The sequence below is a fragment of the Thermobia domestica genome, chromosome 17 (assembly GCF_964235325.1).
Source record: "Thermobia domestica chromosome 17, izTheDome1.hap1.1, whole genome shotgun sequence".
NCBI lineage: Eukaryota > Metazoa > Arthropoda > Insecta > Zygentoma > Lepismatidae > Thermobia > Thermobia domestica.
In genome coordinates this window covers 181,746,837-181,818,925 of record NC_137470.1, presented here as the reverse complement: position 1 = coordinate 181,818,925, position 72,089 = coordinate 181,746,837, and the positions used below count along the sequence as shown (strand labels likewise).

The window sequence follows — 72,089 nt, the reverse complement described above, 5'->3', positions numbered from 1 at the left end:
ATTGATAACGATTTATAAATTGAGGTTATGATAAAGAAAATTTTTTGAGCTATTTTCTGTAAAGTATATGAACTTATCAACGGTTTTATTTACTTTTCTTCATATATTTTAAAATGTACACTTGAGTTGAAGTACTAATATGAACGTTAAAAACATGATTTGTTGTGAAATGCTTTGTTGTTCTGTAAATACCTCTTTTACAATTGTAATTTCCGAACAATCACTGGCTTACTTTTATATATTTCAATCTATTAAAAATGCATCAAGATAATTGGACTATTTCTGGACTATTTACCTGCAGTAATGTGAAAAATAGAATTGTTAACAAATAAAAATATTATCTTAATGCTCTTAAAGCTTTTTAAAAAATATTTTTAAGTATATTCCGAATAACTTTATATCAAAAGAACTCTGAACAAGAAATACTAGAAAGTATTATGCAATCAGGATTTGAAAAAAAAATGAGTGAAAAATGCGGATGAAGATGATATATTTTCCTTAGACGCTGAATCAATTCAAAAAGAAAAAAAAACTTCTCTGCTACCGTTTTAATTGAATGATGAGCAACGTTAACACCGGTAACTTTACTATGGTACATTAGAGCCTCGTTGATCCGGATTTCCGGATAATCCGAATCAGATTTTTAGATTTAAAAAGAAAATAATGTTCACATCGATAATAATTTTTTAACTATGATAGCTAGAACGTAACTATAAGTACACCAAACATTGTATTATTATTTTCATTAAATGTACAGTTCTTGTATAGATTGCACAGCAAATCAACAAACACGACAGTGCATGGAAGCCAAGTTCCGCGAAGAAAATTTGTTTGCAATGAAAAACTGGCCTGCACTGCCGGAAGTATGGTATATAAGAACAAGAATTTTGGCAAAATCACGGAATTTGAGACTCTGTAAAAAAATTGTATTAGAGGTAGAAACATGAGGTTTCGAATTAGCTCAGATATCTAACATAAGAGATGTGCTCATATATCAAATCTCACATTCCTAGCTTCAACCATATTCGAGTACTGGAGCCATAAAATATGCTGTTTTCAGGCTCACTGATTCACTGACTCACTCTTCAAATTGATTAGGTACTTCGCAATGAGATAGAGACGTGAAACTGCGTAAAGGTATCTAATAATCACTCGAGTATTTAGAAACTCCGAAATTTAAGAAATGTACTAGGGAAAGTTTTATGGGCAAAAAAATGTCCTTAGCCAAATAAAAATTGCTCCACTCACTCACTCATTAACTTGGTTAGGTGCTTAAATAGATAATAAATACGAAATTTCTTCCCAAATTGGATTCTGTTTTATTTACGATAATGAAACGAAATGAAATGAAATCTTTGAGTTTTACGGTTATGACGGTTAGGCTAAAGGAGACGGTGATGAGTAATGAATGAAATGAAGAAAGTGGTAGGAAACGGGAGAACCCCGAGAAAACCCACACACACCGTGTTCGTCCACCACAAAGTCCACTTGGCGGAGGCTGGGATCGAACCCGGGACCCCAAACACGAGAGGTGAACGGTCTACCACTGAGCCATCGCGGCACCTACATGCCTGTTCGGAGAAAATTACTCATATTTTTATAACAAGTAAATACGTATTTAATTAATAAGATACGTAGCATAACAATAGTAGACATACAACACATATGATTAAGTTATTTCATATTGTAAATTCGTATTTTTCTTTTTTCTTTTTCTTTTTTTTCATTAGGATTGATTTACCCCCATACACACATACGTCTTTGCGTATTCAAACAACACTTAACAACCAAAGTCGATTTCGGTTCTATTTTCTTATCTCCACAAACAGGAAGAAAAAAGAAGAAAGGTACCATTCCAGCGCCACGAGAAACAAGGTCACTGAACGTAGAACTACATCTATTAGAGTATGCTTAAGATACTAAATTTAAATGGATCTTTTGTAAGAAATAATAAAAATGAATTCACAAATGTTCGAAATCAAGATTTTGTTTGTGATAGAAGTTGGACTTTTCTTTATATAAATGTAGTTATCAATTGGCGGGTTTTGGGGTAAATATAAAGTCACTGTCATAGTTTTGTATTTACAATGTCAATATAAACAAGTCCTTGATAGGAGAACTGAACATCATTTTTTGCTAAATTTGAGCTAAGAGAAGTAAATCTTTCCATTTAGCAGTTAGGATAGGTGTGAACCGAGTTTCTTCAGTGTAATGGAATCATCAGTTTTCTTTCTTTTTTAGTGTTCATGTTGTTGTGAAAGAACAACAAAGGCTTTCAGGTTATTTCACTGATAGATAGAATTGTATAAACAAACCTTGGTTCATTATATTCAATTTTTAGTATAGTATTGTTACAGTGAGACTTCATCTAACCTCAAAATGAAAAATGAGAAACGTCGGTATATTTTTCGTATTTCAATATTCAACTTTGCAGTCCAATTAAGTGTGGAATTTTAACATGGGCGAATAGAACCCAAATTTTTAGCTCGTATAATAATAACAACAATAATAATAATAATAATAATAATAATAATAATAATAATAATAATAATAATAATAATAATAATAATAATAATAATAATAATAATAATTGGCTACTCATTAAGAAGGTCCTGGGATAGAACCTTGGGTCTACCATATTGACTGTGATTTTCCATGATTTATTTTCAGCCACACCATGTAAATACCGAGATGATACCTTGAACGTAGGTCTTCACAACATCTCTAATTTGCATGCACACATATAAATTAACTAGGAATGGGCAAAACCCGTTTTTATAAAAACCGGTTTCTAGAAAAACGGAAACCCGAAAAACCGACATTTCGGTTTTCTCCAAAAACCGGTTCGGTTTTCTTCAAAACCGGTTCCATTTCCACCGAAACTGGTTTCGGTGAAAACTTTTGCAAGATACATGAATCTATTTCCATGGAAACAGATTCGGTTTACGGAGAACAACGAAACGCTATTCTGGTCAGAAGTAGAACAAATTTTAGGAAAAAATCGGAACCGGTTTCGAAGGAAACCGAAACCGGATCCGGTGAAAAACCGAACCGATTTTGGAGATAACCGAAAACCGGTCTGGGAGAAAACCGAAACCGTTTTTTTAATTTTCAAAATTAGTTTCGGTTTTTCTAAAAACCTAGAAACCGGTTTCTGTGCCCACCACTAGTATTAACCATAAACAAGAAATACCAAAATCAAACATTCGACTTGAATACAACAATGAAAGATAAGTCGGTTTGATACGACTATTCTATTTCGGGGCTCTTTATCCGTAGCAATTTGAACTCCAATCAACCAACAATCAGCACAAAGTGTGGGAATTTTTATCTAATACAGGATTATAGATATGTTTGTAATGTTACTCATTTTTCTTTTTCATTTTTTCTTAAATTCAATGAACATACGGTAATGGTTGTTTTATAATGGAATATTTAATTTGTATGAACAAAATTATTACCTTTATGAAAGTTTTGCTTCTAAAAGTACGAAAGTACCGGTAACTAACTAACTAATTCTATGGCCTGTGCATCCCAGAAGTTCAACGCTGCGTTCACAAAAACTCTTCATTAACTTCTATTCCTTGGCAAATAAATGCAGTTGATTGTCCTCCCATCTCCGACTAGGTCTTCCTAATGGTCTTTTTCAGATTGGACTTCCAGTTAAAACTTTGAAAACGCTTCTACTTTCTTCCATTCTGGCTGCATGACCTACCCACCTGAGCGTCCAAGACTTGGTGACCCTAACAATGTTTGATAAACCGTATAAATTACAGAGTTCCTCGTTATGAGGTTTGTGCAATTCCACATTCCGTTTCTTTTGGATCCGAATGTTCGTCTCAGGATTTTATTATCAAATACACTCAAACTAACAGAACATGTTTCGCAACCAAACACAGGTTATTGTTTTATATATTCTAAGCTTCAAATTCCTCGAAGGAATTCGTGGCGACAAAGGATTTTGAACTGAATAATAACCCAAATTCTCTGCTTTAAGTCGATATTTAATTTAGTCGTGGATATGCCTCTTGTTGCTGCTATTGTTTTTTTTTTAACATTGATTCTAGATATTTGAAAGTATCCACTTTGTCCAAAGTATTATTTGATATTTTAACAGATCCGTAATTAGCGGTATTACAATATGGGCTCTCTAAAAGTGCAGGTATGAGAATTAATGGACTAAATATGTGATTGTGTGGCATACTACCGTGTACCAGCCTATTTCCAGCAATGAAGTTGATACACAAGTTTACAGTTGTATGCATTAATTTAAAGATATATACGGGGCGTTCAGAACGCAAATGCATAACGCAAAGTTACCAAACAAAAATACAAAGTTTGTGCGGTGCTCTTAAGCACGTGAAAAGTTAACACAATTTCTGCATTAATGGAGATATTTACAATGTCTGGATATGTATTTTGAAACCTCTTGAAAATCGTTTAATATTTAGATCTTAAAGGTGAAATATGTCCAAACCGATGAAACGTCCACTTAATTATTTTGTTGACCCAATCATATGGTTAGGATTCCACGTTAATCAGTAGGTCCCGTCTCATATATCCTCGCTGCTGAAGAGAACCTTAAACTCAAAATCAACTCAATTCATATCTTTTGTTGAGTAAATGCACAATATCCAGTACGCACCATAAACAGTATTCATTTACTCGGTTAGGGCATTTTTCAATGCATAATTGCGACAAATTATGTTCAGCCTTGAAACTAACCTAATCTACACAGGTTATGAGTTTGAAATATAACTGCTTGCGTCGACTGTTTTTGAGTAATTCCTCCAGTTTTTGCAAAATCCAGAATAAGATTTTACATTAACAAAATACTTATTATTGTCGCAAATAATAATAATATTTAGAAAAAAAATGTGGGAATTCAATATTGAAGCCGAGAGTTATAGATATTCCATTTCTCATGAATTTCCACGTCATTTCCCATTTCGACATTTGATCGAGAAGTCTAATATTTATATATAAGATAGGTTATGGCTAACTCTTACAGTTTATAATTTACCTGAATCGTTATTGAGAACGGAAGTTTTAATACATTTCACTACTTCTGGTTTAGATTGAACATGAGATCAAGACTGACTTCGTCTAAAGTTAATATCGAAACCGTCCAAAGTATCTTCTGTGGCTTCCTATAACCGTGCTTCATCTATTGAAATAACTGGAGACTCCGCAAGCGATATCAATTTTGCACAACTTCTGGTACTAGTATGAAAACAACAGCAGCGACAGGATCAATTATTGGATATTCGTTCTAAATATAAAAACAACTAAGTTTCGTTTCGCAGTGTGAAACTAAGGGAAAATTCCGAAGCATGGAAATTCAATACTCACACTTGAAGGGCGCAGACTGTGATAGTGTGTTCCGTTAACTTATTGAATCGATTGCCGAAAATCGCTTGTCGCTTTTTTTCTTTACCATTTTTTTCTGCAAAATTGGTACAGGAAATGGCGAAATTGTACAAAACAGGAAATAGCGAATTTGTACCAGCTTCGGTTTGAATAGAAGGTTAATTGAGGAGATGTTACCTATTCTTGGAACAATGAATCGATTAGAGGAAATCGCATTTCGATATATCTTATCGTTTCTGCTCTGTGGAAATCTATATTGAAACCACAAGTAACATTAAACTTGAACAACTTCCGTCTCTGGTAAAGTGTTTTGGGTTATCATGGTGCGTTGCCTTAACCTGCTAAATAATTTGCAGGAAATCTCTTCTCGCTAAATATTGCCGTTTCCGTCTTATCATTATAAACGTTTAAATCGGAATTTGTACCATTTCTGGTTTCAACAGAGAGTTGATTGAGGAGGTGGAATGTATCCTTCGGACGTTGAATCATTCCAATAAACCACATCTCCATATATATTACTGTTTCCGGACTAATACCTGTCGCCAGAAGGATGGATGAACAAAACCGTTCTATAAGACTTCCGACCCTTATGCATAGCATAGTTTAAAATCTAATAAAACATATCAGTTTACTATGTATTTCCATTTTGTTTCTATAAAAGGTTGAAACTGCAAATTACTTTTCAATTACGTTGAACTTTTTTTACCAAAAAAACTTAATCTCTTTTCGTAAAAAAAATAAGGTGCGATCACAAGCTCATTTGCCACTAAAATGTCCTAATCGTTTTCTGCCACTCTTCCAATTTTTAATCTGAATTAATTAGTTCCATAGTTTAAACTTCGTTCACTTTTCAGTGTGCAACAGTGTTAGTTAGCATATAGTATTAATCAATGTAATTACAGTGCAACGAATATACCACAAAACCAAGATTGTTAATATTCTAAAATATTGTAGTTCAGTTACTATCGTCGACTTAATTAAAGTGCATTCTGGAAGAAATAACGCCTGTGAAGCTGTACTTTCCCGACCTATAATAGAATGATAACCTATAAGGAGAAAAAAGCTATAAGGAGAATGGAGCCTGAACTTCTCACCCTGAAAGCTTAAGTTTTTCAATGTGGATTGTGCTTACATTTTTGGATCTACGATCCACAATACCGTAATGACAGTGCGACCGGTAATAATATTTGTGCGCGACCGTCGATGTGAAGATGGGCCACTATCGGTACCCACATTTAGTATTGCCTCTGTAGAAAGTTATATTTGTGTTTATAGTATATTAGTGTTAGAATCAATTAATATCTCCTACGTCATTTTAATTATTTTGTCCTATTAAAATTATTATTTGTATTGAAATCGAGTGGTCTAAGTTTTACGAGTTATGTGGTAAATATGTGGCTTTGTTATTTATTTACTACTGAAACTTATTCGTGCTGTTTAATCAAAGGAAGGACATTTCAGATAAGGTGCGAATATGTATGTGTATGCATTTTATATTAATGTGTCTACTATATAATTAACGTAGTACAGTGCAAGGACACATTTTCTACCTATACAAGGTTTGAATGTTAAAGATAATTACGTTGTACTTCTGTGGATTTCTCCCGAGGTCATAAGAAACATGATAGATATCCGGACCAAAGATATATGGGATTTTGTACAATGAAGTTCAATGCATGGCTGTAATGACACCGTGAAGTCTCGCCATGACGGTGGGTATATGGACGAGACTTCAGTCTCCGTCAGGTCTAAATATTCCCCCACAAGAACGCAGGAACATACCGGTTCAAATCTCAGTGTTCTAGAATATATTGACATCCGAATCCGAGCTACCGTCATACCATTAGCAGACATTAAGTAGAAACTTGTGCAAGAAAATTTAAAGACGAAACTGGGACTAAGAATGGACGAGCCAAGGAAGGTGGAAGTGGAACATCTAACGATGATAACATAGCCAGACACTTTTCCGAAAATCTGGAATAAATATTCGCAATAACCGGCATCCGCAATAGACAGACAGTTAATCGAAAAATGTGCAATCCTTCTTCAAACCTTTTCGTGTAGTTTGGAGATAGATCCTGACAAATTTGAGACGGTGGCTACTGAAATACGTGAATGCATATCAATCTCTACTCTTGGTACTATATGCATGCTTCAGTGCATGAAATTCTGATACGCGGGCGAAGCATCATTTCGTCGACTCTTTTGCCCACTGGCCAAATGTTAGAGGATTTTCAGGAAGCCAGGCGTAAAAGTATCGTGCCGTATCGGGAACATATGCACGAAGAACGAGTTCACAAGAAAACACAATGTTGGACGTGATCTTGCGAATTCTAGTCACATCAGACCCGCTCATGTTAACTCTTCGTCAGAGGACGTTGCAATCGAATGTGAGGAAAGCTCTGTCCACTGCCGTTTCAAACTTACTGTAAAACCCATTACAACCCTCAACGGGAGCTGAAAGCGGCTGACAATGAACTATGCACATATTTTGTTAAAACGTTCACTTTGGTGTTCTTTATATTTCTTTTGTTTCTTCATCTCAGTATAATACAGAATGCAGTAACTTGCCTTTTCCGTGTCGTTTGTGTTGTTCAGAATTATCAGGAACCGAAAGATATAGGATATACCCCTTTTTCTCAGAGAAATGAGTCTTGGCCAGGTTTTAGGGCTATCTGGCCCACTGTGCATTGCAGTGAATTTTACTATTCAAGAAGGGGGCACGGTGGCTCAGTGTTAGAACGCTTACCTCTGGTGCGTGGGGTCCCTCGGTCAAGTTAAGTATATGGTGGACAACATCGTGTGCCTGGGTTTTCTCCGCGTACACGTTTTTCCCACATTCTCATGCCATCAACTCTTCTATCATTATTCGCCTGGCTTACTCATCCGTCTCCTTTATCCTACAAGGCATAAGCGTTCGATATACGTTCTAGAGTAGCATGCTAATGCCTTTTTTCTTTTTTTAGATATTGCCAAGTAGTATTTTAAAATCATATTTAGGTGAAGCTCTACTCTATCTTTCTAGCTTTAATCTACTCTTTAGAAAGGTTTTCTGGTTGTTACATTAATGCTTAATTGCTAGCAGGAAATATAGATATTTTAAAATATTACCTGATTGAAATTTAGTGTTTGTTTCAAATATTTAATATCAAGGTGATTTTCAGAATATAGTTTTAAAATAAATGTTATTTAATTGTTTAAATAGTTATTTCTGGAATTTCCCGTATAGCACAAATCTAGTGTACACTCATAATCTACTACTCTACTAATCTAACCTAATCCATCCTACCATATTTGACTCTGCTCTAGCTTAGCAGACGTTGGTCCGAGATGTTTTATGTTTCTGTGTGTGAGTGTACGAATATTCATTTTCATGGCACATTAGTTTGGACGCATAGTATCAATAATTCAAGCACTCCTCCAAAGAAAATAACACCTCCTAATACATATATGTATGTATATGTTTGTGTGTATGTGTTACTTCATTTTTATGACTTTAAATGATATTATTTAGTGTTATTTTCATTGGAGAAATGCTTGAATTATTGCGTACAGATTGATACTATACGTCCAAACTAATCTGCCATGAAAATGATTATTCGTACACTCACACACACAAACATAAAATATCTCGGACCAACGTCTGCTAAGCTAGAGCAGAGTTAAATAGAGTTGGATGGATTAGGCTAGATTAGTAGAGTAGTAGATTATGAGTGTACACTATATATATATATATATATATATATATATATATATATATATATATATATATATATATATATATATATGTGTGTGTGTGTGTGTGTGTGTGTGTGTCCCAGGAGGAAGGCAATATTTTGGGAAATTGTAGTATGGGTTATTCTAAGAAAAAAAGATTCATGTGAACATTGGTCCTAATCTCAACGGCTTGAGAGCTACAGGTTGTGAACTAGATTTGAATTTTTGTTGCGTATTGCTCACGCTGCAATTATACTACAGAAGTGAGACATAGCGGATTGGGAAGGTGAGAGAATGACCTTTCCAACGATATGCAACATGTGGCAGTGATATCTTTGGAATAGGGATTAATGATGGAAAGTTAAGATTATGTAAGAGAAGTGGATGGCAATACTGATTTCCAAATTTTTCTCAATAACTTCCCTCAAGACACCAGTGTCCCATGTTGCATACCGTTGGAAAGGTCATCTCATCACTTTTCAAATCCACTATGTCTGTAGAACAAATACAGGGTGAGTAATAAGCAACATGAATTCAAAAGTGAATCTCAACCTGTAGCTCTCAAACTACTGAGATTAGGACCCCTGTTCATATGAACTTTTTTGCTTACCATTTTCCGAAGTATTATCCCTTCCTCCTGAGACACCCTGTATATATGTATATATATTAATTTGACGACCTAATATAATTTGTACATGCTTATAATGGGTTAAGTGCCAAAGAGTACGTCCAGAAATATGTAACATAACGTAAATTATCTAGAATAAGTCGTAACATCTTGATCTTATTAGTCTAAATAAAGGTTATTGTTATGGATATTGTTATTGACAATACTGAATCATAAAGTAAGATCTGGTTATTTTGATGCTGTTTTTCGTTTATTTTTATTATGAATCTGGCTAGAAAATAACATTTCTGTTGGCAACTCTGAGCTTATTATGACAAGTAGGATAATTATTGTGGTGATTGTCATCATCACCTGCTCTTCTGTTCTTAAGACTGACTTTGTTATTTAAAATTGTATTAACCTATAAATTCTCACAACAACAACTGTAAAAATGTTTCATGACACACTCTTTTCATGCGTCCATGAACACAGCTGAACATAATTAGTATGGTAAAGTTGAATTGTATAAATATGACAAAGTATTATGTACCAAATGAAAAATAAAGGCAATATTCGGTAAATACAGCAAATAAAATGTAAGTCTACAAAATGACTTTATTTTGATTAGAAAGGTAATTGTATATTTAATGCGAACATTTTACCTGCTCATCTCCTTACGTTAGTTTGAGTACAGACAGTATTTCTAATTAAATACTTAAGATAATGAAAACACACGCACACAAAAACAAATTCCTTTAAAGTGTTCTTATTACAAATAATTAATTTATACAAATAATTTTCATTCGAAAATCAGAAGTTTTTTTTAAGTTAGTAAGAATCATGAAAACATTTTTTTTTAACCAAAAAGTAATGTTTACGAATTTTGAAATCTTGCTTTCAATACTTCCAACTTCGTGTACATAAGATGGAACCAAATTTAATATATATATGAAAAGCATGAATTGAATTCATTTAGTTAAATATATATATACTACATATTTCTCATAATCTCAACGGAAATGCTTGTTAACGCAATGCATTTACTTGTAATTTTGCTTCGTGCTTTTAAATACAATCTTGGATTAAGATTCACAGTAACTTTTAAAGATGTATAATATTTCAATAGAAGATGTTTCAAGTTTAAATGTAATTGGTTATCATTGTTGATATTAAGCCAATGTATCATAAGCACTTCATTATATGTTAAAATAATCGCCACGTTCATAACAACAATATGGTTTTACTGTAAACTAATACATATACTAATGCTGAAAGAAAACTTCTCACTTTTCTAACACACACACACACAAAAAAAAAACACCACACAAGAAAATTTTATAATATTTATTAATATTGAAAACGAATAAAATTATTTTGTCTTCGTACAGAGTAATAAAAACAAACACGCATGATTGAAGAGAACATTTTGTGGCAGTAGGAAGGTCTCGTTAAACCTGCAACAAATAAAACAAAGTTGTAAGGCATGTTACACTCTCTCTTACAAGTACATATAAAAATGAACCAAGTATATAGCCAATTTGAAATTATACAAAGTGGTGTATATTTAAAGAATAAAATACTGAGGCGAATGTTTGAACGGGGAACGGAAATGAGAAATGGCTCCATCTTCGTAACGACGAGCTGCATAATTTACACCATTGACCTAACATTGTTAGGGTCATCAAGTCCAAGAGGTTCCGGTGGGCAGGTCATGTAGCCAGAATGGAAGAAAATAGGAATACTTTTAAAGCTTTAACTAATAATCCAACCAGAAAATTACCATTGGGAAGAATTAGGTGCAGATAGGAAGACAACATCAGGATGGATATTATATAAATAGGAATAAAAAATAGAATTGGAATTAGTTGGCTAAGGACATAAGTCACTGAAGAGATTTTGTAAACATGACATAGAATGTAAGTGTTTTGTAGCCCATAGAGTTATATATATTAAGAGATATGAGAGACAATGTTAAAAAAATAACAATTATTACTAGCTTCAGTATTCAATTATTAATATCTGATGTAAATGTCCTATCACAAATAAATGGAGAAAGCCACAGATGTAACAGCTAGTTACAATATAGGTAACAGCTTCATCCCCCACTTTATGTACTTAAATAAAAAATGTACCTATATATACAAATATTTATTCTAGAATCCATTTGCCGATCAGCTTTTGAATTTCATCTCTAGCTGCTTGCAACTGAGGTGGATCACCTGGAAGAGGATTACCCATATCCGCACAATGAGTTGTACCTGAAATATAAATAAGAAAGAAAGCTTAAAATTTTCATTTTCAAGAACGGACATGAACCTGTCACCCGGACATCCGAAACAATCCTACTCCATTCAATAAACATAACAAAGATACAGTATGTTCATGCACAAAAAAAGTAGGTGCCATGGACAACGGAGTAAGTCCATGTTCCCATTAACCATATTAGTATAAAGAAAATCGTAAACTCGCAGTGAAAAAGCTATTGCATCAGCACTGTTCATTGGAAAGTCATGGCTTATAGCTCTTCAGCATGAAACAAGCTTTCAGGAGTTGCTATGTATTGCAGCCCATAACGTACTTGAACAGGGATAATTGGGACAATGTCGGAAAAATTCCCTTCAGAAATCCCTCCTATCAACTCTGGAGCCTTCTGCAATTGTCCTGGGTAAAAACACACAATCCAAAATTTATCTCAGAAAATAGTATAAGGGATAACAAATGGTGAACCAAGTTTTGTATTGCTAGACGAAATACATATGAGGGAAAAACCTGTAAACCAATACATGCTTTCTTCTCATACCTCTTCTGTCTATCCTAACAAACTTAGTACAGACATTTCTTATCTCCTATTCTATGTTTCGAGATACATTTGGATTGTGTGCTTCTACCCCGGGATACTCCAGAGGGGTCCAAATTTGATAGGGAGGTATTTATGGAGGGAATTTTCTAGACATTCTCCCAATTTTACTGTTTAAGTAAGCTACGGGCGCCAATACATAACACCTATGGAAAGCTTATTTCATCCTGAAAAGAATGAACTATAAACCATGACTTCCCAATGAATGGTGTTGATGCAATAGCTATTTCGCTGCGAGTGTACGATTTTCTTTATACTTACAGGGTTAATGGGCCCAGGTACTTACTTCTTTGTTCATGGCACCTAATTTTTTGTGCATGAACATATCTTTGTTATGTTTATCGAATAGACTAGATTTGATTTGGCTGTCTAGATGACAGGTTCATGTTCGTTCCTTGTGAGTATATTTGGCAAAGTTTTCCTCAACCTCACAACATAGTAGTGGAATGCTAATTTCAAAATTATGCTAATACATTTTATTAACAATATTTTAGAAAATAAGAAGGAAGTAAAATATTGTGTTAAGCACCGCGATCTTCCTAAAGCACTTGGCATCATATCAGTGCTTCAAGACTTCCACTAAAACATTTAAATGCTTTTTATTTTTTTTATTTTGCACTATTAATAGAAATATTTCTTACAATGCTCACAAGGGAGGGTCACGAAGTGTGTCAGCTGAGATCTGAACGAGATAATTGTGTTTGCATTTGATATGTTATAACTAGACGAATAACAAATGTATACGCGCCTCCGGGCGAAATATCGTGAGTTATACTACATTTTATAATGTAAAAGATTCAAAATGTTACCTAGCGGAATAGTTTGAACCGAGTCATTTGTCCGGAAGCAATTGGGTAAATTGAAAACTCGGCGAACACATATCCCATCATTTTCAAGGGCACATATTTTGGAAAAGAAAAGTTTGCCCCGAGGTCTCCCGCAGGGTCACAGACGGTGTCCGAATCGAAAGTTTCAAATCGTAAGAGGGATTAAGTAGCACATCATTTGAAAGCTGTTGTAAAATAAAAGAAAATGGAGCAAGTCTCAAGTCTCTACGACAACCCTGTGCAAAATGGCGGCGGATCAAAATGTAAACATAAACTTAATTGAAAAGTCCATGTCCACCTCTATAAATCGAAAATGGTGGAACAATTATGAAAAGAGGAAAGGACATGTGGCATTATTTTCAAAGTACAATAATTTAAGTTAAAACGTCTTGTCCAAGGGCCCCCACAGGGTAACAGGTGGGATCCAACTCAAAAGTTTCAAATGCTAATGGGGGTTTAGTAGCACATTGTTTGAAAGCTGCTGTTAAATGAAAGAAGATGGAGCAAGTCTCGACTCTATTTGAGAACCCTGTTGAAAATGACGGAGTCAAAATGTAAACAAAAGCTTAACGGAAAAATATCTATGGCCACGTAGAGTCTAGGATGGTCGCTTAGAATCAATCTAAAATTATAGGCATACCAAACTGCTGAAGCTAGGGAAAACCAAATTTGGCATGAATGTTGATCAGTGGGTGACGAAAAGATACGAAATGTTCAAAAACGTGACATCTTGTGTTCAAAATGCCCTACTATATATCGAACGCATTTCCAGCTCAAACCACTGGTATTGGAGAAGCGATATGTGGTATTTACGTTTATGGTCAATAGTAGATATCCACGAAATATCAAAGAGTATCATCTACAATCCAATATGACTGGCAAAGTGAAAAATGAGTTTGTATATAAATATGCTATTTCTTGGAATATTTTGACCAAAACAGCAGTTTGACGCAGCTCGATGTACTGAAATGATTTACACGTGATTTGGTACTGCTCGCCAATCTTGCAAATGGATGTTTTTAGTATATTTGGAAGTGCTTGAAATATTGCGATCAAACTAACGAATCGCATACAAATGTAGCCATCACGAATACGTTACAATAGAGCCCCCGACCTGACTGTTGCAGGAAGTCCTTTATGTATCAACTACGTATCATAAAATTAGAAAAATACCCGAAGGTATTCAAATTTTGTTTAGCAGTACGAATAGGAAGTTAGAGTTGTGTGTTCATCGCATATTCGTTATGTTCACGTAAATGATATCGAAAGAACCGTGAGGAACGTGCATTAGGAAGGAAATATCTATGTTGTTACGGAATGAAATAACAGTTGAAGTGAATCGAAATGCAATTGTTATTTACTCTTATTATTTTTTCTAAGTACATAATAGAGAAAAATAGAGATTTAGAATGATACTGTTATGATGACATAGGTTCTAAGCGACCATCTTGGATTCATGCTGGCCATAGTTTTTTTCAGTTAAGCCTTTATTTACATTTTGATCTGCCGCCATTTTGTACAGAATTAACGTAGAGAGTGAAGACTTGCTTCATCCTCTTTCTTTTGACAACAGCTTTCAAACGATGTGCTACTTAACCCCCTTGCCATTTGAAACTTTTGAGTTGGACCCCGTCTGGGGGACCCTACGGGGGCCCCTGGGACAAGAAGATTAACTTAAATCGTTGTACTTTGAAAATAATGCCACAGGTCCTTTCTTGCTTTTACATTTGTCTCACTGTTTCCGACTTATAGGGGTGGCTGTGGACTTTTCAATTAAGTTTTTGTTTGTATTTTGTCCCACCGCCATTTTGCACAGAGATGTCGTAGAGAGTTGAGACTTGCTCCATTTTTTATTCATTTTACAACAGCTTTCAGACAATGTGGTACTTAACACACCTTGTCGTTTTAAACTTTTGAGTTGGAGCCCGTGTGGGGCAAACTTTGGGGCAAACTTTCTTATCCGAAAAAAATGTGCCCTTAAAAACGAAAGGATACTTGTTGGCTGAGTTTTCCATTTACCCAACCGTTTCCGAACAAACGAACTGGTTCAAAATATTCTGCCAGCTTTGCAGCTTTTACATTACAAAACTTGTTGTAACTCACGATATTCCGCCCGGTGGCGCCTATTGCTTTGGGATTCGTTTAGTTATAATATATCAAATGCAAACATAGTTGTCTCGTTCAGACCTCAGTGGAATTATTTCGTGATCCTTCCTTTGTCAGGATAACAAATGTTAGTTAATATTGCATTTAAAATGTCACATGGACACACGACTTTGCATTTTAACAATAAGATTTTACCGACCTTTTTATTGGCTTTTGTGTTGAGAAATATGATTTATTTTACTTGTAATTATAAGTTTAAGCAATTGAATCTTTACACATCAAACTCATCCCAATTACTCGGTATTTGCATGATTCTTCCAATTGCACCAAGTTGTTGTTCACATCAAATTATATCCAGCTTCAGAGAATGTTGCTTCAATTACCTAAGTTAAGTGCACAATGAAACAATGATGTAGAATATTTCTGATCAGTATTAAATCGTTTATAAAGGTTGGTTCAGTGGTATTGCGCCGAATCTGAATGTCTCTTACGTAGCCCAGTAAATTCAGGTCATAAATAGGATGGATGTGAAACAAATTCATAATTAGCTAAAAAATTTGCATTATTAGCTCCTAGAGATCTGTAGAACAAATCCTGAAACGTACGTTAATTTTCAATGTCCGCTTCTATCCAAAATGGCGGATCAAAGATGGCCGCCAAGTAATATTCGTCCTAAGTGATGTTTTTCTTCATAGCTCAGTCAAAGAACATCATTTTTAGATTATGTAAAATCTTGTGTACTCTGCAAGAATGACTGTTGTGATTTAAACCTAGATTTTCCCAATAGAAGAACTGTAAATGAGTTATAAGCCTAACATAGATGGATACTTAACGTGAAAATTCGATTTTTTTTCTGGTTTACAATTTAATGTTAATCTGTTTAGCTTCATAACTTTGGAACAATTGGCAAATCGTAAGAAGAGGTTCGAAAGTTCTTTGTATTATTGTTTTCGGACGAATGTTTAAAAACTGAAGATTCCCTGAAAATGGCTGACATTTAATTCTTACTGAAACGGTCATTGTGATCTCAAAGTTGATTTTTTTGTGTGTGTGTACAGTGGGCCACAGAAATTCTTCGTGTACAAAGTCTGTGAGTTAGACAACCCAACTAACGCCCGCTCCAAGATTAATTACGCCTGGTAGAGTAGCTAGAACAGCAGCATGAAGTATACCCCACCTGCTAAAAGAACAAATCCTAAAGAGTATTTTTGTGCAAGAGTGAGGAGAAACGCTGGCTGACGAAATGACAAAAGGGAGTCTTTGGATACTTGTACCCATAGTAAACAGCACAATATCAGAAAAAATATTCGGACACCAGAGTTCCGATGAGGAGATAACAGTTAGGTCACTCAAATAATCTTATAATTAACTCAAATGAGGGATTATAAACAAGCTAACTTACTTCAAATGACTATACATAAATGAGTATCAAATAATATACGGATAAATTATGCGGTATATGTAGTAGGTCATTTTTTTCAGTAAACACAAAGCCTTACGCTGAGTCTTGAAACTATTAACAGTAGTCCTACCTGCAAATCAATTAAAGTATGGATCGATCATTCGAGGGAAGAGCCCAACCTCCAATGAAAATTGTGGGGGTCTAACAGGGCCTGAACTCCTTGGTTCCGGCGCCACTGATTAATATTTAATACTTCGAAAGAAGAACTTCTCCGATTTCATTATTCGTTAAATGACTTTTGATATGCAGTAATTTATTGGAATGCAGTAATTTATTTCTAAATATTAAAAATGCAAAATTCGATAACAGAATTAACTCTGTAACTCGTTTTCTCGATTCATTTTTCTTCCTTTATTTTTAGGATTACATCATCACTGAATTTCTCCATGGGAGATTATCTTCATTTAACAGCATCCAACTGGAGCTCAGCCTTGTAAATTAAACATAGGAAAAAGTCAAAATACAGAGGGTGCGGATCGAACCCCGACTGGAAAATTAGAAAATGTCCACGCTACCCATTCACCTAAAGCGTTACTTACGCTTGGTCGCCTAAATAAAGAGCTCTTTCTTGTCGCTCAAAACAGTAGCTTGTTTATAGTCAAATACATTGGCAAAACGCAAGAATATGTAATTGAGAAATATCATTGTATTCACTAAATTATCAACATTGCAGATTTAAAAAAGATACAAAACTCCTTTACTTTGAATCAATATTATACACATAAACAAACTAAAGACGAAACACTTAACGCGTAGTAACCGTGGTTCAGTGGTCAAGGCGCTCGGTCACTAATCTTAAGGTGCAGGATTTTTTTTTTCAATATATAGAAACATTTCCTTAAATATAAAGTTCTATTTTGAAGTGCTCAAAAAAAATAAAATCAACTCATTTCGTCACATTTCAAACCTCAGTCACATTTATTCATAATGTCTGTCATTTATATACGAAGACGCTAAAATGAGGAACGTTAACATTGTTTTAATGGGAACTGATTTCTGATTTGAATACCGACCTTAAACCACACGTCCAAAATGAAAATTATTTATGTTCCTGATACCTACTGCAATATACAAGTGTATATGTAGAGAAAGAGCGATTTTGTGAGAGAGATTGGGTGAGAGAGATAGTGGAAAAAGAGAGGGTGCATGTGAGAGATAAAAACAGTATATTCTTGTATTTATACTTAAAATGTAAAAAGTTTTTGTAATTCATTATCTGGATTTTTATAAAGCGATTTGAACGCTTGAAGCGACTTAATGTTCATAAAGCTTCTTTTTCTTAAAGCTTTTATAATTAATGCCGCAAATAGTCCGATGCTTTGTAATATGTGTCAATGAAATAAATGCATGGTTTTAGCAGGATAGTATCGTCTACCCCATGCTTCTATTCATGGTAAAACACTAACGTTGAGTTGATGTTGAGTTTAACGTTCATTTCAGCAGCGAGGCTATATGAGACGTTTACCTACTGATTAGTGTGCAATCCGAATCACATGAGCTCACACCGCTTAGCTACGAAGGAACTCGGTATAAAAATAGAATACCACGTATTACACCATATTACTTCACCGACAGATTTCTGTTTTATAATCAGTTAAAATAGTATTTCTGGACATCGTAGCGAAAAATGTATTTATTATATCATAATTAATCTTGGAGCGGGCGTTAATTGGGTTGTCTGACTCACGGACTTCGTACATGAAGAATTTCTGTAGCCCACTCTACACGTTATCAATTTTATATTGTACACTTTGTTAATGATATTGGTCGGCGCAATTTTACATTTTAAATGTAACTTCTTAGCTATATGTTAAATACAAGTACAGCACAACTAAATAATAAAGTATATAATACTTACTACAACATTATCTAATACAGATCAAGATTTTGCCTCATACTCAACTCACCCAACATACCCGCAATGTCTTTTAGGTATGTATGCAATTGTCTTCGGTTTTGAAGATACTCTAAATTTTTTAATTGCTACTGGAATGCTAACGCTTCTACGAAGGCGTGTAGATAATCCCACTTAGCGTAACAGCAATGTCCAAAATTTTGTCTCAATTTTAGGAAGTTCTATAAATCTCTGAGCACATAATTGAGATATATTTGTGTTATGATTCGAAGCAGGTCCATTCTTAAACCAATTCCGCCGATTTCTCCATATTAAGCCCAACACCTAAGAAACCCCGCGCTAGAAGGTAATATACTATCAGCTGAAGTATAAACAATCAGATTATAGGTTGTCTGGAAATCTGGGTTCGAAAAAAATATTTCCAAACTTCTAAGACGAATCTAATACGAAGAGTTTTTGTTTAGCAACTAGTACGCAACTTGGAAAACTAATGGTTTTTGTTCCTCATAATTTGAGGAGAGAGTGTTATTTACGACAGAGCTCACAGTAATGTCTGAAGAATGCAATGCACAATTATTGCTCTGGCTTAGAGTTAATGACGTTTATTCATAACTAAATTGAAACTAAAGTGGAAAAGATAAAGCCTGATTTTTAAAAATTTAATTTCAACTTAATGAACTAAAGAATGTTTGAATTAAAGCGTAATTGGTTCATTGTTTGATCTCAAAAGTCGGCGAATTGAATTTAATTGAACGTGACTACAAATAGGAAAGGAACTTAAATAAAAATCATTTTATCTTATTGTAACTGAATTGATTACTCCTCGCATTTTTTCTTTATCGAATTCAAATAACTGTCTTTCGAAATGGTTTAATAAGTTAATTTTGTTTTCTTGTTAACGTTTTGTATAATTGAATTAATAAAAAAATAGCACTAAAACGTTTGAATATAATTTAAACCATTTACTACATTATTTCACTTTGACTATTTTGAATGTTTCTCACAAGGAAAGGGAATGAAGATGTCATACGGATATCCGAATCAAACTTAGTCCATTCGATAAACATAACAAAGATATGTTGACGCACAAAAAATTAGCTGTCATGGACAACAGAGTAAGTCCCTGGGCCGCCTTAACCCTGTTAGTATAAAAAAAATCGTAGACTCGCATTGAAATAACTATTGCATCAAAACTGTTCATTGGAAAGTAATGGCTTAGAGTTCATTCTCTTCAGCATGAAACAAGCTTTCCAAAGGTGCTATGAATTGGAGTCCATAATGTACTTGAACACGGAAAATTTGGAGAATGTCGGGAAAGTTACCCCAGAAATCCCTATCTTCAACTACGGACCCTTCTGGAGTGGCCCCTTGTAAAAACACGCAATCCAAATGTATCTCTGAAGGTACTATAGTTGTTCGGAAATGGGTCTACCAAGTTTTGTATTGATAGACGGAATAGATATGAGGGAAAAATGTGTATTGTTTCATGCTGAAGAGAATGAACTATAAATCATGATTTTCCCATAAACAGTGTTGATGCAATAGCTATTTCACTGCGAGTCTACGATTTTCTTTATTTTAACATGGTTAATGGGCCCCAGGGACTTACACCATTATCTAATGCACCTATTTTTTGTGCATGAACATATCTTTGTTACCTTTATCGAATGGACTAGGTTTGATTCGAATGTCCGGATGACATGTTCATGTCCTTTCCTTGTGAGCAGTTATGAGAAATTTGCGTTTTCTAAAATTTTGGAAAAAATTGCACAACTAAAGTAAATTATTCCATTCTTTCTATAAGTCGCCCGAAGAGAAGTGAAATGAAATCTTCGAGTTTTTTGATCCAGAGTTATGCCTTAAATGCTAAAGGAGACAGTGATGATATGAGATGAATGAAATGGCGGTACGAAGAAAGTGGCAGGAAATGGGAGAACCTCGAAATAAAACCCAGGAACACGTTGTTTGTCCAGCACAAAACACACTTGACACAACTAAGATAAAACCTGGGATCCTACACGCCAGAGATAAACGCTCTACCACTGAACCATCGCGGCCACATCACCCGAAGAACTATTGATATTAATTTAATATATTAACGCAATCTATTGCTTAAAGATTGATTAAGGAAACGATACTCAACGATCACGCTGCCCTCAGAATTAGAGACGACAAAAAGAATTGGTAATAAAGATGTGACTTGGGACAGTTATATTTGGTAGTATCTCGGCATTTGCCTGATGTGACTGAGGAAGTCCCCACTCAAGATGACTGTCCTGGAAAATAAACATTAACATTTTTCGACGAGTGGCCCCACTGGGAATAGAACCTGGGACCGTTCACACTAAAGGCGAAAGCGTTAGAACTTACGTTACGCGGGGTCACTTTTTGTTGATAAAAGATTACACAGAGCGTGAGGTCTGACTCAACCATTGCGTATATGTTAAGCATTCAATCATATACCTATCAATTGTTATTGTTGAAACTTAAGCAATATTAGTATAATAAACGTTTATGCCAATGAAGACTATCGGCATTCAGAGTACAAGGGAATCAGGTCCAGTTATCAATCAAGGGAATCAGCCCAGTTTGTGAAAAACAGGCAAAGTTTGTACTGAACGCTTTGATGCATGGAGAATTGAACACTGCTTTCCGCGTTATGAGAGTTACAAAAATGACAACTCATTTGGAAAACTGGTTTTGTGAAGAAGTCTGCTACGTTATGTGGGTGAAACATGTAACCTTGGCTGAAAATCACCGGCAGCTGGTACAGGTTTACGGAGAGATTCTACTGTCGCGTCAGGATGTCGCAGAAGGATGTCGAAAGTTTGCCGGCTTGTAGAGAAAACGTCACCGATGAGGAACGCAGTGGCCGACCCAGCATCCTGCTGTTGAAACAGTTTCGCTAAAATATCATCAACCACACTCCTTACAGTCCCGACTACGCTCCAAGCGACTTTCACATGTTCTCGCACTAGAAGCAGCACCAAGGAGGCTGTCGATTCGCTTCAGACGAGGAAGTAGAACACTTCATGACATCATGGCTGAACATGCAACGACAAGATCTATTCCAGGAGGAAATTTTCAAACTCATTCCACGATGCGACAAGTGCCTCAAACAATATTGAGACTAGACGCAAAATAATCTAATGTGTGTACTATCTTTGGTTTACTGGTTGTATGAAATAATATTATACACGTTTCATTGCAGGCTTTGTAAACTTACTTTCTGATCACTCCTTGTATTTACCATATCTGGAATCTTTTAAGCTCTAGAAAGAGGTTCAGATAGAGATTTTATAGATGAATGAAGTCCAAAATGTCCAAAAGTGGACTCTTCTCTTTTCATCACTGAACCCAGTAAATTCCACGATATAGATTGCAAATTTTGAATTCTCTGGAATACGAATATGTAAAATCTGTAATCCTTAATTAACTTTGTATATCTAATATACTGTAAATAACATAAAGAGTTTGTTTGTGTGTCTGCCTGTGTGCGGCCTGGGGACCACACGAGTGAACCGACAGTTACCAAATTTTGATCACGAGTACCTTGGTTCAGGCCCCATACAAAGATGGAGAGTTCTTTTAAAAAATCGAGTCAGGGGGTCTCAGGGGGCGTTTACTTTGACATGTAAATGTAGTAAAAAAAATGACCGATATCAGTGTCAAACTCATAGTTTTCGCGGTCGCTGAGATAAATGGTGACACTTCTATTAACGATGACGTTCAAATTCAGCTACCATTGTATGCGTGACGGGAATCACCTCCAAGGGGTGGTTACCAATACATAAAAAATACTGCAAAATGCCTGATATTAGTGTAAAATAAACAGTTTTCGCGGTCACTAAGATGAATGGTGATATTCTCACAGACGTTCACAGCCAAATACAACTCCCATCGACTGGGGGCCAGAGGCGTTTTTTTTAAAAAAAAATTCGAAGCAGGGGTCTCAGAGGGCCTTTACCGGAATATGTAAAAATATTAAAAAATGACCGATATTTTTTTTCTTTCGTTGTTCAGTTTGTTTACATAGATATTTTATCTAACCCATGCGAAGAATGGGTATTGAAGCTAGCAGTAACACACACACACACACACACACACACACACACAAACACACACACATGTATATATATATATATATAGGAGCACATAATATTTTAATTGTCTCAAAATAATTAGTTCCTTGCTAACATATACACTATAACGTCAGCATCATGACTACATTTTGAACAAATTGTTCAAATACTGTTATTACGTATTAACGTACTAGTTTTAGTAGAAAGCAGGGTTTTCTATCTCGCGAATATGAACTGGTCCGCTATCGGTAGGCACATTCGTGTTCACACTACACTAAAATTGAGATGTCTACCGTCTTATCAGTTTTACTGTATTCAATGTAGAATTTTACTGAGAGGAAAATATATGCATATTCGTTGTTAAGTTAATAATTTGAACTCACCTTCAATATATATGACAGGTGCGTTCTCATTCAAGTTTTCTAAAATTCCAAGTGGATGCCATGGGTCTATGGATCCATGGACAAACACTACTCTGCTTATCTCCGGATCCAGTCCACCATAAAATGTGTTCGTTCTCTCAACTGCATAATTCAACAAGGTTTCGTTAAAACTGAAAATAATAATAATAATAATTCTATAAAATTTTGTTGTCAAAATTCTGTAAATAAATTCAATTTACAAAGATGAAACGTATGTATAGAAATTATTTGCGTATGTATATTGTTTGTGGTGTGAATATCACACGACCAAAGTCATTTAAACCGCCAAAGGCGCTGTGTGGCAGGTGAGAAGTAGTCGTAGTTTATTACATGGAAAATTTGGTGGATTTTACGCATCAGCTAATGCATTCTCAAGGCCATATAACCACAATTATTTCCTCTTTTCCTAGGTTGAATGGTGGATATTAATTGCCTCGAATAACAAGAAGTGCTAAAGACGTGAGATCTCAAAACTTTATGACAAATGGCTTCAGTTTCCTTCAAAACATTTACCCTTTTCTATGTATATTAAAGGCTAATACAACTCTCGTTTTAATATCACATAATTATTTTGTTTCTAATATTTCATTTAACTTTCTTCCCCTGTGTATTATACGGGTCTACGACGCATTGCCAGCATGTCATTATGCACTTTATTTGCCTTACTTCCGATTAATCCTGAACTCTACTGTTAATCTCTTCTTATGTTATCTGTTCTTCTCCTATTTTCCGTTAGCAGGTCCACTTCTTATCTTACTCACCTTGCTTTAGTAGTTTCTGATCGCGCCAATCTTATCTAGAAAAATACCCGTATCTTATCGAATGGTTCTTCTTCCCTTTATGTACCTATACCTTCATTTCTTTCGTTAGGCTCACACAGCGAGACTCACAAGATTATGATGTCAGTCCTGCTGTAGGATAACTCTTGAACACACCTAAGTTTATTAACTCGTTTCTTTTCAAGTAGATAGCTAAAGAAATTACCTCGCTTGAGCTCGTTAGTGAAGCCAATCCGTTAACATATTAGTGGACATAGGTAACTTCAACGGCAAAATTTAACCAATATCCAATGCATTTAAGTAATGTATCTTTAAAATTCAGTTTCTTGCAACAGATAGAATAATTACATGAACTGAGTTTGTTGTTCGAGTCAATCCTTTAATATATTAACGAATAGCGGCAACTAATGGTGATCATCAAACCCTATCATGTTTCTGTAATCATTCTTTTCATTTTGTTTTACAGTAAGTAGATAGATCAAATTCATTAATGAAGTCGATCAACGGATGACAGCGACGTTAACAAGGGCAATCTATAGACCATATTCCATATATGTAAGCGATTTCTTTAGCTCTACTTTTTCCAACATATGAATCACTGATTTAAGAAATAGTCAGCCATGTGCCGTAAATGAGTTTATATGTAGCTTTGATTCTTGAAAGGTAGGTACACCGTTGGCTTGTGATATGTCAGAAGTCACGCTAATAGTTCGTGCAATATCGAGCTGCAACAAGTTTCCCTGAGTTGGGGAACGTCATAAGTCAGCCCTATACCGAAAATGAGTTTATATGCAGCTTTGATTCTTGAATGGTAACTACACTGTTGGCTTGTGATATGTCAGAAGTCACGCTAATATTTCGTGCACTATCGAGCTGCAACAGATATCCCTGAGTTAAGGAAAGTCACAAATCATCGACTTATGGCATGATTAACTTATGTTTCTGAAATTAGCGATTCATATAGCTACAGAATTATCTCTACTTATTTTGCTAATGGAGTGAATCTGTTAATCATAATGAATCTGTTAATATTTTAGCGGACAATGACATCTTTAACGGTGGCCACATATTGTCAATATTCCGTAGAGTAATCAATTTTGTTTTGCTCACAAACTAAAAGCTATGGATGACAGTGTTTGTTAATAGAATCAATAAATTTACATGTAAAATACTTTTAAGTACGTTTCTTGCACTAGATAAATCGAGATTGATTTTGTTAATAGAGTCATTCTGTTAACATCTCAATGCACAACATTAACGGTGGCTATCTATTGCCCATATCCCGCATATGTAAACTGTTTCTTTTAACTCTGTTTCTTTCAACAAATAGCTATAGCAATTATATATTTTGAGTTTGTTAATAGAATCATTTCATTAGCATATAAACGGATAACGACGACCATAATGGTAACTATAATTAGTATTTCACATATACAGTATGTCACATTCTTATTCGTACACACCTTAATTTAAAAGAAAATCACTACCTATGAAACATACTGGTGGTAAAATTGACAGCAGATTGCTGGAGGAGTGAGGTAGGACCATGATATACATACCTAATGTGGAAAGGGGAAAACAAGGACACCATAGAAAGGCAGAAAAGAAAACATGTGAGAACTCCCGAATTTACGCCACATTGTTATTCGTACACTTATAGACAGGTTTACATTTCATATGCTAAAAAGGAAAGAAAACAGCAGTAGAACACGAGCATAACTAAGTGACGTACACAAAAAGGACATATCAACTGCTGGTGTTAAGAGTGGTGTATTGGTAGATAAACCTTTCAAAAATAGGGAAGAATAAACAGCTCGGAGAGAAAGTCAAAGAGACAATCATAAAGCTAGCATTAAGAGGATGGTCGTTAGGGAAAATCGTACAACTAATAGGAAAAAGGCACACAACAGTTAAATCAGGGCCATGCCGTGGGGAGATGATCGGGGTGACGACCCCGGGAGCCGAAGAAAGAGGGGCGAAAATTCGGGAGAAAAAAGGAAAAAAGATACGGAAAAATGTTAGGAATATATGCATGGGGGCGCCGTCGTATACTCTCGCCCTGGGCGCTGATTTTCCACTGCACGGCCCTGGTTCAATATATAGTAAACAAGTTTAAGTATAGTGGTTCAATGAGAAATAAACCAAGAAATCCGAGGAAGAAAAAGTTAAATGAGAAGGAGGAGAGAGTGATTGAGCGACAGGTGAAAGCAAATCCCCGACTGAGTGCTCCAAAAGTCCAAAATATAATAAAATGTGCTGCAGGTAAGAAAGTAAGCACTGAGACGATTTGTTGAGTGCTACACAAATACAACTACCGTGGTCGAATACCGCGAAGAGGCCATTCATAAGTCGTAAGAACCGTACGTTATGACTTCAGTTTGCAAAAGAACATGTTAACAAGAGCCAGGAATTTTGGAGCAATGTATTATGGTCAGATGAGACTAAAATTAATCTCTTTGGGTCTGATGGGGTCCACAGATTGTGGCGAAAATCCAATTCGGACAACAATGTTGTAAATACCATATCCACCGTAAAACATGGAGGAAGTTCTATTGTGCTTTGGGATTGCATGTCGGCAACAGGGATTGGTAAAATTCAAATCATTGATGGTACAATGGACAAGGTTATGTACCTCGATATTCTTCGGAATAATGTTAAGCAAAGTGCAGAAAAATTGGGCATGTTACCAACTTATATGTTCCAACATGATCACGATCCCAAACATACGCCAGGTATAAACAGGGACTCGTTAATTTGGAATGTACCCAAACAATTGCACACCCCTCCCCAATCCGCTGACCTTATTCCTATTGAACATTTATGGGCTTATCTGAAACCTAGGGTTAACAACAAAAACGTTTCATTAAAAGAAGGCTTAAAATGGGTGTTGACGGAAGAATAGGGCAAGATCAGCCCTGCCATGTGTACCACTCTTGTCAATTTTATGCAGCGACAATGTATGACAGTTATTAAAACTAAAGGCTACGCTACAAAGTATTAGTTATTTTATTTTTTCATATAATTCTTTATTACATGCAATGTTTATATTTAACTGTACGAATAACAATGTGGCGAAAATTAATTAATTTAATTACGCACTTATTGTATATAATATCGATTTGTAGATTGTTTCTTTGTATCTGTAAGAACAAATAAATATTTCAGAAGTGTTTACGTTCAAGCAGAAATACATTTCCTTCATTTATTTATGCGTACCGCTCTATTTTCTTTACTATCACCATGTGTACGAATACGAATGTGACATACTGTATAAGCGGATTTCTGTATCAAGGATTTGAAATAGATAGATAGAGGATTATCTTTGCTGAGTTTGTTAATAAAGTAAATCAGTTAACCCTTTAACGAGTAGTAGTGGTGGTGGCCGTTGATTTCCCAAACATATAAATCGCGTAATCTTATCTACTTTATTTTCCAGAGTTTATTTTACCATTTCCTTTTCCTTCAGTATTTCTGTACAACTACCATCTACATCCCGAAATCTATAGAATGTACAGGGTTAGCCTAAATAATTTATTCGAGTTTCAAAGCACCGTTTATTTACAAGTACACCATGTACAGAGACAGGTGATACATGAAAAGGCACATACACTCAATAAGTTTCTGGTATATTCTACAAATGTTCAATGTGTGAGGCCTTGGTTACCCGGCACACATCCAAACGGTAATCCAGTTCCGTCCATACGTTCACTAACATGTTTCCGTCAATGTCGGTTACAGCAACACTGATGCATTCCTACAGTTCAAGCATTTTATTTATTTATTAATTTATTTATTTTTTACATTGGGAATACATTAACTTTGTCCTTAGCACACTACACCAGAAGAAGTCGCATGGCGTGAGATCTCCATCAATTCCATTACCCTATTCTTTTTGTGTGTGTGTGTGAAATCTCTTTCAGCCCTACACCATCTTGGCCACAAAAAGGGATTGTGCATTTTGCAATGTACTACTTCGCTCTTAAGTTCGCTGATTCCTCTTCTTTGCAATAATACTTAATTGCCTCATCTTACTTTCATTTCTAACGTTATTCATTTGACTTCATCCACCATTGTTTTTGTTATTATTATATAAAAGCTCTCCAGTTGTGTATTCTTTCATTTCCACATGCAGATGTAATCATTCGCGTATATGGTACGCGTAACAGTTTACCATCCCCTTCTTCTTTCACTTCTGTAATTCAATTTCTCATTTCAATACTTAGTTGTATCGGAATCACCTTTATCCCTGCACTTACATTTCCTATTACTTTTCAAAATTTCTTCAATTAAGTCCACATACTATAATAGAATTAATTTGAGGTTTTATCATTTTTTTCCTTTTCTAGAGACTGTTTCTGCCTTGTATTTTTAATTTACTCTACTACAAAAAGTATCTAGTATATTTTATCCTTGGAATCATTGCACTAAAACCTTAATTGAACGTTATTTTCTTAGCTCCTCTAAAGTTCTCTTCTGTTAGCACAAATAATCCAACATACTCAAGAATCCAGACAAAGAGATAAAATACTGTCGTCATGTTAAATTATTTCATTTAATTTACTAACATTGCAGAAATAGCAAATCGAAATTTACATCCAGTGATTATGTTTACATTTTACTCGACGTTATACTAATCTGAGAAACATTATCCATTTCATATAACATTAAATTATTTTGCCCCACTTTTTTCAGGTTTCCTGTTGTGTGTCTAAAATAAATTTAACTTTATATTAGTTTATAGGAACGCAATATGTTATTGCTCTTTCTCTTTCATAACGTAGGCTACTAACATGCAGCTCTATCCATCATAACTCTGGAACTTACTACAAGAACAACTAACACATTTTCTGACCAGGGTATACAATTATTGTTTAAAACTAACATGTTACAGTTTCGACAATTTAACGTCACCTTCATCAGACACAAACTGAAAAAAATGTCTTAGAACATTGAAATACACACTCGAAAAACAGATAACAAACACTCATTGTTAATTTGGGAAACCACCTGTGTCTTTCTTTTTTCGGTCTTACATCTGTTGAATCGGCCACCTGCCTGAACTTAATTACCACCCGTTTTTTTATTATTTTTTTCATCTATCAATCCACCTGTTGTTTATAAGTGTCCATCTGATTCGATAATGCCCTTCAAACTTTCCTTTGACGCATATTAGATATAAACTTAAGAGTAACAAACTTGTACTAAACGCAAGTGATTATAAAATTCAGCAATATAAAAATATATACTATATAAACAATACAGAATATAGGGGCCTAACATAAATAAAACTATTCATAAGAAAAACAGTATTAAGTAAAATTAAATGTATGGGAATCAGTCTAGTTCTGCCCCTTTCCTTCAATTTGTTCCAACAATTTATCCCATAGCCAGTGGCGTATTTACGATTTTGTTTCGGGAGGGGCTTTGCGAACTTTCGGGGGGGGCTTTGCTTTTAAATGTGAAAATTCTGCAAGATATTTCATTTACTTTACTATACTAAGTAAGATTTCGGGGGGGGCTTAAGCCCGGAAGCCACCCCCCTAAATACGCCACTGCCCATAGCTCATGCATTAACAGTCCACTTGTACAGTTCATTAGTTTTTCACTTCTTTTTTTCCTTATATTTCGTGCTTCCTTCATCAGATAGTTATAATATTGAGATTTATATTGTTCAATTTTCTTCACAAATCCTAAAAAAACACTGGATTTTATTCGAATTCTTACCTACTTTTCTCTTATTGGTTTCGATAAGGAAAATGATGGAATTCTTAACTAGCAGAAATGGTGTAAATAATAATTTGGTAATAATGGTAAGGAAAATTAAGCTTTCATTAGGAATATTCTTTAGGTCTGCTTCAATCTTCACTCCTATGGTGTAAGCTGAGTTATATGTAAGCAATACTAAGAATAGTGTATGTTATATTTTTCTTCCAGACTGTATCAGTCAAATGATAATATGATGTAAGCATATTAATCTGCTCGGTTAACGTATTTAAATACACTGAACGTGAAAGAAAATGTCTCAAAACAGTTTATGTTCTATGTTAAGTTTACTAATAAGTTGATTAAAGAAAAAAATTACAAGAAGAATAGACGTTTTATACAAAACTGTACATATGTTTCAAGATTATATATATATATATATATATATATATATATATATATATATATATATATATATATATATATATATATGTGTGTGTGTGTGTGTGTGTGTGTGTGTACACTGGCTGAATATGCGCTCTCCATACAGCGCATCATTCAAGTTTGAGCATGAATCTCCTTCTCATTTCCCCCAACATATTTACATGTCAATTTACAGACCCAAGTGAAAGATGTCTTGATAAATATCGGCAAGGAGTACCATAAAGGGGAGATTTTTTCACTATCTCTCCGTTTGCAAGATTTGAGCCTACTTCCTGTTGGAGTTTCTAATTCATGTATGATGAATGTTTTCTTTCTTCCTGCATGCAATATGTAATAAGCAAATACATTACACGCACAATTAATTATAATGTCAGTGATATATGGTGTTCATTGGGCAATACACTCTAAAAAAATATTCTTCTTGACCTACAGAAATGGTTATCCTTCGATTTTCATTATCATTTGGCCATAAACTAAACGTCTGAGAAATGTATAACCCCCATATATAACTATGTTGTGTTTAAAGTATAACTCATTGGGTATGATGATTTACATTTTATTTCAACACTTCCAGTGCACCCCTAAAAATGTAATAAGGAAATAACGGCCATATATTTTAAATATTCTATTAGAACTGGACAATCTACACAAAAGTTGGAGTCGACCGGCGGAAACGACACATTTGTATGACTTGTGGTTTTCGAGATCTCATTGTCGAAAGATTGGACACAAACGAATAAACCTAAATTTTAATATACAGGGTGCTTCAAAACAACACCCACAACGTTTGGAAGGTGATCCCTGACACCAAGGTAAAACAAAAATATAGACCAACCTGAGTGCACAAATGCTTTCTTTTGGAGTTATAATAGGCTGCCGAAAACATGAAAAAATGAACTTTCGAGGTCTATAGCTCCAAAATTTTGGGACCTTCCGTAGTCGGGTCAAGATTTCACTTAGGAAATAGTATGTGCCCTATCCAAATATCCAAGTTTTAGAATTTTGCATTACTTCCGCAACAATTTTTATAAAGGTAGTTGATGAATATTTCAATATTCCAAAGTCCCTCTCTAAAAATTGTTGCATGAGTATCTCATAATTCTGAAACATATATTTTTAGATAGTGCAAATATTATTTCCTATGTGAAGTCGGTCCATAAAGGTAGATCCCATAGTTTTGGAGCTATGGGGATTTTTAAAGTTTTTTTTTCATGTTTTCGTCAGCCTATAACTCCTAAAGGAAGCATTTGTGCACCCAGGTTGGTCTATATTTTTATTCTTATCTTGGTGTTAGGAATCACATCCCAAACGTTGTCGTTGTTGTTTTCAAACACACTGCATAGTTGGTCTTGAAAATTATTTGCGAAACCTTTATTCGTATATAACTTTGATACTTCAAAATTAGCAAATATTAATTTTAACAATACAAAAATATAAATTAATAAATGAAAACTAATGATTCCATTATATATATATATATATATATATATATATATATATATATATATATATATATATATATATATATACGTTAACTTACGTCGGTCCATAAAGGTCGATGCATCGTTGAATGAAGAAATCCAAAGTTATATTCTTGCCAAAAGGTTGATCTTCTAAGTTGGTTGTTGGATTGAAACCAAATTCTGTACACATTTGATAGTACCACTGATGCACTGAAAGTAACCAAGATTTTGTTTGTATGATTCATATTCATTGAAGTCTTTGATACGGAGATTATTTTCGCAACACAAGTTTACAGCTTACAACAGTGCTTCCATGTTTCTTCGTTTACTTAAAATGAAGTTTCTATTAGAGACAAGCAAGGTATTTCTTCTCTCTTTGGATCACACACACTTATCATCTTTTTTCATAAATAGTCCAGTCATTACAGGTTCAAAAATGGTTTAGAGAAAAAAATCATACAAGCAAGAAACTTTGTATAAATATTGTATATACCTTTAGGACTCAAAATATATAAAGTGCCCAAAAATAAAAGTTGTGCTCAAGCCGCATCTTCGAAAATGGCGGAACACCCAATATTTATGAAGGAAGTCGCAACTTTAGGTTTAAAATAATATAGCAAGCACACTAATAGGTCTATTGGTACAAATTGTATCTAGTTAGAATCAGAATAAAATAAGCTTTCATACGACATATAGCAATCGTCCATAGTACCTACTAAAGGGAAGTAATGGCGGGAAATATTTAAGATTTAGTGCCTAAGATTCCCTTTTTTTGTAGATTTTCATCTGTAACATGGCAACACTGCATGGAATTCATACACAAAAATATTGTGCAAGTACACTAATATATAATAAATATATTCTGAAAGTTACACATCATTCCGAAGAAATCAAACGGAATAACAATTTGCAGTTCTTATAATTGCGTTTGTCTGAACTGTGTAAAGAACTTTATAATAACGTTTCACAAAGCGATTTTTTTTCACCATTTTACCTGCAATTGTAAATGAGTTACTCATCTCTCGAATCACAATAAAATGGGCATTGAATTGTTGCGCCGTTGTTGTTTAAAGTGTATAAAAGGAAGCACTGAAGGGAATTTTCGGAAAGTTAACTCTAAAAATTCTCTCTTTTGAATTATTGCTGTTATAGAGTGGCAACACTGCGTTGAAACAAGATCAGAATATTGTAAATAGACACCAATAAAACTGTGCAAGTGAAAGTACCCAACCTGACATAGAAGACAGTTCTTTCATGCAGTTTGTGTTTGACAATACAGATGTAAGCACGAGTACTCTACATGGTAAGGGGACTGTTCACATCCTCGGTGGCATAAAGTGCATAATACCAACTCATGGAGTATCAACTATATCACCTAATATCCGAAATGCGAAAAACAAAATAAACCCTCAACTGAACAGTATAAAAATTGTGCATTACAAGAAACCAGTCACATCTTTCTTAAACGATTTGAAGATATAATATATCGAAATGAATAGTGAATTGTTAAGAACAAATCGTATTTTGTTACTTTTGACAAACCTCTTTTTGTAAAAGCATGTGATTTTATAATGTCAGCCGAGGTTGGAAGCCCACTTTCAACAGTCAGTGTACGATTGGGTGGCTTGTATTTACTAATGAGTTTCTTATGTTATATTGGTTATATCATGAGAGGCAACAAAATTGAGAAACTACGGTCAAGTGTGTATGCTAAAAACACAGTTCCCTGCCTTATGTCAAGTCAAGCTTTCTCTCGATTCTTGAGAGCACATCTACTAATATTTTGTGAATTGTTTGTTTACTTATATGAAAGATATAGTGAATTAAAAAGCAATTGTTTTAGTACAATACAATAATAAGAGAGAGTGAAGAGGTACTTAGTAATGAAAAGTCATGGGCAGAATTAACATTGATGCACGTGTCCAAGTGGTACGTGACTCAAATGAAATCTGTACAAGAGCAAAGGAAAAAAGTCGAACCGCAAAATTGTGGTTTCTGTATATGAGCCAATTGAAGCTGGTCATGGAATTCATTGCAGCGGAAAGAACTGGAAACTAGAGAAAGCATGTGGAGATAGTTAAACTTATGTTCCCTACCTTTCATGCATCAGACCACAATTTGTACGCAAAAAGTGCTCACCTGTATCTTCAGTTGGCACTCGAATACGAACATCGAATGTCAGCACAAAACTTCGATAAGTTTATAAAATAAATATTCTTCTCCGTTGCTTATTCTGAAAGATATAGATCGGATGTATCCACTAATATGGTTATGGAGCAATCACCGAATCGCCCGATAAAATCTGTAGGTAGACTTACTCATGGTAGAGGCATAAGAAATGAGACTTTGTTAGGATGGATTTCTTCCTCACCACTTAGTATGGAATATCAAAAGCAGTAAAGAAAGTAACCAATTTTTACATCCTCTGTACAGCATAAGGAAGAACGAATCTCTCGGCAGATTCGTGATTACAGGGAGGCTGAAACTTTTTGCAAGTGGCTCTTGGAAAATAATCAATTTCATCAACAATCTGAAGAACTAATCAATATCGCGCCAAGACTAGTTGCAGATGATTCAGTAATTTTTGATCAAGCCATAGAAAAGAGAATAGCTTCCTTAGTAGCAAAAGAGAGAAAAGATTTTGGGATTGTAATCATTCACAGGAAAGATAAAGAAATTCCCCATACAGCATTAAACTCAGGGATTATCATAAACAATGAAACAATACCTATCAATATGCAGCAACTTTTTAGCAGGATAATTGTTGTTAAAGATCCTCAGGAACTGAGAAGGTGCTTCAAGTACGAGCTTCCACCAAAACCATCATCATTATTTGACAGAGTATCATTATGAAAAAATAAAAAAGGCGTCTCTTTTCAAATGTTTTAAATCTACCGATATGTCGTATTTTCAAGAAGACTGCATTCACATTGTTGATGGTGGTTACTTACTTCATTGTGTAGTGTGACCCAGACCTACAAATTATGATAATATTTTCAAAAGCTATATTTCCTACATAAAATCACATTATGCTGGATCATGTACGGTACTTTCGTGTTTGATGGATATCCAAACAATCCCACCATAACGAGATGTGAACAGAAAAGAAGAGCTACTAAGAGAACATATATAAATCTAAACTCTTCACCACAAGTCACTGTCGAGAATCAAACACATATATTTATCAAGCAGAATCTGATGCAGACAGTTTCATTGTCTCAGTAGCCATAAAGTAAACACTGGAACGAATGGCGTTATGGTTGGTCAGGGTATTGATTTGCTTCATCTTCTCACTGCTAAGTCTTCTCTGTATGACAAAATGTATTTCTTCAAACCAGCTTCAAAGCATGGAGAAGATATAAGAAAAAAAAAGATTCAATATCCCAGACCAAAACGCTCTTCTGCGTGAGGTTTGAAGTGTTCTTCATTTTCCTCATGCTTTTTCTGAATGTGATACCACTACAGGCCTCCTACAACAAAGTAAAATAATAGCTTTAAATATTCTTCAGAAAGGTTGCGAACTTCGGTCGACTTTAAAGGTTTTCAATCTGTTTTCGACTTCGAAAGATGATATTACTTCAGCAGCAGATGAAATATACTTCAGTTGTATGGTTGTAAGAAGAGTAAGAACCTCGACAATTTGAGGCACTACAGGTACAGTAATGTAATAGCCAAACAAGTATATCGAGTATTTGATGCTTTCATCGACCAGTGATGTGGCTTCACTGCACTCGTACTGGGTTTATTTACACATCCAGCATTGGATGGGGAAAATGCTGGACCCAACATTATGGAGATGGATGATCAAGAACCTGTGATTTTTCAAAACAACCTGTACCACCCGAAATGCTGAAACTAGTGTTCTGTGTACTTATAATATTATGCACTGACAAATATCGTGAATGTTTAAAATCGGGAGTGGCCTCCTCACCAACGTGCGCCACATGTTAAGGACTATCTTGTATCAATCGTACATAAGTCTTAGATAATGATTTGGAAGATAATTTTAATGACAGCTTTTAGAAAACCATAGGGCTAACCTATAATATGAAATAATCCATGCTATATTGTCATAGCTCGACAACATTTTCTGCTATCAAGATCGGGAATATTAAAAAAAAAAAAAAATCTTTGTAATATTATAAATTTATCTACCTCTTCTTTCATAGCTCTTATTTGAGAAATGTAAAAGGAGGTATAACAAAATCTTCGAAACCTTTTCAAATAACAATTTTGAAGAAATGACTTAAAGCCTTCTTGATTGCAATTTCACTTTTTCTTTATACGATACAGTAAGAGCTCGTCTACTGTGATCTCCCATTGCTGCTGGAAAGACTGGACACTTCCAAAATTACGTTTAATATCTGTTAATGTATATTTACAACTTTTGGATCTTGTTTCTATACAGTGTTGCCTCTCTATAACAGCAATAATTCAAAAAGAGGGAATTTTCAGAGTTAACTTTAAGAAAATTCCCTTCAGTACTTCCTTATATTAAACACTTTTAAACAACAACGGCACACCAATTCAATGCCCATTTTATTCTGATTCGAGAGATGAGTAACTCATTTATAGTTACGGGTGGAATGATGATAAAAGATATCTTTGTTAAACGTTATTACAAAATTCTTTACGCAGTTCAGACAAACGCAATTGTAAGTATTGCAAATTATTATTCCCTTTGGTTTCGTCGGAATGATGTGAAACTTTCAGAATATATTTATTGTGTATTAGTGTGCTTGTTCAATATATTTGTTTGAGAATTCCATGCAGTGTTGACATGTTACAGTTGAAAATATACAAAAAGGGAATTTTGGGCACTAAATCTTAAATATTTCCCGTCATTACTTCCCTTTAATAAGTACTACGGACGATTGCTATATGTCGTATGAAAGCATATTTTATTATTATTCTAACGAGGTTTAATCTATACCACTAGGTCAATTAGTGTGCTTGCTATATTATTTTAAACCTAAAGTTGCTACTTCCTTCATAAATATTGGGTGTTGCGCCATTTTCCAAGATGGAGGCTTGAGCACAACTGTTATTTTTTGGACTTTATATATTTTGAGTCCTAAAGGTATATATAATGTTTATACGAAGTCCCTTGCTTGTATGATTTTTTTTTTCTAAAATTTCTTATAATGATTGGACTAAAACGTGTTACAAACACATTATTTAAAAAAAAAAAAAATTCTAGCTAAACGAGATTCTAAAATGTACTCTCTATTGCCTTGAGGAGCTGTTTCTAGCGTTATTCTTCCTGATCGTGCGTCACTTTAATGACGCTATTAGAATACCAAGTCTCTTCTCAGAAATCGGTTAAGAATAAGCTTGAATAAAGGCCAATTACAATATTTTGTGAAAGTAACAATAATCGGAATTGAGCGGGAGTTTGAGCGTAGTTTTAGCTCAAACTCACCTGTATTGCAAGTTAAACTCTACCTAACGCTCACATTTTCAAAGCAAGTTAGCTCATGATAAAACTTACGAAAAAAGAGCATGTTCTAGTCAGCTAGCTCAAATGAGCGTGCTCATTTACAACCCTGCATAAACGTACATTACAGATAAAAAAGTTTCATGTGGCACTGTACAAAACATTCTTTAGCAAGGAGATAATGCAAAGTGTAAGAAATTTTCGTTCACTATATAGCTATTTACGATAACTTACCATTATTCGACGTATTCATTTGAATACCGTTGATATAGTTGTCGTATGAAGGATCTTCACACTCGAGTGAGTTACCATGGAGTACAGCATAGCGATCTAGCTCGTCACCAAGATCCTCATCAAGCATGATACCACAAACAAGGGCAATTCCTTCTTCACCATAACTTTGCTCAACACCTGAAACTACTCCAGCTAAAGAATTGTAGAAATATGACACGTCATTCTTGTTCGTGATATTCAGAGGGCTACACAACCTGAAATAAATGAAATACGCCAGTAAAATCATACTTCAAGACATTAATTGTAACAGTGAATTTCTCAAGGATGTCATAAAATAGAGGAACTGGCCATACAACAAAATTATGAAGTCATACGTCACAGTTTCGCCACACCTACTCTGCGAGCTCCGCGCCACTAAGATCGCAATGTTTCGAACCAAGAATCATGGCGGAAATGAAAGCAGCGAATCAGACGTGCCGCCTCAGACGATGCTCGTTTTTTTTTTTTTTTTTTTTGGCTTCATTGAGATCATAGGATGAAAATACGTACGCATAGATCCTCTATTTTATAACATGCTTGGAATTTCTGGTGTAAGTTAAGGCCTCATAAGAGAGAGGAAGCGCCAATTTAGACAAGGGTTGAAAAACACATGGTTGGAACGTGCTCCATCGACTAAGATTCCACTTATGTTTTCATCACGCAAGTTCTTGCCAGCACGTGCATGCTACGTTCATTTAATTATACAGTTTATGAGCATAATGGCAGGGAAGTAACGCAAACTTCAGAAAACAAATAAAAAAAATACTTGGAATCTATTAGACAAAGAAATGAAAATGTATTTTGTATATTATAGATTTCCAAGTAGTTATATGAAAAGTTGTTTTTTATTTAAAACCATAAATAAAAAAAAATATTCAAAGAAAATCAATAGCTTACCTGCCATACTAAGAAAATTTTTTTCTGAACTATCAAAGCACCAAATATGGGGATGTTTCCAACCATGAACTATTTTTTTTTTTTGTGCATCTAGGTTCAGAGTTTTTTTTTTAAAGACAAAATTTTATAAACTCCAGTTAAAATTTAATTTGGTGATAGTGTGTTGCACAGAGATGTGTGGGTCAGCGGGTCGGTGGGTCAAGTGGGTCAAGTTTTCTGAGTGGCTAAGTGGGTCATGGGTCAACAGCATATGAGCCATTGCGACCCACCACCCACCATGCCTCACTGTGAACCATTGACTTATTCTAACCTACCGACCCACTCTGCTCACTGCATTGTAGGCAGTATCTTCTGAACACTGGTGAATTTGTCTGTTTTACTTTCAAGGCCTCTATTTCCCTTTCTTTTCCATTTGTTTTGTGTCTTCTTCCCTGAGATGAGTATATCCGAGTGAAAAAAGAACTTCAGGAACTTTTGGATATTGATATTTTTAATTGTAATAGTAGCAATATGACTTATACAACTACTTTCCAGGCTTTCGAGACACAGCCTGAGAGTTTCTAGAGGAGCTAACTACCGGAAATAACACATTTTTTTTAATCACTTTAAATATATAAATTATTATATAGAAAATTGAATACAAGTATGTGCGCCTGATCATCACGGCGGAATTGCAAAATCAAATGAAATGACTTTTGGTGTATAGTCACTTCTTAATCCAAAGAAATGAGTATCTCGCAAACTGTTAAATTACGGAGCAGAAATTCAGTATATTAATTCTTTATTGAAAATAAACAGAATGTATAATAGCATTTTTAAAAATTATCCTTTATGGTGGTCACTTTCTATATATGGAAAATTATTAGTGGCTTGGTTTGTAAAAATAATTGAAAATGATCGTTAGTAGTTGAAAAAACCGGAAACAATTATTAATTCAAAATTAATTTAAAATTATCGTTCTTATATATATTATCATTCTAGAAGTGTCCGAGATTGGCGTCCGGGAGGTATGGCAAGTTTAGTTACTACGCTTCACACCAATAAGACGCGTACGTTGCTTTAGTTATCAACCAGTATGGCTTTAGAGAATGCTGAGTGACTTTCTTCTACATAGACATAATTTAAATAAAATTAACGAAGTACGATAAAGTAGATAAGTACGTGCAAGTGTACATTGATTTCTGCAGAATAATACCTCACTAGTAATTGCTAAACAGAAACACATAGACCCAAATGCAAAAGTATATCAATACCTGAATAGGTCTTGCACCTTCTTCCTTCCTGTTTCATCTTGTAGTAAGACATCAATTTTCTTTGTAGCATTTGCTATAGCTGTTACACATGATTCATTGTAACTTGCTAAAGAGTCTCGAACGACGCCTAAATATTCTGAAACATAAGTGTATAACGTGTAATTATTTCCTCATGTCAAAATAATATTATTGTGAGCATTATTTATTTTGAATGAATGATTCAGTGATTTTGTTATTTTCTTAGTTTTTTTACGGTTTGCCAAGTCAAGATAATCAAATTGTATATATACTAATTTCGAGCAGTCTCTGATCGTGAAAGATTATTTTTTTTTAAAAAAAAAGAAAAAAAGCATGTCCTTCAAACTTAGTAGTTTAGTTATCCGTCGAACTTAAATAATATAAGGGTTTTCTAGGGGTTCTCCCGTCTCTTCCCATTTTCTTCATTCCAACATTTCATTCATTATTCATTATCACCGTCTCCTTTAGCCTAACCGGCATAACCGTGGGACGTAAAACTCAAAGATTTCACTTCATTTTGAATAATATAAGTAGTTTTGGAACAGGCAAATATACGGTAAAGTTTGATTGTTGGTCTTTAAAAAATAATCCATATGTCTCTTCGATATATAGTTTAACGTAGCTGATTAAAACCAAAAATGTAGATTTGATTTATATAGTAAGTACTTGTGAAAATTCTCAATTTCTCATTTTTGATTTAAGCGACTTAACGCACGCACGCTTAGATACATAGATAAATATAGATTTAGATAGATAGATAGATAAACAACACGATTTCAATCACGGTAAAAATAGAAACTTAAGACGGTAGAATGTCTATTTTGCTACGCAAATTATTAAACACATTACCTATGATAATCCAGAATGAATAGTTGCCACATGAATTACACATATTTACCTTTGAAGTCTGCTTTAGCCAAAACTGGCCCACTTGATGACACTGCTGCGTGAATTAAGTGTGGGTACTTTAGCCTTGCCCATGCAGCCAAGGAGGCTGCATATGAACATCCGAAAACTACCCACTTTGCTTCTGTGAGATTATGTTCCTTCGTCATTCCCTTTATAAATGTTGCAATATCACCTAATGCTTGTTCGCTGCTAAGATACACTAAATTGTTCACGGTTGTATCTCTGTGGAAAAGAAAGAAGTTACAAATATTAAACTGGCGTCTTATTTGTACAGAGGACATGCACATTTGAATATCACACAGCTACCTCTTTTCAATTTGCTTAATTTTGCACTCAATTATTACGTATTCCTATGTCGGAATCGAACCGTCTTTTGTAAATTGACGCTTAACAGATTTCGTTCTGTTAAATTTGCTCTAAACGAGCAACAATATATTTTCGTTCCGATAACTCGTCTTGAAATTATAAATTAATTGTATAATGTATTATGTTTATGACGTAACAATTTGTTTATGAACGTTGTAAAAAAATCAAAAAGTACTAATGTTGTATAGGGAAAAATCAGCACTTTTCTGTTGTGCTCAGTAGTTTGTGTTCGCGCACCTGCGTGCCCTTACGTCATGTTAACAATTAAACAAGAATTTTAGGAATGATAAAAAAATGCAACAAAAGATTGCGATCTTGGCCAATAATTATGTTTAGTATCAGGGGCCTTTTCTACTTTTCGTTGTTTTTTTTTTTAACGGAATAAGCACATCATACTGACTTAAGTGATAGTTTGGGTTTGGCTACACTGTACGTAGTTCTCCAGTTATAAGGCCTACAAAAAAAATTTCTGCCTGAAAAATATTGTATATCTTGATGTAGAAAGAGTTATTGCACTCATTATTTTGCTAAATTAAAAGAAAAGTCCAACCTGTTGTACACTTGGTGTGAGTATTTTGATTATTGGGACAGAACAGTTATTTAAAACAAAGAATCCTGTTGTATGTTTAGTGTATCGTGAGTGCACATAGGGAAGTAATACAGTAAACGAATAATGTTAAATACGGAAATTTTAAAATTTCGTAGCGATTACATTTACCGAAAAAAAAAAAACTGAAAATCAATTATATTCGATTTAGCTTCCAAACTTGCGTGAAAATGTAAGCTAAAACTTAAGTTCGGGCTGATCATTGGCCCAAGTGAAAATCATAATGTACTTTGTCAGTAAAAAATAAAATAAAAAAAAACTATAATTGATTCTCGGAAGTATATAAAAGTAAATAAAGAGTGAGTTTTCCATAATCAAAGAAAATAAAACTTGACATTTGCAAACGTAGTAACACAACGGCGTCTCCATTAATTGTGAGTGTTCTTAAGTTTATAGAGTCGAACTTAGTGTTAAATTATACAAGTGAAAAGCATGATTTGGACAATAGTACATAGTAACAATATGCATATTGTACAAAGTTTAAACATGCTGATAACCTAGTTTGGTTAAATATGAGAAGTTCTACTGGTGCAACTATCAATTATGTAATTGAAACATAAAAGATACATAGTAACATCAGCATATAACTTCTAAAATAAATCGAGGTTGAATCTCAGTGCCGGTGGAATTGTTGCATGTGCAGGTTTGGCTATCGAAGACTCAGAATAAAATGAGTTTACCAATGTTTGAGTTGCACTTGACGAAGACAGGGTAACTATAGGTTGGTTAGTGAAGAAATTGTAGATACTTATTCACTACATCAATTCAGTCGTTTGATAAACCCTGCTTGTCATAAAAATATTTTTTTTAAGTAACTTGAGAAAAACGCTTCACCTTCGCTACTTGGTATTTATTTAAACCGCACAAGTCGAGCTTCACTTGACATACATGTATCTTGCAGATGATATTTAAACCACAAAATAAGTTAAGATTGTTGTTTTGCAGGTTAGGTTTCTCAAAAACAAAGTCAATTGAGACATTGGATGGCAAAGTGGCATAACTCAGTTTTGAGACATTGTGAAATGTTAAGACTTTTATTAGAATTTTATTAGACAAAATATATTTTGTGCTGCCATCTTTCTGCCTATGGCCTGGTATTTTAATTCTGAGATTACCAACTTTGCCATCCAACAGGTTATGGTTTCAAGTTCATGGAAATGACTTAATCTCATTTTTTTATGTGTTACGCCACTTTACCATCCAATGTATCAATTATAACTGAAAAAGATGCCAGCAGTAGGGATGGCCAGATCCGGATCTCGGATCTGGATCCGGATCTCGAATCTCGGTTCTAGATCCGGATCTCGGATCTGAATCCGAATCTCGGATTTCGGATCTGGATCCGGATCTCGGATTTCGGATCTGGATCCGGATCTCGAATCTCGGATCCAGATCTGGGTTCGAATTTCGGATCTGGATAAGAAATCCGGATCTCAGATCTTGATTCTTATCCAAACCCACATCCCACCCAAATTGTGATAAACTTGAATATCGAAAATTCGCCGAAAGTAATTTCACGAAGTCCTGACAGTGAAGAAGAAAACAGAAAATTAAGACGAATATTGACAAGTCTATTTGTCTCCTTCATTCTACACTAAAGATCAAATGCTTGCCTTACTAAAAAATAATCTGCTTTGATCCGGATGAGAGTTCGAATGTCGAATCTAGGTCCATCCGGTTGCAGGACCGAGATGCAATACATATATATTTATATTTGAAACCGGAATACAAAACTCGAATATTTAAAATTCCTCAATACACCTATTTCATTGACAGTTAAGAAAACATAAACAGTTAAGGCAAGTATTAACTAGTTTTTACGTATATTTATCTTGCTCAGTCTGCTCAAAATATCAAACGTATACCTTACAATTAGATTTAATAATTATTTAGTAAATCACAATATGACCACCGAGAATAAACTATGAATTTTGGTGCCCCTTATCTAGATTTGAAATTTCGAATTCATACATAGAATCAGGCTGAAAGATATACATTTTAGATCTGGAAACCGAAACAAGTGATAGTACCAAGATCATAGCCGTTTGTACCTAGGTAATGCGAGCGGAAGGCACTTTCACTAATTCCGCATGTACTTTGGGGAACACGAGAAACTAAAAACAGATAAATATTCTTTTTCAGGGACAAGTCGCGCTTTAACATGACTTTTCATAAGTGTTGTGTTCAAATACAAAACTGTAATGGCGACTTGTTTGAAATAAATGCCTTTTCTTTTTTAGCAATGAAGTTAGATACTTTCACATTGAATAAAAATTAGCAAAACACATTTCACTGATTAGAGTGCTGGTTCTTATGGAAGCTTTGACACTGAACCGAAGATTTCCTCATGTGGGTATCGGATTGCCACAATTCATCTTGCTGAAAGACGTGGTTTATCAGGAGGTCGGCCAAGATTCTTTTGGACTTAGCCTGTAGACTGCTTCTGGTCTCAATTATTCCCGTATAATAAGACCAACCATATATAAAGTTGGTTCGAAATGATTTAAAATATCAATAATTGACCTTAAGGGGATAATCGCGATTTAAATATTCGTAAATCAGAAGAGATGTAAAAGTTAAGCGTTAAAATAAATCTGATAATTCCTAATACAACCTAATGATAGCAATAAAAACTCCTTATGTAACATTTTCAAAGCTAAGATTAACAGTTATCTTCTTGAAGAGGGTTAACGGCAACATAGAATATTATAAATCCAATTATCATAAGTAGTACCTCTGACAGCCCCGCATTTCACATCACCATCGCCCTTCATCCTGACAAGTGGGCAATTCACCCACAATGACTTTTCAGGCGTTCCAGTGACATCAATATCTCAGTTTGGGTTTGGGATCATGCTTCGGTGAATCTTGACTATCACCATCAGCAGCTATTAGAGAATCAGAACTTATTTCTGTATTAGATAATGTGGGTAACTATAGCTTTTCGTCTATAGAAGACGGACAGCATGCCTTCGGTGCCCGTGGACATGGGTTTAATTTCCGGAGAGGCACTCAACAATTTCGATGTTGACCCAGCATCGTGAGGACAATTGGAGAGTTATCTTAAGTAAGAGGTAGCGGACTCCAGTGTAGAAAGCCGGCATTAGGGACTTCGGGTGTCGATGCGTTGCCTACACATCCCCACTTTGAACGTAAGCCCGCTAGTAGAAACAGAAGGACTGTCGTGCCAAGAGTTTAGTTTGTTTTAATTATCATAAATGCCTTCTTTATTATTAAATTTTATCCAATATTTTCTTTTCAACTAGGTTGCGAAACTCAGAGCTAGCTACTTGTTTTATTTTTAATTCATGTTCATAGCACAACTAATCACTAAGGAAAAACAATCTTTCCAATAAAATTCGCCTTGCGTCTTTGGTAGCTCTTAGTTATTTTTATTTTATTTTTTTTTAAGTTGAAGGGCGGTTTATCATTTTCCCCTCGCTTTCCCTACTTTTTTTTCTAGTTTTACCTATGTTTCTTTGCACGGACATTGCGCCTATACGCATGTGCTTAGTGTGTTCGTTTACAAAAGCAGGTCATTTTCCTGCCGGAGCGAGCTCAGGCTACTTGTTAGGATTCTTGCTTCGCAATTGGATAATACCGGGTTCGAATTCGGAGACCAGCCATCCTGACTGAGGATTTTCCAGGGTTGTTCCTCAGTTATACTGGGCAAATGCTAGGTTAGTACCTTGATCTAAGGCTCTGGAGATCTCCCCTTCCATTCCTTTTCCAATGTTTTTATCTGTTGATTACTACAGTGTAAAGTGGCCTCTGAGGATGTATCTGGTAGTTTATAGTAAATAAACAATAACGGCGTAATATATCTTCACGAAACGTGTGGGTTAATTTAACTACAGCCTTACAGTCCCAATAGATAGCTAAAGTTTTAAAATCAATTTCCTGACTTTTAAATACTATTTTCATATTGTTTCAGCTCTCAATTTTCTCATGTATGTTCCCACCGAGAATTGAAGAACCTGAGATCTCATGAACAAATGCGAATACGTTAAATATTTTTGAAGACTTTAATATGCAAAACACAAAACGCTTCAATGATACGATGCATGGATATGTTTTGGTTATGTCCTGCAATGTATGATTAAAGAAACCTTGAGGGTGAAGAAAAAATAATAGAAATCTCTTTTATATTTACTCTTTCAACAAACTCCCGACCTCAGAAGGGCAAGCCATAAATTAGGTAATAAAGTCATACAACGAACACAACCATATCGCTCTCCTGAAATTCTGGTGTGTATGTCTAAAAATCTACTGTTGTTCCACGCCAACCAGTCTATGCTTTTTGTTGTATATACCTTCGAAGTGAAAGATATTCATTATTACATTTGTTGATGGTTGGACTCTAGTGAGTCAGAAACTACTATTAATAAAGAGTTTTTGTCTAGTATTCCTACGATTAGAAGGGCCTTATATAAAAGATATTTCATTTGTATATGAAAAAAGAAGAAAGTTTATTTTCTAAGAATAAAATAAATATTTTCAATGTGAAGCTAACATTAAGTTTCGAAGAGGAGCTAAACAGAAGAATTTGTTACAATTTACATCAGTTTTCAGACAGTTCACTATACTCTGAAATGGGAAGAAATCAAACTTGGAAACATTTTACTAAAGAGACTTCGACAGAAAGTGGAACATACAAGGTTAAAATAAAATAAAGAACAAAGGTAGCACAAACGTGTTATGGAAACATTTAAAAGCACAGCAACCTTCTATTTCAGTGAATCCGAAAAAAGTTTTAATGAATTTTAGATATTCAATTTTATCATCACAATTTCAGATGTAGGTTTGGATACGAATCAAGATCTGAGATTCGAATTTCTGATCCAGATCCGAGATCCGGATCTCACTGGATCCGGGATATCCGGATCCGAAAATTTTTGGCCATCCCTAGCCAGCAGTGAATAAAATGCTAGTTTTGAGGACGGAAACGTTCTGTAACATTTTCCTCTTGATACTATTTACCTCTAAACTTCATGATCCCATGTATTGAGATATGTGTATCTGTTTATAGCATATCAGTATTCTACTTTTTATTGCATAGTCACTTTTCACTGCTTTCATGTTATATCGTCTTCCGTGAATTGTCAGGATTGTGTCTGCTACAGAAAGGGATTAGGTCATACCATAGTAGAGAAAATTAATTACTTTCATGAACCACTTGTCCTTACTAACTCATAGGCAGGATTGTGAGACGTTAAGCAAAATATTGTATTTACTTTCATTCTACTCATTAAGCTCAATCCATGTTGGAACATTATATTCGTAGCATACAAAAAATGTCAATTTTAATTATGTTCTAGATATCGATGCTCTGTCAAAGAATTTGCGTTCATTCTTATGGAATTGTTTTCTACGCCATACATGAAGCGCTTAGAGGATAAAGGTGTTGTGTTACATTTTTGGAAATGCTGAATTCTGGCGGTTCATGCACGTGGTATATGTTAGGCATGTTGCAGAAGACACAATTTAGTGAGTCCTCGTCCCAGTGAAGAGATTTGGAAATGATGAAGGGTGTATGTTAACAGACATAGTTGTGGAAGTCAATTTTCTCAAAAGATGTTACATACCACCTTTATCCTCTAGCCGCTTCAAATGATACCAATCTTACATTTGATAATATGTGGGGTGAATCAATTTCTTTGTCCTTCTTGTTGGCACTGAAAGTTGATAAAATTGATAACAATTTCCCTTAGCGTCACTATCCGTGATTGCGTTGCCCGTTTATTGGACCATGTACATTCTACGATCCCTATGTTACTTCCAGCCAATGACACCAAACTCCAGGATGATAATGCTCCCATTCATTCACCTGGACCTGATGGGGCGTCGTTTGAGAAACATTGGAAAGACGTTGATGAACATGACCTCTGGCCTGATCAATTTCCAGACCTGAACACAATTGAACACATCTGGTCAGTTTTAGAGACACGAATCGAGCCCAGATTTGAGGCTCCTAGTATCAAAATCTGCCACATCTATTTACCTTCAATTAATTTTGCGAAACGTACAGTGAATCTTCATATATACACTACAAAATCGCATATTTGAACTAGTTTTTTTAGTATGATATAATAAACTTTTAAGCAAAATGCTGTTTCCATGGAATTCCTTTAGATCAAACATATAACAAACGATACATAACTCAATTTCGGTAAAAAAAAAAGGAGGGGAATTGGCGGTATTTTATGCTAGGCACCTCATTTCCAACTCTATCCTGTCTCAAGGAGATGACTAACTCACTGCACCTGAAATGGTGTATTACCCTATTTGATATAACGCACGACCTCTACTTCCCATTCCACATTGCATCAGAGCTATTGTGAAGCTAAAACATGTCCCAAAACTATGTAGATATGGTAAGTTTTACTTATTTTAAGTTTATACGTTAAATTTATCTCTCTCCTTCGCTCTCTCATTCTCTGTTACATTGTTGATCATTAAAATTGTATCACGAGTAAAACATTTTAAATGTAATGAAATATTAACGACAAATACGTTATGTGACTATATAGAAATAATTACAACTTCAGAACTATGGAATTCATATAGTAATGATAAAGTATTTTGGCCTGAAGCCTGCAGTTGGTCGAATAGAAACACCTATAGGCCACGTCACCAAAATAAACAGTCAGTGTATAAGTTTCTCAGTAATCACCTGGTATCTTACTGGTGATCTCTTATGTTAGTGGTTACTATATATTTTCTCCTTTCGTTTCAACTCTTAATTCTATCATGGAATCTGACGTATAGCTACAAACTATTAATTACTCAAAATGGTATAGTTTATGGTATGGTATGGTATGGTATGGTATGGTATGGTAAAATGGTATGGTCTATACTATATTTTAACAACATAAAAGGAACTCATATATTAACTGCGTACTATAACAGCTAGTAACGTGAAATTTAGATATAACTCTCTGTTTATTTGGAGGAAAGAAAACGTATTCTAAGAGTATAAAAGGGGACTCATTTTTTGCCAATAATAACATGTTACGAACACCTAAGGTTATGTAAATGAAACACGGTAAAGATATACATTTTTCATTAAAAATAAGCACAATTGAATCAGCGTTTTTAAAAATTCCAAATAATATCAAAATTTCTCTCTCTTTATGCAAAAAAAAAAAAAAAATGCTCAAAGTGAGATTTCATTGTTAAATTATAACCTTTTATGTAGCCCATTTTATTTTAATTGTTGTTTCCAATGATGATATCTAAGTTAGATCACTCGATTTACAAAATAATAATAATAATAATAATAATAATAATAATAATTTTCTCTTGGGTTGGCAACACTATTCATCTGCTGATGTCCGCCGATGCACAGACAGGTGTAGTCCTTTTCCTACTTGCTTCGTGCGAAGTTTCGTTTCTCTGTTTCTTTTGGTTTCTTCGTCATCGCGGTTGGAAGTTCTAAATTATATTATAATGTGGAAACATCGTTTCATGACTTTGTCGTCAAGTCGGCACGGCACCGGTTAACGTTCTCTCAGAGAGCTGCTGTATTTCACTAATGCGTGTTTACAGTCACATAGAATGCATTTGGGTGGTGGGTAAAAACACGAAATTACCTTAAATAAGGGACACCCCAATATATAGGGTGTTTCAAAACAACACCGACAATGTTTGAGAGGTGATTCCTGACACGAAAATAAGAGAAAAAGTATAGACCAACCTGGGTGCACAAATGCTTCCTTTCGGAGTTATAGGCTGCTGAGAATATAAAAAAAGAATTTTAAAGATCTATAGTTCCAATACCGTGGACCTACCGTAGTCGGGTCAAGACTTCAATTAGGAATTAATATCTGAGCTATCCAAATATCCATGTTTCAGAATCCTGCGGTACTTCCGCAACAATTTTCATAGAAATAGTTGGTGAGAACTTCGAATTATATGTCCATAGCCAAACTCATTCTATAAAAATTGTTGCGTGAGTGCTGCAGGATTCTGAAACATGTACTTTAGGATAGCTCAATATTACTTCTTATTACTTCTTAAGTGAAGTCTTAATCCGACTACGTTAAGTCCCATAGTATTGGAGCTATGATCCTCTAAAGTTCATTTTTTTCATATTTTAGGCAGCCTACAACTCCGAAAAGAAGTAATTGTGCACCCAGATGTGTCTATAATTTCTATCTTTTTGTCAGAAATCACTTCCCAAACGTTATCGGTGTTGTTTTGAAACACCCTCTATCTATCTATCTATCTATCTACCTATATATATATTAGTCTTATGCTATTTGAAGGATACAACGACATAAAGAATTCAAGATAAATACAAAGAAATTTGTAAGTAAAACTTATCTTCCATACTAAATCTTCTGTGGACACACCTCTACAAAAGAAAAATCCATTCTCCGCTACAGATAATCCTGAATCAGGAATTTTCGTTTCCACAGTAAAAGCAAAATCTGTGAATCCATTTTCAACGAACTTAAAAACAAGTTCTCCATTCGATAGAGCATCAAAAATTTTCTGAAAAAGTGAAATAATTTTTCGCGTCACTCTTACAGTTCCCGAGATATTGGCCAAAAAGTTCCGATTGAGGAAGATTTATGAAGCCATATCTCGTGAACCGTAAATTATAACGAGATGCTATTGGTGTTGATCAATGGTAAAAGAACGGTAAACATTTTGATAAACTGATCAAGTGGCCACTGTTCCCCAGATATTGGCCAAAAACGTTCGAATTTCGGAAGACTTAAGGAGATATATCTCGGGAATCATAATTCATAGAGATGGTATTGGTGTTCGTGATTAAATTTTGAGCCTTCCGTTCAATAGAGCATAAAAACTATCTGAAAGAATCAACATCTTTTGTTTGCACCAAGATGAACTTTTCTCAACTTGACTTTGACCCTTGTGCCGTTCCCAGAACAATCAACTTTCTTTTCAGGATGGTAACAACTATTTCGTTCCCTCTCAGGATTTTTTTTTTTGTACCAGCCATCCCCAACCTTTAACCTTAAGCTGTGCGGCAAGCTTTGCGCCCTTTAGGTTTTTCACCAGTCACTTACATTTGTTTCGAAGGCAATCTTTTCCGAACCCTCTATAAACTGCTGTTTTTTTTGCAATATCGGTACCTTGCGCCCAAGGGTTCATTCTTGAATATCGTGCATATACTGTAGTTTGAGTACGCAATTCCCTAGGCACGACTACCTAATTAGACATTTTCCCTGCTCATGGATTCTCAAGGTAGTACTATCTAGAAGGAGTCGGCAATATTTTAAGACCTAGAGTTCCGAGCTTGACTCCTGGTAAATCCTTACTGTCACTCTACTGGATTCCTAGCGAAGTCATCATATCATATCCTCTTCGCTAACTTGACACTTTTAATACCACTTACTGATTCAATAATTATTGCGTCATCAGTTATGGACTCAATAATTAGTGCGTCATTAGTTCGTTCTGGCAATGCTCTTCGAGGATTCTCAACTGGTTTGAATTTAAGTTTAAAATTCAAATTATGGATATGAATATGGATGTGAGATTAGAATCCTGGTAATTATGGTACCCTTTGCCCCGAAAGCAAGTAATAATACCCCATGCTAATAAAACTAGGGAAAGACTAGTGAAACCAATGACAGCATGCCAACGTACCACCACCAAAAGAAGTCTGTGTTCAACTCTGAGCGATCAAAGTGATGATCACGTTTACTTGAAATCAGACGGGATATTACTACTTCCTTTCCAGGCAAAGAGTGCCACAATTATCAGGATATACTATGCCTTACTGCTGCGTGCGTTTCGGGATTCTGTGAAATCCCAGAACGTACCATGCTGACAAAAGATGTCCGCCTCCTGAAAAACAACGTACCCGTTCACTGCCAGAATATTCACCAGACAGATTCACGACCCTCGCTATGAAATCAGTCATAGTTCGCGTTTTCTTCTGACCATACACCATCGTCGTTCCACCTCTTCTCAACCATGCAGTCATTTTCTAGGAGCAAGTATTTCTACGATGTTGGCATGCTGCTTTCTGAGGTGCAGTAGTGGATTTTGGACCACTATACCTTACTTCACATTCGGACCTATAACACAGCAACGGTGCAGAATTTCGAGCTATACATTACCGCACGACTTAGACAGGTACGCAGGATTACGCAAGTAAAGTGTCATTGCTCTACGATATGTGAAAGTGGGTCAGGATAGAACTTTCTGGCTCATCTCTCATTAGCCTGCAAATTTCAAAGAAATCACACATGTCCGAATTACTCACAAACTATTGCTTTCCGACCCCCTGTTTATAGAGGTGAAAATGTTCCAAAGTACCTATAAAATATCTATAAAAAAGTACCTATAAAAAAGGAATGCAACGAATTACAAGCAACCCTACATATATATATATATATATATATATATATATATATATATATATATATATATATATATATATAGAGAGAGAGAGAGAGAGAGAGAGAGAGAGATTATTGGGAAACAAAATTACATGTAATATTGTGTATCACACATTAGATGGATGGCATAATGCATATTCCTCATGACCTAAATAGTTACTTATTGGAATTCGAGATTCGTTAATTCCGTTATGGAATTTAATGTCTTACTTTCATCATCTTAATTCCATATCTTTCAAACTTAGCAAAACTATAGAATTTTAAACACTGTGTGAAAATATGCATAATAAAAGTAGAGGAGAGGACTTACTCCATTGGAATACTACTTCCATAAAATCGATGCTCCAACTGGAAACAAAGAGCACCATACTCTTTAGCATATCTAATCCAAGATCCACCAGCCAGCCCACTTGCAGGTCCTTCGCCAAAAATCATCAGGAAAACAGGGCCACCCAGTTTATAGTAAGCACTGCTTGTATAGTAAAGCTGTAGAATAAAACAAGGAGAATATTTGGCATCACAAATAAGTCAAGGAAATATAAACTTGATTATTTTATTTCTACCAGAGAGAAGAAATAATTTATAAATGTGCATATAATGGTGAAAGTGTAAACGAGCAATACTAATTTAATATTAAACTTATGTCAGTGTTTCAGGATAGTTTTTGAGTTTGAGTTATTACAGTGTTTCAGGGGAGTTTCTACTACTTTGACATGTATAAAATTTAAAGAAGCACTACATATATTTAAATCAAGTAGAGGAAACGAAATGTTTCAAATATCGCTATGAACCCTAGCTCAAGTTAAGGAGAGGTAAGGGCACAAGAGATGCAATTGGATTATTGAGGTTGATAAGTGAAAGGTTTATAGAAAAAGAGAAAGAGGTGAGTGTTGTATTTATTGATCTATAAAATGTTTTCGATCGATTGAATTACGAGTTGTTGTTGGAAGTTCTATAGAAATTCGGGTTGGAATGGAAAGATCGAAGACTCATAAGAAACGTATATATGAACCTAAAAGTAAGCGTTATGTTAGGGGAAGAAATGACAGAGGAGAGTGCAATTGGAAGCGTAGTTCGTCATGGATGCTGTCACCGAGAATATACAGGGTGGTCCAAAATGATAAGTTTAACATTGATTAAGTATAACATTCTCAGCTTATAAGTTTATTTGCTTTGGCTCTTCCGAGATTAAAATATAAGTAAAAGGCATTAAGAACAAATAATAAAGAACCTGATGGATAAAAATAAGAAATAATATTAAAAAAGCAATGAATTTATCAGTACGGGACTGTATACCAACTTTTGGGCCACTATATAAATCTAGAATAGATAGTGAAAAAGAGCGTACATAATGGAAAAAATGAAATGAAATTTTTGAGTTTTACGTCCCACGGTTATGCCGGTTAGGCTAAAGGAGACGGTGATGATGAGAGATGAATGAAATGGTGGAATGAAGAAAGCGGGAGGAAACGGGAGAACCCCGAGAAAACCCACGACCACGGTGTTCGTCCACCACAAAGTTCACTTGGCGGGAGCAGGGTTTGAACCCGAGACCCCTAGCACCAGAGGTGAACGCTCTACCACTGAGCCACCGCGGCCTCTGCGTACATAATGGAGATTGTATTTCGGTAGGAGGTAGAATGATTAGATCTATAAGGTTTCCGGAAGATGTGGTGCTTGCTGAAGAACCCGGAAAGATAACCAATAAGATGTGGAAAACTTGGGGAAGTATTATGAAGAATGTAGGACAAACATAAGTGTTAAAAAGACAAAAGTCATTCTGATTGGAATGAAACGGTCGGTGTCAAATATAGAAACAGAAGAGGAGAAAATAGAACAGGTAACTAGTTTTCGATATCTGTGTAATATTATTAGTGATGATATGAAGTGTCAACGGGAAATAAAAGCAAGGATAGAAATTGCGACAGGAGCCTTTGGGAGGAAGAAAAGTCTGTTTGGTGGGACCTTAAACAGTTGAGAAAAAGACTTATAAAATGCTTCATGTGGAGTATTGCACTGTATACAGCAGAAACATGGGCATTATCCAAAAATGATTTTAAAAAATGACTGGAAGCTTTCGAAATATGGGTGTGGAAAACGAACGAATGAGAGGATGTTAGAAATGGTGGGGCAGAAGAGAACACTTTTAGATATTTTTAAGAAGAGAAAGAGAAACTGGTTGGGGAATTGGCTAAGAAGGAACTGTATCACGAGGGACGTACTAGAGGGTCTGGTGGCGGGAAAGACAGGGAGGGGACGAAGGAGACTACAATTAATGGATGATATTAAAACAGAAAGATCTACAATTTTTAGACGATATCAAAATAGAGAAATCATACGTGGAGACGAAGAGGTTTGCTATAGATCATAGAGCATGGAAGGTTTTTAGTTTGGACAAGTGACCTGCCAGTAATGTAAAAATACCTATGATTATTATTATTAATATTCAGAAGCAGAACATAATGCGGATGTTGTGAGAAAAAATAACAATATTATCAGTACTGGAACTCTTGATGAAGATATATAGGAAATAATACCGATATTTTTGCAAGTATATTGTGTTGACAATATATGTTTCTGATACTTTTATTTCAAAATGCTTGTTATTAGGGAAACATATTTCAAATTTTTGTAAATAACGATGCTATGGGTACACAAAACAATTACTGCAAACATGAGAAATAAATTTTACTAAGTGTTGTTTTAGTTCTACATAACAAAAAAATTCAAAAAGAAAAACTTTATTATAATTTTCTCAAACATATTCAATGAATCGTTGATTAGTACATTTAAGAAAAACGTAACAATAAAATGAGTGCAAGTGCATGTATAATTAGCATCTCGCATGTGAGAACAAGAACATTAATTACTTATTATAACATAAAAACATCAGAATATATAACTTTATTACAGCAATTTTATACACACGACTATTTGATATTGATATTAAACGTAGAATTATTGGTTTACGACAATATTTTAAATATTTATTTATTTCTTATGTGTGTAGTGTGGCACTCATAATTATTCAACATTTATTTATTTTTCATACTTTTTAACTGACATCAAGCTTCCGAATGTATGATACTGTATAATATGTTACTAAACAGAGAAAAATCAGTTCTCCGGACAGCGGTATATTGTACAAATATACGGTATCCTCTTGCTTACTATAGAAATCAGTACGGAGCATACATTATCCGTATGCTACGTAGGAACTGCTTTTAGATGTTAAATCATGCCGTTGCAGGATGTCTGACACCTAACAGTTTTCCGTATATCGCATGCATATACTTATGTTACCTTCGTCAGCTCTATGTTACATACGTCCATTTGTATGTGAGATCCTGACCGCCTAGATTGTTTCATACGGAAAGTACGTATAGATGGAACACTTATACAGAAAGTATTATAAAACATGCATTTTCAGTTATATGTCTGCTGTACGTTAAGTCCAAAAACTATAGGAATTACGCATGTAACCTATCATTTTAAGTACGCCACCTACAATTTTTCTTCTCAGTGTATATAGTGTTATTCAAGATAATTACAAACAGGACATAACAATAATGTTTCGTTCTTATCTAGCTCCCACTTTTTATTTTATTATTTTTTTTTAAGTCGCTGGTCTGAAGCTGGTTAACAGATGTTGTTTACTCCCTGAGAGATATTTGTAATTGTTTTTCTTCTACGGAGATGAAAATATAGTAAACTGCTATTAAACTGACAGGAACCATTCCGATTTGGTCAACTTAATTGCTGAAAATGATTGCTAGCACTGGATTCGGCATCAAGAGAGAAAAAGAGAGTATATAGTGTTCGACAGTGTACATGGTCGGAGAGAAGTGTGAGCAAAGTTCGAATGTAAACCGTAGAAAATGTCTAGAAATGACATGTGAATTTTGAAACGAGTACAGGGATTGAGGTCAAGTGTTGGATATAAGGAATACATGTGTAGTTCCACACACGTCTAAGCAAAAATGTTATTTATGTAGAACCAAACCGAGAGAGATGAATAATCTTGGTATTCTTTCTCATAAAACTGTAGATCCCTACTTTTCGACTTTTGGACTCTCTCCGCTTCATTCTTGGATACGTTTCATGAAATGTATTCCCCACATTGCCTGCCGACTAGATATTAAAGCATGGCAGGTACGAGTCAAAGAAAATCGGATGAAAATAGAATAAAAAAGAATCGTGTCCAAGCAAAATCTCGTAGTGAGCTGTGACTATTGGTAGATATACCGAAACAATAAGCAGGAAACACCAATGATGGCAATACAACCCGCAAGGTTTTTTGGAATGCTTCAAAATTGTCCGAAATTACTCGAGTAAGTGTCAACTTAATTAAGCGATTTCACATTATTTTAGAATGCTTGTATTGTACTTTTCCTATTGATACAAACAAATTTAATGAGTACGCTCGTTGCTCTTTGGAACTGTATTTGTGAGAATATTCTTGGTATCATATGCCCTTAAGTGTACACAAAATCCCATTTCACGGGAGAAATGTCATTGCAGCGAGTATTCTACCAATAGGCCAGCTTTCCGAAAAAGCACAGGAGGCTCAAATTTAGGACAATAAGAAATAAAGGGAATTGTTTAAAAGAAAATCATCCAGGGTTAATGTCAATACTAATTTAATTCACAGATTGCTAATCACCTCTGATTCAGATATTGCTAGTAAACGTGCTTCTGCCAAGACCAAATGTTCAGACACAATGTCCGAGGTACTACAATTGCCAAAAGTGACTTGTATGAATGATTCCTCTGATCATTCCGAATCAGACTAATGAGCATATTTTTTCCCGTCAGTTTTGCGTGCTCGCTGATTGTTGTTTATTGTCCGGACTATGTAGGTTTTTTTTTTTTTTTAGATATAAGCTGATCACATCAATTCTATTATTTTCCTTTCACCAATTTTGTGCAATCGTACTTACTTTTCTCAAACATGTTATACTTCTTTGGTAAATAATACACACACACACACAAAAATCTATATCAAAGAAAATCGGATATTCCAATCAAAACCTGCCACAGACAAATGTGTATCACACACTGAATAACGTTCCCTTAGATCGATGAAATCTCACACTGTGAGGCGGTATATTGCACAAGTATATGGAATCCATAAGTTTACTACAGAATTCTGTACGGAGTATACGTTATCCACATCCAAGATAGGTACTGCATTTCCCCGCTTCCTTGTTAAATCATGCCGTTGAAGGATGTCTGCCATCTAACAGTCTTTCGTATATTACATATGTATATATACGTATGTTATATACGTCCATCTGTATGCGAAACCCTGATCCCTATATACATTTCTTTGTTTCATATGGAAAGTACGAATAAATGGAACACTTATACGGAAAGTATTATGAAACCTACTTGAAGTATTATGAAACATTCAGTTACACGCTTTCTTCAGGAACTTACTTATAGTTGTACGTTGTGTCCAAAAACTACAGGATTTACGCATGGATCGTACGTTTCTAAGTACAACTCATAGTGTTTTCTCCGTGCAGCAGTGTGGAACTTATGTGCTTTGGTCCAAACGGCTCTGGAATTCAAGGAACCTTTTTTCAAATGTACATATTCTGTAACCTAAGAGTGTTAGAAGCAACCGAAGGATGTCAAAATAATCACATCTTTAATGTCCTAAAGATGAATATAATGCAAGATGTTGTTTTATCACTGTTCTTTGACTTAGAAACCTGTGCCAAATTTTGGGTGCGCCTATTCCATTTAACTACTGTCTCATGCTTGGTAATATGAGGAAATATCTAGCTAATTATATATCGCAACCAATCCCTGAATAGGTTTAAGAAATGGCATACAAAAAGCGAGACTTAACAGCGAATCGAACCGTGGTCTACTGCTTACAATGCAAGTGCGACAACTTATTTCAGTTGCTAAATAGTTGAGCACCAAACACAAGAGTGGTAAAATGTATGGTTGTTCAACAAACAAAAACCATAGTGTGCTGTTTAACGCATTAGTAAGGCAACGCCGAAAACCGATTTCGATACCCGATCGAGTCATGTATTTTTAATACTTGGTAAGTTCAATATATAAGTATGAATAAGCTCTAAAAATTGTATTTCTTAAGCTCTGAGCTCTGACTCAGTCAGGATCATGCATAGCGCAAAAACTGGTTTTGAGTTTTTGTCACGGCAGAAAGAATTTGTACCTCCGGAACGAACCGTGTACTTTTCTTGACCTTTGGGAACAGAAAACGGCTGATAGGCCTACATCGAGATGTACGGTGGCTGCGGGAAGGTTGCAACCCCTATCTAGGTCATGTAGGTGATTACAACGAACGCAGGTTTGGTTGGAGCGTTGTCGTGGTGCAGCTTCCTGCGATCACCAATATTTGGTAGTTATCGTTTGACGGTTTTGTGCAGACGCGAAAGGACTTCTTTGTAGAAAACGGCGTTGACGGCTTTTCCCGAAGGTACAAATTCTTTCTGCTGTGTCAAAAAAAAATCAAAACTTTTTTTCCGACAGGCGTGATTCTTACTACGTGAGAGTTCGAACGCGACTGCTATCCAGTGTGTTGCTTAGCTTAGGCCCCACCACCACAAATTCCGCTGCCGGCAGTCGCATCTGCGGTCTCATTACTTTCCGCACTAACCCTGTAGCTGATATTAATGTCTGAGAGGTAGTGAGGAAACTACATTCTTATTTGTTAACTCAACCTTAATTAAGTATTAGTATATTTGGCAAGTATATCACAATAAATTGTATTCAATTAAACGTTATCTCTATGTTTATTTTAAAGTACTAGAACTGATCAATTAAAATACGAAAGCTACATTAACGAAATGAAATTTCTTACTTGCTTCCATGTTCTTGAGTCTGTTGGATTGAAGTGATCTAATCGTTGCTCAAACCACTCTTCATCAGGCTGAGGCTGGTCGTCTGGTATTTTAGGTAGAAGTTTACTTCTAAATATTTCGCTGTGAAAGAGTTGCGGTGAGACGAGATCCGCACTTACAAAGAATATAAGAAGGAACTGAAAAGTACTCCCCTTCATATTTCAGAGCTGTAAACACAACAAAAAAGTAAAGTATTAGTATGAAGTGCTGAGTATTTTTTTTCAAAAAGGAACAAAGTAATATAACATGTATGTAACACAAACAAATTCTGAGCTTCCAAATGCATCCAAGCAACGAGCGTAATGGAACACCTACGGGCTTTTTACAAGTACCTAATATAACAACAAGTAAACAGATAACAAAAAGAAACAGCACAGACAAACGGAGAGACAACAAATAGATTACAACCACTATATATATATAAGAAATACTGATACTGAATTCGGGGAAATGTAGATTGAATATATCACTACAGATCATTAAAATGCATCAGAATAGGACCCTTGAGTGTCGACATGGTTCTGTCAGATAGTTTTGCACGCTTGAAAGGCGCCCTGGAATGTCCTTGAAGCAGCACGTCGAAGCTGCTTTGACCTTTGCTGCGGTCCCATGATGGTGTCCTTTGACGGCTGTCTTCATCCGCGGGGACAGGAAAAGGACTTCTGGGAACAGATAGGGACTGTAACTGGGCTGAAGAAGCACTATGGTGCAGTTCTGACTAGGTGCTCATTGACAACAAATCAGGCTTGTTGCATTGTCATGATGGAGCTTTCAGTTTGTGGCAATGTCTTGTCTTACTCAGTTATGCCTTCCCTACAATCTTTTTAGTATTTCCTCGTAGAAAGCGCATGAAAATCTGTCTCCCAGATACAAATTCGTAGTGGTCCACAGTGGCGTCAAAACATTCTTGGATAATCTCAGCTTCACATAAAAACTAAGTATTTACTCTTGCGGCCAAAATTAAGAATATCTGATCGAGTATGTTTAGGAGGGCGCTTAGGAGCTTTATGTTCTCTACGATCATAAATCAGAATTAATTGCATTTAATTATTTCGTTGTGACAATCACGGTGAGCGGTCATTCCCTAAAATCAATCCACTCCAATTTGCTCTCATCGATCTAATTTTATCTAAAAAAGATGAACATACAGACGATTTTACTTCAGTTGTAGAAATTAGTAATGTTGATGTGCCATTTAAACCCAAAAGATCAATACTAATATATTTTGGTCACTTTTTTGTACATTACTTCATCATATCAGAAAATGAAACATTCTTTTGAAATAATCTTAAAATACAAACCATTTTTTTTTTGTCCCTCGGATTATAAAATCACAATTCAGTATATAATTTATTCTGCATTTCTGTACCTAACAGGTTTAGAAAACCATTTGCAGCATAGACATTGTATCAAATTTGAAGCTCTATAAGAAAACTGAAAGCGATCGTTTCTCACAGGACTTAAAAGGTGGGTTATTATGCAGAAACTGGTTATCATAAGAAAACGTAGGGTATTCTGGATCTCAGGGAGTTAGCCTGGGCTTCTTGGAATTAGCACAGGGTGTAGCAAGTCGAAAACGTAAGTTTTAGCTAATGTCTATTTGCTCATAACACACCCCTCAAAATTTGTGTTATGGCATTTTGCAAGGAAACATTTAATCCGGGAAATAATAATACTTCTAAAAATAATAATTTGGTATTGCTGATAAAAGTGACCCCATGGTTACGATATGTACAGGTATAGCGTACAAAAATCACTAAACAGCTTGACAATTGTATCTACACATACCTATAAGGCTGTACCTCTCGTTCAACAGTCGATCACTTCACTGTTCTAATTGCATTTCTACTATTTATATACTTTTCTCCATACTTATATATTTATCTGTTTACAAGTACGTTTAATGAACAGATTCGTTCACAAAAAGGATGTCAAAGTTTTTTCTCGTCTTATGAATTTAAAAATTGAGATACTTATAAAATGAAGACACATTTCCTGAAGATATATTATGTTGAAAAAGTTACATATTATCAGTTACTTTTTGTTAGAATTTTAAAAATGTTATCAACTTTATTTTCTAAAAAATCTTAAGTTCATTGTATTTCATTAGGGAATGCATTTCATTCTTCATCAACCTACGTCACTTTCGTAACAAAAAATTGGATAATGCTTTGTTGTTAACATTTAGATTTTAATTTTTAAACAACGATTTGAGTGCTCTTCTTCACTATGCTATTGTACACTTTAAAAAAGTGAAAATAAACATTATTTATTATCAGAAAAAAGGCTTATCCTAGCTCTCTTATCATTTTCTAAGTTAGAAACTCCGTTTGGAAGAAATTTAGTGAAAAAAATCCTCTTTCACTATATCACGCTCCATAATAGTTGTTATGTAACCACATTTCATAATGACGTAATTTGGAAAACCGAGAAAATGATTGACTACAGAAAAAAATCAGAACTATTCTTGTTCTAAATAATCATCTTACCCTGTACGAATTTCAGCCTTTTGAAAGAGTCTGCGTGTTTTACGGGGCTTCTTTCTTCATATGACTCATGAAGTGGGCCATCAATTCATAATACAATGCCTTCTAAAACAACATCAAACTCCGTAATGCAAGAGAATGTACTAAGGGTGATGTACTAGCAGCTGGTTTGGTAATCACTTTGGAGGGCTGCGTGTACAACACATCAGTTCCTCTTCGCCAATATTTATATTCCTTCTGAGAGTAGTTTGCATTGTTCTCCATTCAAATGACCTAAAATTGCCCTTACAATACTCAGCAAAATATGTGTTGCTTTCATCAGCTGTATAGATCTAACGGTACACCATTTGGAAACAGGCCAGACCTAGTGTTATATCAGTTTCTTTACAGGATGAGAACCTACACACTAGTGCAGATTGGACACTTGAATTTGCTGCGATTTCAGTAACTTGAGTGTGAAATTACTAGTAGGTGGAATAATATATTAATCTATTGAAAAAAACAGGCAATTTTGTGATTGACAGTGTGCTCGAGCAAAATTATTACCCACTTAAACCACGAAGTTGGAATAAGTAAGACTTACACAGGTCACAGGACACGTGATGGCATAACGTATGCATCAGTGGCACAACACCACGCAGTGGTAGTTTCATCATGTACCTCCTCCTAGCTGAGGAGAATGACAGAAACAGAGGTTTTGTTCCGTGGGGTTGTCATACGATACTACATGGAGAGAGCAAACAGGGCCAAGTTGGCCATTGTGTGATACTTCGTTGGCAAATGGAATTACAATCAGACGATCCAAAGAATAATTCAAAGTAATGAAGCATATAACAACATTGACAGAAAGTCGGGTAGTGGAAGACATAATGTGTGAGAGATGTATTCAATTTCCGGCTTGAGCTCATGCAGTTCCATGTGCACTCACAGCTGAAAAAAGTACACTGAACCACAACGATTAACCAATCAAGACGCAAACAGAAAGTTGTTTTAACAAAATATAATATTGGAGATATTGGTCATTTAACTGGATTTTGTCCCAGTACGCACGGTATTCATTTTAATATTTTGACAGTTATTGAAGTTATAAGATACTTCTCTATAATGAAAACTTATGTACATAAATGAGCATTTTCAACATTATTTGAAGTTCAAAATCTGCAGTAAAGAATTTAGGCAATTGGCGTGACGCACTGCGTGGCATTAGTGTTTTTTAAAGCCTATTAACGGATAAGTGGTCAATCGGCTACCACACGTGTTATACGTATAGGGGAAGAAAAGACAAAATAAACAAAAAAAAAGTCGAAAATTAAAATGTGAAAATAACCATTTTCTTGAACAAGTACTGATACCTGTGTATGTGAACACACACAAGAATAGCACTGTACTCACAGTTTAATAAGTACCTGCATAATGAAGTATGAAACATTGTTGAATGTAAACTCCATTCTAATGTTTCAGGGACATAATCCGATCTAAAGTATGGCAAATTGCATATCATAGTTGGTCTGCAGTCTCGTAACCTGGGCGTTCTGAATGGTATTCTTGAGCAAAATGTTCAGAATCAAAATTTGTCCCTGATGCACTAAATATTTTGGGTACTTCACAACTTAAAACTGTATGGGTTAAGTCAGATGATCAGGTTGGACATACGTAGAAGGCAAATAAATGTCTAATAATAATACTATCGTCCGTAGATTGTTGAAGATGAATCTGCTGCACGTTGCGCGCTATCTCTAGAGGCACTGTTTGATGCATTTTTTTATTTAACATAGCGGCGTTACTGCAATTGAGTAATAACATATATATACAGCAATATTGACATATATCTGAGAAGTAACGACCTTGTCACTGACCCACGTGCTTCACCATCATCAAAGAATTCGTGTTCGATTATAAACTGGGGTGTAAACCCTCACCACACAATAGACCTTAGAGAATGCAATGTCACCTTGTGTATGCTATACTAAATTTCACTAGCTTATATGCAGCAGTTATAGGTGAGCATGTGTCATTTAGTTAAAAATGAGCCTCATCACACCACAGGATATTCCAACGACAAGCATTTTCGAGCACAAAACGTCAGGTTTAATGTCATGAGAGCTTCTGCATTTGGGGCTTGGAGTGGATGTCTTAGTATTAACATGTATGGATACCAGCGTCGTGGATCCTGGGGAATTTTCCAGACGGTCAAAAGCTGAGTGCTCTAATTTGTTGATGCTGCATTCATAATTATCCGCACTGCGGTTTTGTGATTCACGGATGTCTAAACGATGACAGTAGTAACGTTTTAAACTTCTTGCTGAGTCACTATCTTATACAGATTTCCTTATTTCGCACTTAACATACTGGCATCCTCAACCTTCTCGCCAGTCTTCTTAAACCACATGGTGTGATGGAACCACAACGTAACCTAATTTATCGATGGTTTTCACGAATGTTATCAACACTGTTGTTCAACGTGTAGTATAATATTTAGTTTTGTAATAAGCTACATTCTGGTAATGGCAGAACATTGGTTTGCTGCATAACTGATATCCCATCAGCCACTGTTGATCTTGAAAGACTATTGGCTAAGTTAGATTTTATTGTGCGTTTCAACATCAAGGCTGTATGAGATCTAAACATATAGCTTAATGTAGAAACTGGATGAAATCAGCTACTACTGATCCGCATTCTGGATCAAAGGTAGGTGAACCATATAGTCAAGAAGGGAATCTCTTGGAAAACGAGTTAGTGCTTATGGTTGAATGTGTTTCACTAACATGAATTTCAGTGCTACTAAACGCCAGTATTGCAGTGTTGGGAAATTCATAGTAAAATAGTTCATGTCGCTCCCAGAAGTAACGGTACCTCTGGTATCGAACACAAACTGCCTTCAGCAATAATATTCATCGTAGTCACTAGACCGCGAGGTCAAAAAGCTCTACTAATCAATGCCATAAAAAACTAAGCGTAGATAATTGAAAGCTTTACTGTCATTTCTCATCAATATTGTAATTTGTCTTCCACACTGAACTCAACTTACGCGTCCAATACAATATAATCCCTGTTGGTGAGAATTGGAACTTCGAAAAGTAATTTTGTTTACTACCAAATCAGTATCTCATGTTCCCAAATAAACTGCTACCAAGTTTGGGTATGTCCCCTAAGTTCTCTGAAGAACAACACTAATTATGGTAACCTGCTATGGGACCTTTAAATAAATTGTGCACTGTTTACTCGGATAAATTTGTAATTAGTAATAAATTTAATCACTTTTTTTAAGAATAAGTATTTTTTGGGGTGTGGGGTGTGAAATGAATCGCCATAATTTGCTGTTGCTAATGATGTTACTAGGTGTCTGGAATGATGTTCAGGAAATCGAGTCGAAGCTAAATCACCACAATGCACCGAAAAAGGAAGATTTATCCAATTGCCTATTATCCAAAACACCCACCGCGATTACTTTTCCTCAAATGTCCTGCGTGGGTTTTCTCTGGGTTACCCCGTTTCCTCCCACTTTCTTCATTCCACCATTTCATTCATTACTCATCATCACCGTCTCCTTTAGCCTAACCGGCATAACCGCATGACGTAAAACTCAAAGATTTCATTTTTCATTTTGGTGCCCTTTAATTTCAAAACCAGCTGTTAAGCGACGTAAGGCTCCCTAACACTCCTAGGGGAAGCCATATAAAAGTAATCGATGAAGCCCGATATTAGTGTCGAATCTATAATTTTCGAGGTCGCTTACATACATAGTGGCACTCTCGATGACACTTAAAATCACGTTCAGCCCCATTAACACACGGGGGTGTGCAATGGCGACATGTAAAAATATCGGAAACGACAGATATTAGTGTCGAATCATTAGATTTGGAGACGCTAAATTAATTGGTGACAGTGTTGATGCCGTTTAAGTTCATCCACCAGTGAGTGGAAGACCCCCTTAGCAACCTTAGGGAGGAGTGGGGTCGACATACATAAAAATGGTGAAAAAGATCGATCGATATTAGTGTCAAATCTTTAGTTTTCAAGGTTGATTGATGGCAGTTTAGATGATTTTTAAGCTCACTTTCAGCCCCCAGTAGAGGTAAGACCGCTAGAATACTTAGGGATAGAGGAAGGGGTAGCATATAACTGTTATTAAAATGAATTCTACACATTTCGGGGGAAATGTTTGAATTAAAAAATAGCCAAATGTTTAAATTTAAAAAAATACAAGTTATACAATTACCATACACGTGAACTACAAAAATACATGGCACCTCTGTACTACTCTTCCCAGATAAGCTCATTCCTTTCTATTTTCTTCTTCTTCTTCTTCTTCTTCTTCTTATTATTATTATTATTATTATTATTATTATTATTATTATTATTATTATTATTATTATTATTATACTTAGTTTTTTATTCCATCAACAATGCTCTGGAGAATAGCTGTTCTCAACCATCATAGATATTGAATTTTTAATATCATTTCTTAAAAAACAACTTGGAGTAAAGAAAACAATGTCCTGTCAAATCTCACGTTACTTGGTCAAAGGTTGCAGAAAATGATGATAGAGAGGCATTGACATTTCCCATCTTTTGTGCCATGTCACACAGCAATGAATTTTTTTCAGTCCCTATCCATACTTCACCTATACTCTTGCCTCCACATTGAATTCATACAATTGACAAAGTCGTGTTTGGTGAAGCAAGCATCTCCTGATCTGGTGATGTTAGATTTCATGTCTTTACTCGAACAGTTTAAAATGACTTCGTAATGATTATCTTTCTTCATCTGTTCGGGATGGAATTTCTAACATTCGTGCAGTAATTGAGGTGCTAATATGTTGCAACTCAATAAGTCTTCATATACCAAATTTGGTAACCATATGTTCAGTGTTTTAAAATAAATATGTAGTTGTAAAAGCCATTTTATCCCCTCTGTTCGGAGTGGTTTTCCTTGAGACTCTTTCTTATCTATAATTTATGTAAAAGGTTCAAGTTTCTACGTTCAATGATCTGATAGTCAGTGAATGAATCATTGAGTTTACTCATTTATAAATCTAGAAATTATTTAAAGCTATTTACGTATTACACCGCTACCTTCTAGGCACTACAAAGTTGTGTGTAATGTTTTATTTATTTATATATTGTCGAATTTTTCTGTAATATGTATCTGGTATATGTATATCCCATATTCTAGGTTCCCATGTATGTTTTATTATACACTGAAGTGCCACTAAATTAGATACATACTTAGTGGTGCTGCTGTCTTATCTCTGTGCATGCGCGGACTCTGTCGTAGAATGTACAGGTTGAAATATATCCCTCTTGAAGCAAATAGTAATAGTGTCATTACGTGTAAAACGTGCGATTTAGATGTCTTCTATGGAGGACAAATGATAATTGTTGGACGCATGTGGAATTCAAATTCAGAAATCTTGTGAGGAATGCGGTTTTCTCATTCAGCAATGTCACGAGTGTGGCGAGAGTACTCGAACAGTATTAAAAGGAAAAGTAATCGGCCAAAGTATAAGGGAAAAGTTGACACTTAGATGTATCGTATATAGCTAGCACCGTCACCTTGCTCAGATGTCCACCTAATTGATAAGGGGTCCAGTCGGGCAGTCAGTAAGGTTGAAACTACTGGAACTGTATTCGGCGTGAAGATTGGAACTACACAAAGCCATGTTGGTTTTATGATAGTCTGGAGTGTTTTTTCTTCGCAACGTTTGATTATTACAATGCATCGAAGTACGTAAGTCTGCAGGGCAATTCATCATTCTTTTCTGTAATTCGGATGGAAATGAGGTACCAGCAGGGCAATACCGAGTGGCTACTCCTTGGTTCAAGGGTATTCAGTTGCTTTTTTTTTCTAGTTTAAATGACCACCAAAATTTCTGGAATTGAACCCATTGAACACCTCTGGAATAATGTGGAATGATGTTTGCAATCACGGAATCAATCACCGGCGTTCTTACCAGATTTATGAGCAATTTTCTAAGACGCGTGAGAGGCCATTTTCGTAAAAATACGTCCATTCCTCGTCTTTTTCAAGGCCAAAGAAGCAGTAATTCGTTACTAATTGAGTGTCCAAACTTACATCTTGTAAATGTTTATGTATGATATTGCAAAACTACTAATGATACTGGTATACATAGCTTTCTAGTTTCCTAAGTTGTTCAAGTGGAGATACTGCAAATCATACAACACTTTCTTTGCATTGTTTAAATTGTTAAGACACATTACAATATTAGTGGAAGCATTTCCTCTGCTGTTTCAGAACATTATTTGGCAAGAAATTAAAATCAATAAAAGATACAGGCCACTGAACTAAGCTTTCTCGCTCCAATTTCTTAAATTAAATCATCATTTGTATCAGTAATAACTGAAACATTTATTAGTGAAATATAAACAAAGGAAACTTGGACCGAAGAAAGCTTCAGGAGCCTTAGGGTACGCGAAGATGTCCGGCATCACTTGTTCATAAGATCACCAACATCATTCGTATTCTGCCATTATTGACAGGTCACTTCCTGCAACTGAGAAGTTTTCATGCTCCAAGGTCTTCCACTAACCTCTTCGTGTTCATATAAGATTTGATTGTTCTGATATCGTCCATTAATTGTAGTCTTCTTCACCCCTTTCTTCTCTTTCCTGCCAACATACCCTCTAGCACGTTCCTCATGATACACAGTCCCTTCTTCACCCAGTGTCCGAACCAGTTTATCTTCCTATTCTTAACAATATCTAAAATTGTGATTTTCCTCCACTATTTCTAACACCATCTCTTTCGTTTCCTCTCGACCCAGCTAATTCTATCCATTCTTCTCCACACCCACATTTCAAAATCTTCCTGTCATTTTTCATATTTTTTGGGTAATGTCCATGTTTTTGACCCCCTACAGTACAATAGTCAACACGAAACATTTCATGAGTCTTTTTCTGAACTCTTTGCAGACTTTTCTTCCTCCTAAAAGCCTCTTTCGCCACTCCTATTCAAGCAATAACAATATAAGTTTCTTATTTGATTTATTCTCAAATACATCAACATTAATCGAAATTTTAAGTAAGGAATTTTTCGTACAATAAAGTTGGAATAAAGGATGCATGAAACTGAAGAAAAAATGTATATTAAAGTGCACAAATACAAACACAGTGCGTAGCACTTGTAACGCAAGGAAGGATTTTTAGAATTCGACCGGGAAAGAGGTTGGAGTGCGGGTGACGATTATAATAAAAATTAACACTTTCAAATCTCAGAAGGTAGAGCCATGAAATTTGTTATATGGATTTCCCATTTAAAATAATTAAAGTTGCGTTTCAGCGTTTTTTTTTAATTCCGCCTACAAGGAAATACGGCTTTAAAAATGAACGTACAAAAATTAGAAACAAATCCAATAAAACCCAATTTACCCAATAAAGTACACTGATTTTTTTTTCCTTTTTTTAATATATGGGTTCTTCACAACCCTGCCCTTAATGGAGATAGAATTATCCTTCCCTCACTTTAAACTGTATTTCGCTATAGTTTTTGTAAAAATTATTCGATTTTATAAAATATGGTCTACATAATGTTTCAGACTTTCCCGCAATTCTCTTGCATGGAATTGTAGTAATTATGAAGAAGTGACTTAATCTCCTCCCCTCATTTTTTTGATACATTTCATTAATAATTGTAGACTGAAAATAAAATCCGTGCCAAAAATGGAAAAGTTCCATTTAATGTCAAGATGTAACCTATTTGCCTAACACTGCACAGTGAACAACGGACTATCTGGTATTCACTGTGGAAGTACTTCAAATAATTGTCAGGTTAGGTTAGGAGGTATATGTCCTACCAGTTCTGAACTAACATTTGGGCTGTTACTGGGCGCCAATATTTTCATTTTGGCACTTAGCACGGATTTTATATTCAGTCTGCAATCCGGTATGCATCTTTACTGATGCTTACGAAACAATCAAGTTGAAATTAAGCAATAATAAGGAAGCGAATTTAACACTACTTTTAACGATGTTGAAAAAACGTTCTTATAAAATTTCGCCCCCCCTCCCAGCCGAAAAAAAGAAAGAAAATGCGATTTTATAAAATAGGGTACATTCTATTTGAGATTAGGAAGCTATCGCTACTATTTATGGCCGGGATAAAAGTGCGAGATCAATGACGTATTCTGTGTTATAATTCATTCATCTCTGTGGCTAACCCTGCTACAAACTACAAACTTAAATATTCGAGTAACATGGCTGTATTAGCTACCTAAATTTTCTACTTCTATAGTATTCTTGGCAAGGATGCGATAACAGTGTCACAAGAGATTCTCAGGGATAATGCCGTTTACAGTTTGTGTAACTTTTTAAAAAAGTTCTTTGCATTTAAAATTCAATGTAGTTTAGGTTTTTGGGCCATCTTGGTTTTAGTTCCGCATCCCCATCCATTTTATTGTTATCGAAATCCACATATTATCCTAATGTGAGTGCTACGAAATTGTCCTTGGTTTCAACGAAATCGAGATTCAACTTTCAACCATCGTAAAACGATACATTCAGCACATTTGAGTCCATAGATTGCCAAAATAAGTTTTCGTCAAGTTGATCGAACATTAATTGTTTAAAGTCGAGACGTGACTAAATTGATTTCTCGTACTCCTAAGCTGATGCATCGATTTATCGGACCCCCAGAGAAGTAGAATCAGCTAATTTAGTCAAAATTATTAGATCTACACTTGAAATAATAAGGTGTTGAAACAACACAAAATGACTACCACTTTAGCGTGTTACTTGTATGTTAATTCAGCACCACGTTTTTATTTATTTATTTATTTTTTAATGCTGGCTTGAAAGCTAGCTACCTCTAAGAGGGGTACGCCCTCTTTCAGGGATGGCAAATTATAGGAAAAAGTGGTTGCATGGATTTTTTTATGGATGGTCCAAGGGAGGCTAGAGTACTGGGTTATAGTTTTCAGTATATACATTTATTTATTTATCAAATCAAAATAACATGAACCTTATGATCTTTGCGATCATAATCATTATGACTTCGGTAGTAGAAGGAATTTGGGAACATAGACATATTACAAATACAATACAAATATTATAGTACGGTACAAAGATTATAATGTAATATAAGCAGGGTATAAGATTATATTTATGGACAAATTTGAAAAGATGCATGGTGATGGAAAAGACAAAACAATTAGTGAAGCAAAATGAAGAGAAAATAAAAGGCCTTAAGATTCTATTTATTCGGCAAGGAATATGTTATGAGCATGCTAGATGGGATGAGGTGCACACATGTCACAACACTAGGAAGATGTTAAGTAAACGAATGCAGTTAACTGCCTCGGGGCGACTCTAGGCTGATGGAGACATGGGGAAGACCTGTTAGTAACAGAGGAAATCATTTTGCGATATGAGATGGAAATTTATGAGGTAGATGAACATGAATGCAAAAGTCCTCTATAAGCGCATGAGCTGGATGATTAGGAGGTAATGTGTAATATAGCGTGAAGAGTAGATGGAGAGGTGTATAAGTATAGCGTGTTCGGTAGGGATGGAGTGTGAGATAATGAATGGTATCAATCAAAAATGGCTAATGATGAGTGTAGCGGTCGGAAATAAACTTTCAGTGTAAGGCTTCTAAGTGATACCTGAGAATATGAAAAGAAATATGAGAATAGAGATCTTCTGTAGGACTAGGTAATGATATGCGAAAGGCAATTCTAAATGCATGACGTTCGAGAATGGCAAGTTTTCCGCAATATGAAGTTAGAGCAAAGGTCCAGGCGGGAAAACTTTATATGTCGGTACTGGGATATGAAAAACTTTGGAAGTGTTAAGAACAAGATTCGAACAGAGGCCCCATGTGCTACCTGTTAAATGTTTCAGAAGATTAAGTCTGTTATATGTTTTTGCTTTGATTGAATTGAGACGTGTTGTCCAGGTGAGATGGTGATCGAATGTGATGCCTAGATAGGTAACTGTTTTGCTAGAATGTAAGGGTACGTCATTGACTTGTAAGGATAGCTTGGGAGGATCCGATGGACCTTCGTACGTTTTCGGGGTGGAATGAAAACGATAACTTGTGTCTTGGCGTCATTTATGGTCAGTTGCCAAGTGTGGCACCAGTGCGTGAAACGATTAATTGCTTCCTCAGGAGTAAGATTGATTTATGCTATTGTGAGACAGAGGGCAAGAAATGCAGTATCATCGGCGTATTGGAATAAAGAGATGTTCGGAGATAGCTCAGGAAAGTCGGCGACAAAAAGAAGATAGAAGAATGGTGATAATGCCGAACCCTGTGGAACGCCTGATAATAAGAAGATCGGGTGTGATAGCTGATCGTTGATGGCAACATAGGCAAGACCGCAGGTAAGGAAATGAAAGATAAGCCGGATATATGCAAGAGGAAGTTGTAATTTTATAAGTTTATAGATGAGTCCTAGGTGCTAAACTTTATCAAACGCCTTTTCAAGGTCGAAGAGAACAAGACAAGATGTCTGGACAGAGTTACAATGATTGGTGACAAGTTACATAAGACAAAGGAGTTGGTCGTTAATTGAATATGAGGGCCGAAAGCCAGCTTGATGTGTTGGAATGATATGATGATCGTTTAAGTATGGGTTAATCTTTTAACAAGGATCCGTTCGAAAATTTTACTAAAAGTGGAGGTGTGTTGTATTGACCTATAGGATGAAACATCGTATGGTGATTTTTTTAGGTTTGAGAAACATGAGTATTTTCGAAACCTTCCAGTCAGTGGGAAAGACACCTGTGCGGAGAATAAATTCGTATATAAGAGCAAGTAGTGAGAGAAGAGCAAAGGGACACTCTTTAATGTGTCTATAAGTGATGCCATCGAATCCTGGAGCAGTGTTTCTCTTGCGGCGTAGTACAGCGGTGATATCATTAGGTGTAAT

General features: G+C 35.2%; 1 protein-coding gene across 1 annotated transcript; it reads right to left on the bottom strand.

Annotated features, from left to right (window-relative positions):
• Window positions 1–11,842: 11,842 nt before the first annotated feature.
• On the bottom strand, window positions 11,843–58,872 carry LOC145674260 (putative serine protease K12H4.7). The gene is made up of 8 exons (XM_081744094.1): window positions 58,675–58,872; window positions 52,144–52,319; window positions 40,471–40,703; window positions 39,555–39,690; window positions 37,366–37,619; window positions 31,772–31,904; window positions 23,267–23,436; window positions 11,843–11,952 (listed from the first exon to the last, which is right to left on the bottom strand). The coding sequence occupies exons 1-8, from the start codon at window positions 58,870–58,872 to the stop codon at window positions 11,843–11,845; spliced, it is 1,410 nt and encodes a 469-aa protein (XP_081600220.1).
• Window positions 58,873–72,089: the final 13,217 nt, after the last annotated feature.

Excerpts from the sequence above, each read along its gene's own strand:
- LOC145674260 (XM_081744094.1), bottom strand. The coding sequence starts at position 58,872 with ATGAAGGGGAGTACTTTTCAGTTCCTTCTTATATTCTTTGTAAGTGCG. Across the intron at positions 40,704-52,143 it reads GGAAGTAGTATTCCAATGGA|AGATACAACCGTGAACAATT; the intron begins GTAAGTCCTCTC and ends TCTTTTCCACAG. Across the intron at positions 11,953-23,266 it reads ACCTGTCATATATATTGAAG|GTACAACTCATTGTGCGGAT; the intron begins GTGAGTTCAAAT and ends TTTATATTTCAG.